Below are 68,350 nucleotides of genomic sequence, written 5' to 3' on the forward strand. Positions count from 1 at the left end.
ACATCCACATCCACATCCCACATCCACATCCACATCCCACATCCACATCCACATCCACATCCCACATCCACATCCACATCCCACATCCACATCCCACATCCCACATCCCACATCCACATCCCACATCCACATCCACATCCCACATCCCACATCCACATCCCACATCCACATCCCACATCCACATCCCACATCCCACATCCACATCCACATCCACATCCCACATCCACATCCACATCCACATCCACATCCCACATCCACATCCACATCCACATCCCACATCCACATCCCACATCCCACATCCCACATCCACATCCACATCCACATCCCACATCCCACATCCACATCCCACATCATCATCTCTCATCCCACATCCACATCCCACATCCACATCCACCACATCCTCATTCACATCCCATCCCACATCCACATCCACATCCACATCCACATCCACATCCCACATCCCACATCCACATCCTCATACCACATAATCCAATATAATCTACATCCCCATCCACATCCACATCCACATCCACTACCCACATCCACATCCCACATCCCACATCCCACATCCACATCCACATCCCCATCCACATCCCACATCCACATCCACATCCACATCCACATCCACATCCCACATCCACATCCCACATCCAACCCCACATCCCACATCCTTAATATCCATCCACATCCCCCACATCCACATCCACATCCACATCCCACATCCACATCCACATCCACATCCCACATCCACATCCCACATCCACATCCACATATCCACATCCACATCCCACATCCACATCCACATCCACATCCCACATCCACATCCACATCCACATCCACATCCATCACATCCACATCCACATCCACACCACATCCACATCCACATCCACATCCACATCCACATCCACTCCACTCCACATCCACATCCACATCCACATCCACATCCACATCCACATCCACACCCATCCCACATCCACATCCCACATCCACAGCCACATCCCACATCATCACATCACATCACATCCCACATCCACATCCCACATCCACATCCACATCCCACATCCACATCCCCACATCCACATCCACATCCTACATCCACACATCCACATCCACATCCACATCCACATCCCACATCCACATCCCACATCCACATCCACATCCCACATCCACATCCACATCCCACATCCACATCCACATCCCACCATCCCACCATATCCACATCCCACATCCCACATCCACATCCACACCACCACCATCCCACATCCACATCCCACATCCACATCCCACATCCACATCCACATCCCACATCCACATCCACATCCACATCCACATCCCACATCCCACATCCACATCCCACATCCACATCCACATCCACATCCCACATCCACATCCACATCCCACATCCACATCCACATCCACATCCACATCCACATCCACATCCACATCCACATCCACATCCACATCCACATCCACATCCACATCCACATCCACTCCCACATCCACATCCACATCCCACATCCACATCCACATCCACATCCACATCCCACATCCCACATCCCACATCCACATCCACATCCAAATCCACATCCACATCCACATCCACATCCACATCCCACATCCACATCCACATCCACATCCCACATCCACATCCACATCCACATCCACATCCACATCCACATCCACATCCACATCCACATCCCACATCCACATCCACATCCACATCCCACATCCACATCCACATCCACATCCACATCCACATCCACTCCACATCCACATCCCACATCCACATCACCACATCCACATCCACATCCCACATCCACATCCAATCCACATCCCACATCCACATCCACATCACTCCACATCCCACATCCACATCCACATCCACATCCCCATCCACATCCACATCCACATCCACATCCACACCCACATCCCACATCCACACCACATCCACATCCACATCCACACCACATCCACATCCCACAATCCACATCCACATCCACATCCCACATCCACATCCCACATCCCACATCCCACATCCACATCCCACATCCACATCCCACATCCACATCCCACATCCACATCCACATCCACATCCCACATCCACATCCACATCCACATCCACATCCCACATCCACATCCACATCCACATCCCACATCCACATCCCACATCCACATCCACATCCCACATCCACATCCCACATCCACATCCCACATCCACATCCACATCCCACATCCCACATCCCACATCCACATCCACATCCACATCCACATCCCACATCCACATCCCACATCCACATCCACATCCCACATCCACATCCCACATCCACATCCCACATCCACATCCACATCCCACATCCCACATCCACATCCCACATCCACATCCACATCCCACATCCCACATCCCACATCCACATCCACATCCACATCCCACATCCACATCCCACATCCACATCCACATCCACATCCACATCCACATCCCACATCCCACATCCACATCCACATCCACATCCCACATCCACATCCACATCCCACATCCACATCCACATCCACATCCACATCCACATCCACATCCCACATCCCACATCCCACATCCACATCCACATCCACATCCACATCCCACATCCACATCCCACATCCACATCCACATCCACATCCCACATCCCACATCCCACATCCCACATCCCACATCCACATCCACATCCCACATCCCACATCCCACATCCCACATCCCACATCCACATCCCACATCCACATCCACATCCACATCCACATCCCACATCCACATCCCACATCCACATCCACATCCACATCCCATATCCCACATCCTCATCCCACTACTGCATCCCACATCCCGAGGCTGCTATTAGCATCATGGCTGCTCTGCTTCACATCCAGCTTCCTGCTAATGTGCCTGGAAGGCAGGTGTGAGCCTGGTGCCTGGGCCCCTGCCGCCATGTGGGAGACCAGGCTGGGGGTCCTGGCTCACGGCCCAGACCAGGCTGTTGTGGTGTTCGAGGGAGTGAACTACTGGATGGGAGCTCTCCTTTTGTCTCCCTCTCTGCATTTCAAATAAATAAACCTTTTCAGACACGTGGATTATAGGTTAGCAGAAACTTTAATTTTCTAAAGACTGTTGCACCTTAAACACAACTGAGGAACAAAGACATCCCACTTTTCTAGAGGGTGGGAGCTGTTCCACGTGCTCGCCCCACTTCTCATCCAAGCTTGAAGGCCCTCTCGTCTGAGTTCACATCCACAGCAGACATGCAGGACTGCACTCCTGGGCTCACTCAGCCCCGCACGCGGCCACGTCCCCCATGCGATTGTGTACCCCCAGCTTTCCGTCTCCAGGCGCATTCGACCCGGGTCCCTGCATTCTCCTGGGGCCAAGCCTGCAACAGCTGAGACCCGGCTTCAGAATCCAGGTCAGGCTGCCATCTGCAATGCTGCCATCCCATGTGGGTGTCAGTTCAGTCCCAGCTGCTCTACTTCTGATCCAGCTCCCCACTAATGCGCCTGGGGAAGCAGTGGAGGATGGCCCAAGTGCTTCAGCCCCTGCACCTGCAAGGGAGACCCAGATGAAGCTCCTGGCTCCTGGCTTCGGCCTGGACCAGCCCCAGTTGTTGTGCCCACTTGATAAATGAACCATTTATATGATTATAAATATAAATATATAAATATATATAAAATATATAATTTATATTTTATTTTTTAATTTTAATTTTATATTTTATTTATATTTATATAAAATATAAATATAAAATATAAATAATATATGATTGATTCAAATCAATCAATCAATCTTTAAAGAATTGAAAAAAATGACTTCGGGCCTTTTGGAAGCAGGACTTAACTGACTCCACTGGAGAGCCTGGTTCAACTGTTTTCAGGTTTACACACCCCAGATGATGAAATTCAGAGGCCGAGGAGCACGGCTCCGATCTGCCTCTCTTGGCACCTGGCCAGGTGGCTCTGAAGGCTGCAGCCTTTTCTAACGCTGGTCTTGCATAATCGTGTGGTTGCAGGCTTCCTGGAAAACACATCAGCTGCACTCACACGCAGACCCAGGTGAGAACACAGCAGCTGTGTGAGCGGCTCACATCAGCACCGCAGAAGAGGGAGTGCTCCCTTCGCCCCAGTCACTCTCGGGTTCACAGCCAGCGCCACACATGAAGCTCGTCGCCAGGACATCGTAACAGCAGCATAGCAGGCACATATGGGCACGCCACGGTTACTTGTGGAAGTGAACAGGCTTTTCCCTGCTGTTCGTCCGCATCACAAACGAGGCGTCATCATCGGCTTTGAAACTGTTTTTCTGAAGAACGCGTGTGCAAGAAGAAATACGCATGTGCCATCTTGTGCGTCACAAAACTGACTGGAAGGACGGCAGCCAACGTGGCGCTGCCAAACACTCACGAAGACGAGATAAATCCTGACGGATTCCACCGGCAGAGACTAAACAATCCACTTCTGGATAGACGGCCGTGACTTACAGACGGTGGAAGGCAGGGGAGCCGCAGGTGCCAACATCCTTGTTGTGAACGCCAAGGATGGCACCAGGACACAGTGGCTGGATGAGTGCCGGCGAGCTGTGCCGTAGCAACCACTTACAGGACGCTACGGGGCTCACTGCCCTGGTCTTGTTCTGCAGGGCAGGCAGGAAGCCTCAGGTCTCTCTCAGGGTGGGAGGCGAAGTCCCGGTTTATGGCAGAGAAGTCGGGAGAGCGGCCGTGGCGGATCCTGCAGCCCCTCACCCACAGGGCGCGCCCTCGCCTCACGCGGCAGGGAGTCAGGCCCTGGCTGCGTGGCCTGCGTGGGAAGTGCGGGGTTTCTGCGCCACGGCAGACCCACGCGCCTCGCTGTCTCCCTCCCTGTCTGCCCTGCTTGCTTTCCACACGGGGCGCTGCCTGTCTCTGCTGCAGCAGACGCGTGGAGAGCTGGTTCTAGATCGTTCCTCCTCTGCGCTTGCTCAGTAAGATTCCACGGTAAGCACCGCTCCCGCCGGGCCCCACATTTTATAGCTCGTATTTTCACTTAAGTCAAAATAGTTACATTTCTCTTGAAACTTCTTTTAACCGTGTGTTCTTTAGCGGTGTGTAGCTTAACCTCCAAAATTTAGGATTTGCCAATTTTCCGGTATTGATTTCCAATTTCTTGCCATTGTTGTCTGAGAACATTGTGTAATTAGGAGGGCACATGGGACAGACGCTGTGGTGCAGCGGGTTAACGCCCTGGCCTGAAGCACTGACATAGCCTTTGGGCACGGGTTTGACACCCAGCTGCTCCACTTCCAATCCAGCTCTCTGCTATGGCCTGGGAAAGCAGTGGAAGATGGCCCAAGTCCTTGGGCCCCTGCACCCTCGTGGGAGACCCAGAAGAAGTTAATGGCTCCTGGCTTCGGATCAGCGCAGCTCCAGCCGTTGAGGCCAATTGGCAAGTGAACCATCAGATGGAAGACCATTCCATCTCTCTGCCTCTCCTCTCTCTGTGTAACTCTTTCTTTTTTTTTTCTCTTTCTTTCTTTTCTTTTCTTTTTTTTTACAGGCAGAGTGGATAGTGAGAGAGAGAGACAGAGAAAAAGGTCTTCCTTTTGCCGTTGGTTCACCCTCCAATGGCCGCCACGGCCGGCGCACCGCGCTGATCCGAAGGCAGGAGCCAGGTGCTTCTTCTGATCTCCCATGGGGTGCAGGGCCCAAGCACTTGGGCCATCCTCCACTGCACTCCCTGGCCACAGCAGAGGGCTGGCCTGGAAGAGGGGCAACCGGGACAGAATCCGGCGCCCCGACCGGGACTAGAACCCGGTGTGCCGGCGCCGCTAAGTGGAGGATTAGCTTAGTGAGCCACGGCGCCAGCCTACTGTGTAACTCTTTCAAATAAATAAATCTTTAAAAAAAACTTGGAGAGTACTTCAAAAAGCTCATGAGACAAAAAAAAAAAAAAAAAGGTAGATCCAAATTTCAATTTTTTTCACCAAAATAAACTTTTAGTTGCTTTTTCTTGTCTCATGAGCTTTTTGAAGTGCCCTCCTAATTATACAATGTACATTCTCAGACAACAATGGCATTAAATTGGAATCAATGCTGGAAAGCTGGAAAATTCTAAATATCTGGAAGATCCGGAAGAAGCTCCTGGCTCCTGGTGGTGGCCATCTGGGACGTGAACCAGCTTGCTCGCTTGCTCTCTCCCTCTCCGTAGCTCATTCAAATAATCTTTTTAAAAATTACATATTAGCGGTATTAGAGCGTTAGCGGTCATGGAGGGGAGGGCGGTGGCCGGAGCGAGTCTCCTGGGTTCTTTTCCTAAGCTAGTAGAGAATAAAAAGCCGGGAAACAGTTTGCTAAGAGGCAGAAATCTTTATTAGAAAAGAAACTTGGCCGGTGCCGTGGCTCAACAGGCTAATCCTCTGCGTTGTGGCGCCGGCACACCGGGTTCTAGTCCCGGTCGGGGCGCCGGATTCTGTCCCGGTTGCCCCTCTTCCAGGCCAGCTCTCTGCTGTGGCCTGGGAAGGCAGTGGAGGATGGCCCAAGTGCTTGGGCCCTGCACCCACATGGGAGACCAGGAGAAGCACCTGGCTCCTGCCATTGTGTCAGCGCGGTGCGCCGACCGCAGTGCTTGGGCCCCGGCGGCCATTGGAGGGTGAACCAACGGCAACTGTCCACTCTGCCTGTCAAAAAAAGAAAAGAAAAAAGAAAAGAAAAGAAAAGAAACTTTATTCGATTGGCCGCGGCGGAGGAAGTATGAGCGGAGAGGAGCCCAGGCGGGGCGCCCGCAGGGTCGCTGGCTTCCACCAGTGCGCGGGTTCTAAGGTGGGGCTGTCTGTTCACTGGGCCATCCTACTGGGGCGCCCGTGGACGGGGGCTCTGGAGGTGGGGGTCCTAGAGATGGGGGCTCTCATGGAGATGGGGGGGTCTCATGGAGATGAGGTCTCCTGAGATGGGGGGTATCACGGAGGTAGGGGGGTCTCCTGGACATGGGGAGTCATTAAAATGGGGTCATGGAGATGGGGAGATCATGATGTGTGATCTCCTGGATTTGGGGTGTCATGGAGATGGGGGTCTTCTGGAGATGGGGCGTCTTATGGAGATGGGAGTCTCCTGATAGGGGGCTCCTGGAGATGGGGGTCTCATAGATATGGGGGGTCTCCTGGGATGGGGGTCTCCTGGAGATGGGGGGTCTCCTGGAGATGGGGGTCTCACGGAGGTGGGGGGGTCTCCTGGACATGGGGAGTCATTAAAATGGGGGTCATGGAGATGGGGTCTCCTGGAGATGGGGGTCTCATAGATATGGGGGGTCTCCTGGGATGGGGGTCTCCTGGAGATGGGGGATCTCCTGGATTTGGGGGTGTCGTGGAGATGGGGCGTCTTATGGAGATGGGAGTCTCCTGATGGGGGGCTCCTGGAGATGGGAGTTCCTGGAGTTGGGGGTCTCCTGGAGATGGGGGTCTCACAGATATAGGGAGGTCTCCTGGAGACGGCCGGCCCCCTCCTCTCCCGCTCCGGTCCTAAGACTGCACCCACCCTGAGCTGCGATTTAAAGCCGCCAGGTCACACGAGGTGGCCTGGACCTCGGAGCCTGCCCGGCCTCCCCAGGGCCCAGCCCCTTCCCTCCCGGCTGAGTGGACGCTTGCCCCCACCTGAGGGGATGCAAAGCCGCTGGTCACACCCGCAGCTGGTCCGGCCCCGTGACAGTGGCTTGTGACGGACATTCTCCGTGTCCGAGGGCCGCAGCCCCGCGCCCACTGGCCGCCCGAGGCAGCCACGACCACCTCCGCCCACCTCCGGAATGGACGCCGGCAGCGAGGCCGGGGAGCCGGGCCGCCGCCCGACGCTGGCCGCCTCCTGGGATGCCGCCGGCGGAGTCCTGACCCAGAGCCTCGTCCTCCTGCGGGCTGGCGTGGACGCCCGGGACCCGGACTGGGAGGAGCAGCTGGCGCCGCCGGCTCCGGGGTGCGCTGCGGCGGTGGGGCCGGGGCTCCGCGCTGCTGCGGGAGGCGTGCGGGGAGCCGGCGGCCGCGAGGGCAGAGGGTGCGGGCCCGGGGCGCGGGGGCGGGAGTGGGCGACGCCGGGGCCTCCCCCGGTCCTGGTCGCCGCGCACCGCGTTCCCGCGGGGCTCGACCCACCCGTCCAGCCCGAGGCCAGCGAACGAGCCCCCGCGCGACCGCGGTGCGTCCCGGAGGCCCGGCGTGGGCGCCGCTGCCCTGCGTGGCGGAGAGACGCGTGTTCGTCCCGGGCCGCGTCCTCCGCCGGCCTCCGTGCGCGCTGCGGGCGCCCCGGAAACTGACGGAGTTAGCAGAGGGTCAGGTGCGGAGGCCGGGGACGGCCGGGGAGGACCGGGAACCCGGCGTCTGCGGCCTCCGTGTCCCGTGGGTGCGGCCGCAGCCCGCGGCGGCCCGGGCCGGGCAGTGCGGGGGCAGGAACGCCGGCCCAGGGGGCGCGGACGCCACTGGGAGCCGGGGCCGCGTCCCCGCCCGCTGCCCGGGCAGCTTCCTGCGCATGCGCGCCCCGGGCCGCAGGTGCGGGCTCAGGGCTGGGGGCTCAGGTGCGGGCTCCCCGCCTCCTACCTGGGAGACCAGAAGGAGCTCCAGGCTCTGGCTGCAGCCTGGCCCAGCGTTTGGGGAGGGAACCAGGCGTGAGATTATAGCTACCTATCACCCATCTATCTGTCTATCATCCATCTATCTATGTCATCTGTCATCCATCTATCATCCCTATCAATCATCTCTACTATCTATCCATCATCATCTGTCTATGTATCCATCATCTGTCATCTCTATTGTCTATATCATCTATTATCTACCCATCATCTGTCTATGTCATCTCCATCATCCTATCTATATCATCTATCATCTGTCATCCATCTATCTGTATACCTGTCTACCTGTCTACCTCTCTATCCACCCACCTCTCAGATAAAATGCAGTTCCCTGAGAGATGCCCGCGGCCTGTGGGCGGTGGGAGCAGTGCCCCGAGCCCGCGCTGAGCAGGGCTTCCCGACTTTGTCCTCAGCCAGGGTCTGGTGCGTTTGGAGAGGAGCCAGTGCAGCCAGGACGAGGCCCCCTGCTTCCTGTACCTGCTGTGTGACCCTGAGGGAGGGGACGCCGTGGCGGCCGTCGGCGTCGTGAGCTCAGCGAGAAACATGGAGGTGTACCTGGGCCAGGAGTACTGTGGAACCAGCAGGGGCGAGAGCGTCGGTTCCGTCCCGAGGGGCAGGTTTGTGCCTGTGCTTCTGGAATATTCTGAGCGAGTGGTGTAGTTTCCTCGACCTTTGTGGAATGTGTAGATCCTCCTGCCGCTGGTGCTGGCCCGTGGTGGGGGGAGGGGAAGCTGCCGCTGTGCACACAGCCGTGTAGACCCTGTGCACACAGAAGTGTAGACCCTGTGCACACAGAAGTGTAGACCCTGTGCACACAGAAGTGTAGACCGTGTGCACACAGAAGTGTAGACCCTGGCATCTGAGGGCAGTCGAGAATGGCTTAGTCAGCTCTCAGGACTGTAGAATTTTTTTAAAAAAGATTCATGTTTTTATTTGAAAGGGTCTCAGATAGGAACAGAGAGAGACGGAGGATTTCCCAGGTGGCCCCAACGGCCAGGGCTGGACCAGGCCCGAGCCAGGAGCTTTTTCCAGGTCTCCCACGTGGGTGCAGGGGCCGCAGTGTTTGGAGAATCTCCCACTGCTTTCCCAGGCCTTTGCAGGGAGCCGGATCGGAATGGGACAGCAGGGACACGGGATGCTGCCGGTGGTGGCTTTACCTGCTGCACCACACACCGGCCCCTGAATGCAGAAATGTTGAGCCAATGGAGGGCAGTATGTCACAGCTACTGTGCAGTTTTATTGCGATGAAATTCAGACTCACAGGCGTCTGTTGCCCAGATATTGATTTCTCGGTACTGGGGCTTTGAACACCTTTGCTTCCACGAAGCCAGCTACAGATGGCATAGGAATCTGACCGCCACGCCGTCCTGTGGTGATTTTTTTTCCGATCTCGTAGGTTCGGATCAGTCTCTTTTGCACAGACTCTGAGCTCTGTTGCATCCCAGAGCTGTTGGAAATGGCAGCTGTGTTTATGGATCTTTAACCTAAGCTCTGTCCCGGGAGTGCACCTGCGCCATCTGCTCAGATTCTCTGTAGCTGGCCAGGGCGGGGGCAGGGGCAGGCCTGCAGGGGTCGATCCCAGGACCCAGCATTGACCTGGGAACATTTATTTTTAAAATGTGACTGTTAAAAGTGGTAATGTAAGAAATTTTTAAAAGTTCATTCTTTTTGTTTGTAGTGAACATGAAAAGATTATTTTGTACAAAAACTATCTAAAATTGGAGTCATGCACACATGCTTGTAAGATAAGGGTAGGTCATTGCTAAACTTTAAGTCATTTGGCAGCTAACTTGGTTTCTGTACTATATGTACATAGTTTTCATTGGTTTGGAATTGTAAGTCATCCAAGATGGTCCCTAATTTTAATACATCTAAACATAATAAATTACTTTTCTAAATTAACACTTTTTAATAGTGAGTTCTTTTTAAATTTCTCCTTTTAGATGCTAGGGGATATGTATTTTAAGTAGTATATTTTTGAAGCCTTAGAAACTGAGGTTAAAAACATTTAACAAAAATCTTTATATAAAATTTTGTTGCCCCCCCCCCCGCCAAAAGAAAAAACCATAAACAATTTTGGCTCCATTTACTGAGAAAGACAAAGGAGCCAAAATGTTAAAGGGATTTGAGAAAGATTGTGCGGATGAAAATGAGTGACGTCAGGAACCAGGGGCAGGATACTCAGGGACCACGTTCCACTCTAACAGTCACTCTCTCTGCTCTGTTGCTGATACACCAGCCTCGGGCGAGTTTTTACACCTGTGTGGACCGACCTCATGCGTAAAATTAGGGGACTAGAGAAAATAAATTGCTGAATTCTTTTTCCCTCTAAAATTCTGTGCTTATTAATTATAAAAGATTATGAAATGTTTTTATTTATTGATTTGAAAAGGCAGAGTTACAGAGGCGGAAGGAGAGTGAGATTTTCCGTCTGCTGGTACACTCCCCAAATGGCTGCAGTGGCCGGGTCTGGGGCTAGTCCAGAGCCAGGAGCTTCACCCAGGTTTTCTATGTGGGTGCAGGGACCCAAGGACTTGGGCCATCTTCTGCCTTGTTAGGTGCAGTAGCAGGGAACTGGACCTACTGGAAGTAGAGCAGCCAGGACTGGAGCTGGCACCCATATGGGATGCTGGCATCATAGGCAGCAGCTTAACCTGCTACACCGCAATACCAGCCTCTATCAAACATTTTTAGAATAAGAAAAAATAAGTGATTTCAGACAGCAGTCTCACAGATCTAATGTTGTTTTAAGTCTCACATGCAGATAGCTTCTAAAGCCATTTGAATAAGGCGCTCCATTCATTCAACAAGTGTTTGAAGTCAAATACCATCCTAGGCCCATAGGAATGAACCCTGATGAAGTCAGCTGAAACGTCGGCCCTCACGGCTGTTCTCTAGTGGATCAAGTGTGATGCTGCCAGACTTATCATCAGATGTGCGCCATAGTTGGTGCTGACTGGGGGATTATGAAGGAAGGGCACAGTGGGAGGTTGGGAGGAGGGTATGTAACGGGGTGTTGTCTTCATTACTGAGGATAGTCACTTTTTTTTTGTAAAGATTTATTTATTTGAAGGTCAGAGTTACATAGAGAAGGAGAGGCAGAGAGAGAGAGAGAGAGAGAGAGGTCTTCCATCTGCTGGTTCACTCCCCAGATGGCCGCAATGGTCGGAGCTGCGCCAATCTGAAGCCAGGAGCCATTAGCTTCTTCTGGGTCTCCCATGTGGGTCAGGGGCTCAAGGACTTGGGCCATCTTCTACTGCTTTCTCAGGCCATAGCAGAGAGCTGGATCAGAAGTGGAGCAGCCAGGACTCGAACCAGCACCCATGTGGGATACCGGCACTGCAGGCGGCAGGTTTACTTGCTATGCCACAGCGCCAGCCCCTCTAAAATTCTTAAAAGTTTTAGATTTATGTACTTTTTTAAGGTAATTAGAGAAGTAACTGCAAATGATGATAGTTCTAACGTCTTACTGTTCGGGGAACATTTCTGTTTTGTGACAGTTGCTGTCGTTGGGTGAGAAGCAGTGTGTGTTCCTCAGTAGAGTTGTGGTGCACGTGAGGTCGGTTCCGGCAAATTCCTCCACACGCTCTCCTGCTCTGGGGTCCAGGATAGACCTGGACAAGGTCCAAACCATGATGCGGTCCATGGGCTCCAAGTTATCGCCGGGTGCCCAGCAGCTGATGGATATGGTTCGGTTTCAGCAGCAGGTGAGTACAGGTGGATTTCTGTCCGCGCCTGTTAAAAATTCCCAAGCCGGGCCTTTAACAAGGCAGCGCGTGATGTCACCTTAAGTCTTGACTCTGATGAAAGAGCTTCCCTCGTTTGCTCGCATAAATCCACATCTCGGGACTCGCCCTCCTGCCCCACGTGCGGGCTGCAGTCCTCGCAGTCTGGGCTCCTGTCGCTGGCCTCGCTGTGCTCCGTAGGCAGCCTCTCGTGGAGCAGGGCCTCGGAGGGGGCCAGAGTGACCAGTCAGTCTCCTGGTGGAAGGCTTTTCCAGTCCAGAGCTTGCGCGTGGGGAAGGAGGAGGACGACTTGGGAAGACTACTAAGGAGACGGAATTAGAGGAGTGGGATTAGGCAGGGAGGGGCCAGGAGGCGGAGCAGACACAGCAGACCGGGGCTCCAGCCTCCCGTGCGGGAGGAAGGGGGTGTGACGAGGTCGTGGGTACAAGGTCATTTCTGAGTGAAGAAGTGACGGGGAGGCAGAAAGGATGGAGCGAGGTGGTGAGAGCTTGAGTGCTGTCTGGTGTGTGCAGGTCTCCCTGTGGTTGGAGATCGGCTCCGCGGAACGTGTCCGTGGAATCAGAAGACAGTGGGACTGCGAGAAGGGCACCCCCACGGGCTCTCCTCCAGGCGAGAGTCAGGGACTGACCTGGGCTGTGCGAGGCTCAGACAGCACAGCCGCTGGGCCTGGACCGCTAAGGACCGTCCCGTGCGGGGAGGTTTGCAGGACGGCCACGCCGCTGATTTCTGGAGGGAGGGGGGCCTGGAGAGAGGAGCTTCGTTGTGGGGACGTTGACTTTCAGAGTGATGATGCGGTATTGCAAGGGTTCTCAGGCGTCTGGAAACACGGGGTGGGGTGGGAGTGAGCCCTGCTGGCCGGAAGGGAGGTTTGAGAGGCGTGGCCGCAGGGACTGGGTGGGGGGAGACTGACGCGGGGTGGGAGGCCCCGTGGAGAACACTGCCTTCCTCCAGGGGAAGAAAAGGGACCAGGGGAAGGGAGCACGAGGGGAGGGTTCCTGACCGCACGGGGGCTGCAGCTGCTGCTGGCGCGCACTGGTCTGCGTCCTGGGGCGGGTGATGCTCCTTTTTGTTTTTGTTTTTGTTTAAGATTTAATTATTTGAGAGGCAGAGCTACAGAAAGAGAGAGAGGTTTTCCATCTGCTGGTTCATTCCCCAAATGGCTGCAGTCTTGGAGCTGGGCCGATGGGAAGCCAGGGGCTTCTTCCAGGTCTCCCACGAGGGTGCGAGGCTCAAGCGCTGGGCCGTCTTCCACTGCTTTTCCAGGTGCATTGGCCGGGAGCTGGATCAGAGCAGAGCAGCCGGGACTCGAACCTGTGCCCATATGGGATTTTGGCTCTGCAGGAGGTGGCTACAGTGCCACAGTGTTGGCCCCCAGATTCATACTTTTAAAAGGATATATACCCATGTACAAAATATAAATAATACCATAAAAATCACATGATTATGTAAAAATTTAAACCATGCAAGTAAATATTGAGAGGTTTATAAATATTAGATCTTTTTAAGTTTTACTTATTTATTTCAAAGGCAGAGTTACACAGAGAGAGAATGAGAGGCAGAGAGAGAGGTCTTCTATGTGATGGTTCACTCCCCAAAAGGCCGCAAGGCTGAAGCTGCACTGATGGGAAGCCAGGAGCCAGGGCTTGATTCTGGGTCTCCTACGTGGGTGCAGGGGCCCGAGGACTTGCTCCATCTGCTACTGCTCTCCCACGTCATTAGCAGGGAGGTGTATTGCAAGTCGAACAGCCGGGTCTCAAACCAGCACCCATATTGTGTGCTGGCATCTCAAAGGCGGCTGTACCTGCTACGCCGCGGCACAGGCCCCAGGGATATATTTTTAGAAGACACTGCAGTGAAGGGATTAAAGAGCCCTGACCGTGGAGGTGGGTGGCCTGAGGTCCGGTCCCCGCCCTGTCCCTTAGAAGCTGATTGCCGTGGCCGGGTCCCCTTGGCCTTGGCCTCCCCCACTGAGTGCTGGGATTACTGTTGCTGTGTGCCTGGCTTCCTGAGCCAGTAAAGCGGGCAGTGCCTCCCCGGGGAGGTCGCCCAGAGCAGCCGCACAAGTCTCACTGCTCGCCTTTCCTCCTTGCCTTGTTCAGAACCGGATTCCCGTCGGGGAGCAGCTGCAGGCGGTCCTGGGGAGCCCTGGGTACCAGCATCTGGGCGCGCTGCAGTCCCCAGCGGCTGCGGGAGCCCCCGCCAAGTCAGCGTGCACACCTGTGCCTGTCAGGACTGCACTGGCGCCCGGTGACACCGCGGGAAGCGCACAGGTGCACGGTGGAGAAAACGCGGCAGCCCTGGACGGGTGCAGAACGGAGCCCCAGAGGGGAAGTGGAGCCGCCAGGACTAGAACCGGCACCCACATGGGATGCCGGCACCACAGGGGGAGGCTGTACTACTGCACCACAGCGCCGGCCCTAATTGATGCCCTTTTGTGTCTCACACTGATGTCTTTGCTGAGGTCACACTGAGCTGCACGGTGCTTCAGGGGCACCTTGGGCGTCGGCACCGTGGCAGAAGACACAGGATGGAGATCGAGAACTGCACAGCTGCCCATTTGACAGCCAGAACCAGAGCAAGAACTGCCCACAGGACTCCTGGACTCCTGTTGCTGCGAGGAGGCGTGGCCACGACGGGGGGGGGGTGTGGCATCTCCCTGATCTCCCTGTGCACATGGTCCTGGCCCGTTTGTCCTGCTGCCACGTATCCTGGGTCTGCACCCGGGCTGACCGTGAGACAGAGGCACGTTTCCTGCGAGGATCTGAAGTGGACCCGCCCCGGGCTCAGCTCTGTCCTCTGAGAGGGGCCTGTAGAAGGTGAGACCCCAGGAACCTGAATCGTGACTTGACTTGACTTAAAAACTCGCTGGGAAAGTGAAAATTAAAACACCGGTAGTCTCCCAGCAAGACTGCGAAGAGAAAAGAGGAGATGCAGATTAGCAGCATCGGGCATGCGCAGATATCCCCGCCCCCTCCCGCTCGCTGAGCACGAGGCCCCCGAAAGGCTGGTAAGTGGGGGCGGGTCAGGGTCAGGCACCGTGGCCGAGTGCCGCTGGGATGTCCGCACATGTCGCAGTGTGGAGTTTGAGTCCAGCTCCGTTTCCAATCCGCCTCTCTCTTTATGTGCACCCTGGGAGGCAGCGGGGACTCGGCGGGGGACTGGCGGGGACTGGGCCGGCCACGCAGGGAACCTGGATTGAGTTCTGGGCTCCTGGGTTTGCCCTGAATCAGCCCTGGCTACTGTGGGCACTTGGGGGAGAAACTGATGGAAGCTGTCTCTCTGTGTCTGTTCTCTGCTTTCAAATAAGTAAATTAAAAAAAAAATAAAGATAAGGGGTTATTCCAAGCAATTTTATGTTCGTAAGTTTGACAGATTAGAGGAAATGAATTGATTTCTGGAGAATTACCAGTTATCAAACAGCCAACGTGAAAGAGTGCTGGAGTAGTCGTAACCACTGAAAACACTCGATTTGTATCTAGAAAGCTTGTGACCAAGAAATATCCAGGCCCAGACGACTTCACTGGAGAATTCCACCAAACATTTAAAAGCGCCAGTTTTCCATACTTCCAAAATATAGGAGGGAAGACTTCCCAGTTTATTTTATTTATTTGTTCATTGTTATTCATTTTACTTGAAAGGCAAAGACAGAGCTCTGCTGTCTACTGGTTGCGCCCCCAGGTGTCTGTGAGGATGGAGCAGACAACAGGAGCTGGGGGCTCAATCTGGGTCTCCCGCCCGGATGGCAGGGACCCAGCCACCATAGCCATCTCCCGCCTCCTGGGTGCGCGTTAGCAGGAAGCCGGCCTTCAACCCAGCTACTCCAGTATGGAACATAGGAATCCTAAGGGGCTTTTTCACCACTATGCCAAACCTCTACTCTCGACCTCACTTTATGAAGCCGGTATTTGATACCAGAACAAGACTACCCTAAAGAAACTGAAGTACATAAAAATATGTGTAAAATATGCAAGCCTATAGAAATAATTATGAAGTGCATAAATTATTAAAGTATATAAATTTACTACAGGATTTATGGACTGAGAATTATAAAACACTGATGAATGAAATCGAAGAAGACATTCGAACAGTGCAGAAACAAACTGTGCTCATGAAATGAAAGACCCAACATAATAGAAATTTCAATTCCCCCACATTGATATGAGTATATAGGTTTTTTTCATTTATTTGAAAGGCAGGAGAGATTATCTGTTCCTCTAGTTCATTCCCTAAACGCCTGCAACAGCCAGGGCTGGGGCAAGCTGAAGCGAGGAACCAGGAACCAATCCTGGCCTCACATGGATGTCGGGAACTGAGTACTTGGCTCTTACCTGCCACCTCTACAGGAGGCTGCGATTGGGTGCAAACTGCAACCAGCAGGTGCGTGCTCCAAAAAGGGACGCAGGCATCTTCACCTGCAGGTCAAACAGCAGCCCTACTGCGTGGTTTTCAGACACAGCTACGGTATTCGTGGTTTTCAGACACAGCTATGGTATGCGTGGTTTTCAGACACAGCTACAGTATTCGTGGCTGCGGCACTGGCAGAGGTACAGACTTGGAGATCAGCAGCACAGAGGGCACACAACCTCCTGGTTTTTGACAAACGTGATTGGATGAGGAAGGATTAGAGTCTTCACATGTGATGCCAGAGTAATTGGGCATCCACAGGCCTAAACCTCACATCCTTAACTCTAAATGGGTTACAGACTAGAATGTAAATACTGGACTGTAAAACCTCTCTACTAATGCATGGAAGAGACTCTTACTAGATACTTAGGACCAGGACCAGCGTTCGTAGATATAACACCAAAAGCACGACCTATACAATGAAAAATTGATATGTTGGACCCCATAAAAATTGAAAACCTGGTGTTGGTGTTGTGCAAGGCGAGTGAAACCGCTGAGTGCGACGCTGTCATCCCATATGGGCAGTGGTTCGAGCCCCGGCTGCTCCACTGCTGATCTAGCTTCCTGCCAATGTTGGGAAGGCAGCGGAAGGTGGCCCAAGTGCTTGGGCCCTGCACCCACATTGGCTCCTGACTCCTGGCTTCGGATCGGCGCAGCGTGCCGTCCGTAGTGGGCCGGCCGTAGCGGCCACTTGGGGGGTGAACCAACAAAAAAAGGAAGACCTTTCTGCCTCTCTCTCTCACTGTCTTAACTCTGCCTGTCAAAAAAAGAATTATTTATTTATCTGAAAGAGTTATACAAAGAGAGAAGGAGAGGCAGAGAGAGAGAGAGAGAGAGGTCTTCCATCCGCTAGTTCACTCTCCAGTTGGCCACAACAGCCAGAGCTGCACCCATCTGAAGCCAGGAGCTTCTCCTGGGTCTCCCACGTGGGTTCAGGGGCCCAAGGACTTGGGCCATCCTCTACTGCCTTCCCAGGCCATAGCAGAGAGCTGGATCGGAAGTGGAGTAGCCAGGACTCGAACTGGCGCCCATATGGGATGCAGGCACTGCAGGCGGCAGCTTTACCTGCTACGCCACAGTGCCGGCCCCAAGGCAGAAGCTTTTATTTGATAGAAAAGTGTCTGATCCGAGAGGAGACCAGTGGAGTGCCCGAGGAAGGGTCCGGGTGTTTAAGGTGTTACTGTCTGTTCATCGGGTCATCCTATTGGGGGTGCCCATTGGACGGGGGTTTCACATATGTAAGCTGGTTGGCTTGGGACTCATGCAGATGGGGGGGGGTCTCTTAGAGACAGCCAGCCCCTCCTCTGACCGCTCTGGGTGAAAGATTGCCCCCACCCTGAAGATATGTGTGGGGAGCAACTCGGACTAGACTAAGTTACTGGAATTAAGACTTATTCTATGCATCTGCTCTCCCACAATATGGCGCTGAGAAGGGAGAAACAGCTTCTACACAGCTGCCTCCAGTTCAACCAATAAACTGTAGGACCTGCTCCTGATTGGAGGAGAGCAGCGTACTCGGCGTGTGGGTAGCAGAGTTGGGATTGGTGGAAGAGGACTATAAAGGAGGAGAGAGACAACATGCACGAGGAACATCTAAGGGGGAACATCTATCTGAAGGAACACCTGTGCAGCCCCCGAGAGAGCCGGCCGGCGGTGTGCCGCTCCCCTGCAGAAGTGGGGAAAGTGGCAGGGGGAACCGCCCTTCCACGGAGGTGGAAGGGTCGGTAGCCAACCCGGGAAGGGCCGAGCAGACAAAAGAACAGCGCAGGGTCCTGTGTCATTCCTCCACGAAGAGGGGGAGCGACATAATGGTGCCGTGACTCGGATATGAAGCCTAGGCAGGGCTTAGTGTCGTTCCTCCATGAAGAGGGGGAGTGACAATGTGACTTACACACGCAGCACAAAAAGTGGGGGAGATGCCAGCCACTTTGGAGACAGGCTTTCCAGCCACAGCTGGGGGCTGCTTCTGTCTGAGGGCCCCCCACCCCCACCCCCCGGACGGCCTCAGCTGTGGAGGAAATTCCTCCCAGTGTGCAGAGGACCTCCAGGGCCACCCACCGTGTGATTCCATTTACCTAATGTTCTCGAAGGACAGAAGCTGCAGAGACGGAGAGACTAGTGCTGCCCAGTTTTGGGGGCAGAGGGTGTTGGGGAACTGTTTGTGATAATAAAGGGGTAGCAGGAAGGAGATTTCTGTCACGAGGGATTAGTTCTTGCACTTAACTGTGATGGTGTTTGTGTTTCCGTGTATACGTGTGGACACTGAGCTGTCCACACATGTTGCACTAACCTCAGTGGCCTGGTCTTGATAGTCTTCACATTCTTCAAAACGACGGGGCTGGGGCTGGTGGTACAGCGTGGCAGCTAAGCCTCCGCCTGCGGTGCTGGCATCCCGTACAGGCTCCAGTTCATGTCCCGGCTGCTCCACTTCTGATCCAGCTGCCTGCTAATGGCCTGGAAAAGCAATGGAAGATGGTCCGAGTCCTTGGGCCCCTGCACCTGTGTGGGAGACCTAGAAGAACCTCCTGGCTCCCAGGAATCGGTCCAGCTTCAGCTGAGTGGCCATTTGGGGAGTGAACCAGCGGATGGAAGACCTCTCTGTCTCTAACTCTACATCTAAAATAAATGAAATATTTAACAGAAAATAACTGGGGACTGCAAACACTTCTGTTTATATAGACAACATAAAAATATTGGTTTAAAAATAACACAGTCCATTACATATTAACATACATGATGGTTTATGAACAACCTAATATTCTAACGAAAAGGTTAATGAGAACGGTTTTGTTTTGTGCAAATTCGTGTTAGCTTTTGGCTGGATGCACATACTTGTTGTACTACAACATGTGCAATGAAATACAGAACACAGAGGTACTGAAAACAAACAGTTAATCCCTCGGAAGGTGTATGTCTCTGCACTAACCCTGCTACCTTAGGAAACCCTAGAGAAAAGTACACAGTGCAGACTGTGCCAGCGGGCAGAGCAGTCCACCGCACAGGGCGGAGCCTCCTGGGAGACGCCACTCAGTCATGGGAGTCATGGGAGTGGGTGTGGAAGAGTCAAGCAGCACCATGGTATCCAGACAACAACCCTCTAGACTTCACTGTCTGAGAGCCACGTTCTGAGGTGCGCTGTTCCCGCGCTCCTAGTGAACTTAGGAACTGGTCTGCCTCTGGTTGTCATTCCAGTTTGCCCTTTTAGTAAGGATGTTTATATGAGAAAAGAGAAACTTCAGATCGTACGGTTCCTTGGGGAAGTACTACCCATGCTGAGTTCTCAAAAATGCCCAAGACCGGTTTTCGTTTGGAGCTCAAAATCAGGAAGACCCTTTGTAAAGACGGTTCTGTAAGGGTTCACCTTCACTTTTATATTCTCATTTCAGTCATATTCTAAGAGGTAACGATTGAGGAAATCAGAATACGTTGGAGACTACGTGTTGTGTGTGTGTGCGTGGTGGAACCTGGACAGGTGTCACACGGAGACAGAACAGTTGTGCAGGCACATCTCAGCCGTGTGTGTTGACTGCTTGTCCATATGGCCTCGGGTTTTTCACACACTTTTAGGGAAAATTGATTCATTTTATTTTATTTTTAGAATGGAAACACAGCCTGTTTGCTCCTACTTGGAGAAGATTCTTTCCAAAAACATGGAGCTGATGGAAAAGAAACTCATGGACTACATTGACGAGCGGGTGCGCAGACTGCAGGAGCACGTGGACCGCCAGCTGGCCGTGGTGGTGGAGCTGCCGCAGAGCCCCAGCGCCCCGCCTGCCGGGCTGCCTCTGCCGCGCTGCGACTCTGGGGAAAGACTTTCCAATGGAGAGCGATGAGCGCTGTCCTACACGCCGTGTCCCGGGGGTATTTATTGCGTATTTATTGCAAAGCCAGACCCAGCGCCCTGAGAGGCAGGTGTTCAGAGTCCTCTGAAGGATCGCCGTCTTGCCTAACGTGACCTCAGTGTCCATCTGCGCCGCGCCCGTCACTGCAAATCCAGTTGTGTACACTAGGAGTTCACACGATGCGGTCATGAAGGAGGTTTGTGTGCGATATTTCTCACTCTTACAGGAATTTATACATGCCTCTGATGTTTAAGTGTTTAATGTGTTTAAGGATTTCTACTGTAATTCATTAGTTTGCATTGTATATGTGTTTTTATTTTTTTTTTTTTTATTTTTTTGACAGGCAGAGTGGACAGTGAGAGAGAGAGACAGAGAGAAAGGTCTTCCTTTTGCCGTTGGTTCACCCTCCAATGGCCGCCGCGGCTGGCGCGCAGCGGCCAGCGCAACGCGCTGATCCGATGGCAGGAGCCAGGTGCTTCTCCTGGTCTCCCATGGGGTGCAGGGCCCAAGCACTTGGGCCATCCTCCACTGCACTCCCTGGCCATAGCAGAGAGCTGGCCTGGAAGAGGGGCAACCGGGACAGAATCCGGCGCCCCGACCGGGACTAGAACCTGGTGTGCTGGCGCTGCAAGGCGGAGGATTAGCCTAGTGAGCCGCGGTGCCGGCTATATGTGTTTGATTAAAGTGAATTTCTTATTTATATAAAGACCTTACTTTATAGTCTTAGGCACCTGAAAAATAGAGCTTGAAAGTATTTGATTTTTTTCTTATTGTTTTTTGGAAAATTGGATATGTAAGAGTTGGAATCTTTAATTTGTATTGTATATCTGAGATAATGAATAAGATGCATTTTTTTTTTGACAGATAGAGTTAGACAGAGAGAGAGAGAGACAGAGAGAAAGGTCTTCCTTCTGTTGGTTCACCCCCCAAAATGGCCGCTACGGCCGGAGCTGCACCGACCCGAAGCCAGGATCCAGGTGCTTCCTCCTGGTCTCCCATGCAGGTGCAGGGCCCAAGCACTTGGGCCATCCTCCACTGCCTTCTCGGGCCACAGCAGAGAGCTGGACTGGAAGAGGAGCAACCAGGACTAGAACCCGGCGCCCATATGGGATGCCTGTGCCGCAGACGGAGGATTAACCAAGTGAGCCAAGCGCCGGCCCCAAGACGCAGTTTGTTTAACAAGCAAACTCAGTTCCTGCCGGGGCCATTAATACTTACTTCGCAGTGTCGCTGTGGAAAGGAAAGTGAAAGTCAGAATCCACTCCTTCCTAGGACTGCTCCTTGTTGGAATTCCGTGCGGTTTGGGTTGTTATGCAGAATGGGCACAGTCGTAAGTCTCGGAGGCGGCAGGTTGGACTCCTCTCCCGTGTTCACAGTGGGACGGCCGGGCTCTGCGGGAGGAGCTGTAGGATTCCAGGAAGTTGCCTGGAAGACTCCATTTTCAGAACTCGTGACTTGCATGTGTGTTGAAGGTGAGATATTTGTCGAAAAATAAATGCACGTACGCCTCACTTGTAGGGTAATTCTTGCTTAAAATGTTTTATTTCTTAGAAAAGCATGTCATACACATTATTTTCTGGCAAATTTGTTTTCAAAACCAGGCCTCATTTGCATACTGCTTGTTCATTTCTGTCCCATAAAGGTGATCAGCGTGAAGCCACTGTGGTCACCCTTGACGAGCCACTGTTCCTGGGCAGTCGTGACGCACACAGCTGTATGGCGATCCTTTGTCCCGGAGCAGGCGGTCTCGCTGAGGGCTCACCCCGTCAGCTGACCCCACGGCTTCTGTGGTGCGGCCTGTTCCCCGAGCCACAGGCACGGCTGTGAATGCAGACCGTCAACCCAGTCCGAGTTCTTTTGCTGTGTCCCGATGCTTACATGCCACAGCGGGGAAGCACAGTCGTTTCTCAAAGAAATGTTTGGCACTGTGAGGTTTGCTAACTGTGGTTTCCCTACGGGCTCTGAGGACTGCGTGCATTGAATACTCAGAACGGTGCCGGCACACCAGACGGAACGTTGATTAGTTTAGTGTTTGTGCTAAAACGCAGAGACAAAAATGTCCCCCAAAGCGTATCTATTTCAAATGGCCGGTTTAGTTTGGTCCCCCGGTGTGAAATAGAAAAGGTGTGAAATTCAAGTATTATAGCAAGGCTTTTCCCAATTTTTAACAGTGTTTTCCATGGTTGTAAAACGCGTTTGGTCAATTGGGAAAATTTCCTCCTTGAAGTTGGAAGAAGATGGTTTTCTACTGTGGAATTTCTATAATTACATCCACTCACAAATTTTCAAATTTGCAACTCCATCATATAACCCTTTGTAGTGAATGTGCTTATAAAATTGAATAATTATTAAATAATAAATTTATTAAATATAAATTAAATAGGAATTTAATTTTGTTTTCTTTATTTTCTAAAGATTTATTTTATTTATTTGAAAGAGTTACAGAGAGAGGTAGAGACAGAGAGAGAGGTCTTCCATCCGCTGGTTCACTCCCCAAATGGCTGCAACAGCCAGAGCCAGGAGCTTTGTCCAGGTCTCCCACGCAGGTGCAGGGCCCCAAGCTCTTGGGCCATCTTCCGCTGCTTTCCCAGGTGCATTAGCAGGGTGCTGGATTGGAAGAGGAGCAGTGGGGACTCGAACCAGTGTCCATATCGGATGCCAGTGCAGTAGGCTGGGGCCTTAACCCGCTGCGCCCCCTCATTTTTGTTTCTTTAAAGAAAGAGCAGTTTTAGGTTCACAGTAAAATTGAGAGAACAGTGCAGAGTCCCTGTATGAGCTTTGCCGCCACCCGGGCACAGCCCGGCCCACTGAACGCTGGCGCCCAGCCCAGCCCACTGAAGCCCGGCCAGACCTACTGAATGCCCACACGCACGCAGCCCTTCCCACCACAAACACCCGCGCACGGCCCTACCCACTGCGAACGCCTGCGCAGCCCGACCCACTGAACACCCCTTTGCAGGCTGACTCCCCTCACTTAGCGCGCACTACATTTCCTCCATGGCTTGAGGGCTCATTTATTATTGTTTGGGTTTTGCCATAGAAATAATGTGTTACGAGCCAGAATCCTACTCATACAAATAATAAAGTCAGGGATCACAGAACTTCTTTATACCGGAATCATTTCCACCTAATACATTGCTGTAAAGAGTTTTATTTCCTTGTGGCTTATCCTTAAAAACCTAACAAGCGCCACGCATTCCAGCCGGAGGCTCGGATCAGGAGGAGAAAACGACTCAAAGGAGCCAAGGTAGAGTTGTCCCTTGAGCAAGCTGACCCTCCGCTCTGGAATTCACGTTCCCTACTTTCTGAAAAGAAGCGAGATCGGGGCTGTGCTGTGGGGTAGAGCCGCTGCCTGCAGTGCCTCAGCCCGTAGGGGCGCCGGCTCCTGTCCTGGCTGCCCCACTTCTGGCCCAGCTCCCTGACAGCTCCCAGTCTGCTTCTGGAAGGAATGAGGCATTTCTTCCACAGATGTAAGGCTGGCTGTGTCTTTGGAAACCACTGATCTCGAAGCGGGTTGACCTTCAAGAGGAGCCACTGCACTGCGTTCAGGTTGTTTAGCAGCCAGAGGAAGAACGTGAAGTGTGTGTCTGTGTCTGGGACACTCTGAACCCATCATGAAAACATCCTCCTTCCCCTTTTAGGTTCTAACCTCGACTCCCCGGACCCCTGCAGCTTTTTACATCCTAATTAACAAAAGCTAACTGCTGATGTTGTCATTAATCAGAAGGTTGGCTCAACAGATCAATGGGGATTGCTTAAGAATTCCAGGGGCTGGACCTCTATCTGTGGCGCCAGCATCCCATGGGAGCAAGCACCGGTTCGATTCCTGGCTGCTCCACTTCCAATACAGCTTCCTACCGATGTGCGTGGGAGGGCCGTGGAAGATGGCCCAAGTCTGCGGGCCCCTGCACCCACGTGGAAGACCCAGATGAAGCTCCTGGCTCCTGGCTTTGGCCTGCAACCCCATCCTGGTGTCCCACGTGGGTGCAGGGGCCCAAGCGCTTGGCCGTCTGCTGCTGCTTTCCCAGGCACGTTGTCAGGGAGCTGGATCGGAAGCAGAGCAATCAGAATTCAGATCACTGCCCCGATATGAGGTGCTAGCAACTCAGGTTGTGGCTCAACCCACTGTACCCCAGTGCCAGCCCAACAGCCAGACTTATGTGAAAGGAGCCTCCACCTGTTGGCATCAAGAGGAGTACGGACACTACCCCTGAGAACCTGCTTGACGAATCAGCTGAACCGTCATCTTCCCTAGCCTCCCCCAGTCCCCTCTTCTCCTTTTAAAAACCCTCCTGCCAGCTCGCAAATTGGGAAAAGTACTTTTGAGACTGGAAGTGTCTGCTTCTCTCCAAGTTTGCTGGCCTTTCAAATGCACCTGTTTCCTTGCATCCGCTCTTCCCTCTGGGGAACCTGCTGTCCAGTGGTGAACAGCCCTGGCTTAATTTTAATGGCATCAATTTCACTTAACATGATGGCTCCCGATTCTATCTGTTTTGCTGAAAGTGACAGGATTTCATTCTTTTCTATGGATGCATAATATCCCCCTGTGTATGTACCACATTTCCTTTATCCATTCATCTGGTTGTGTACAGTTATCTAATTGATTCCATATCTCAGCTGTTGTGAACGGTGCTGGAATAAACATGGTGGAGCAGGTGTCTCTCTGATACAATTTCATGTCTCGTGAATGTACTCGAAGTGATGACCAGAGGCTGGGAGGGGCAGGAGGGTGAGAAGGAATCTGGATAATGGATCAAAGGAGTAAGGTCCTAGTTCTACACAGCTTTGTGGGGTGACAGTAGTTCACAATAACCTGTTTTATGAGCAGATAGAAAAAAGGGTGTCAAGGCTGCAGTCGTAAAGCAAGGTCAAGGAAGGGGAGGTGTTGATGACCCTGGTTTGATCAGGACACATTGTATATATATGTGTATATATGTATATATGTGGATATATGTATATACAATTGTATATATGTATTGAAATGTAGCACTGCAACCCAGAAATATGCTGGGAAAGGTTTTTGAAAAAAGTTTTTTAGATTTACTTTTATTTGCTAGCCACAAGAGCCAGGGCTGGGACAGACCAAAGCCAGGAGCCAGGAGCCTCTTCTGGGTCTCCCTTGTGGGTGCAGGGGCCCAAGCACTTCCCAGGCCGTTAGCAGGGAGCTGGATCAGAAGTGGGGCAGCCGGGACTTGACCCGGTGTTCAGATGGGATGCCAGCGTCACAGGCGACGGCTTTACCTGCTACACCACGCCGGTCCAGGTAAAAAAAAAAAAAATTCATGTTATAAGACAGGTGTTTTTAAAACATACACATACAAAATGTTCAAGAGGAAATTCAAGCCAGCGCCGCGGCTCACTAGGCTAATCCTCTGCCTTGCGGCGCCAGCACACCGGGTTCTAGTCCTGGTCAGGGTGCCGGATTCTGTCCCAGTTGCCCCTCTTCCAGGCCAGCTCTCTGCTATGGCCCGGGAGTGCAGTGGAGGATGGCCCAAGTGCTTGGGCCTTGCACCCGCATAGGAGACCAGGATAAGTCCTGGCTCCTGCCTTCGGATCGGTGCGGTGCACCGGCCGTGGCGGCCATTGGAGGGTGAATCAACGGCAAAGGGAAGACCTTTCTCTCTGTCTCTCTCTCTCTCACTGTCCACTCTGTCAAAAAAAAAAAAAAAAAAAAAGGAAATTCAAGTAGAAAATAGCTATTTCATGATGTAAGAACACATGATAGAATATCAGGTTTAAGGCTTTCTAACAAAGCTTTTATCAGCCTAAATAAGATTTCACTTTTAAAGTGTTTTGTTTTCACAAAACATACATGAGATTAATTTTATTTCCGTCAGTCAGTGATAAAGGTCACACTTTAAGCATAATATACGTTGATAATTTACCATGAGCTATGTGGCTTTTGGTTTGGAATGTACTGTTTTTATTATTGAAACCAATACCTAACTATTTCCTTGTATTATAGGCAAATTATTACCAGGTAACTGACTTAGAAGTGATGTACTTTAGTGCCTAAAGTAGTAATAACATAAACCAGGATCCCACTCAAGAACTTGTTCTAAAATGGAGCAATGCAAGCTTTCTTAAGACAGGACAATCTTGCTTATTTTAAGGTTTATTTATTTATTTGGAAGTCAGAGTTACACAGAGGAAGAGACAGAGAGAGATCTTCCATCTGCTAGTTCAAACCCCAGATGGTCACAATGGCCAGGGCTGAGCCAGGCCAAAGCCAGGAGCCAGGAGCTTCATCCAGTCTCCCACAAGGGTAGCAGGGCCTCAAGCACTGGGGCCACCCTGTGCTGATTTCCCCAGGTTCATCAGCAGGGAGCTGGATCAGAAGTGGGGCATCAGGGACTCGAACTGGCACTCACATGGGATGCGAGTGCCGCAGCCGCGGCTTAACCTGCTATGCCACAGCACTGACCCCTAAATAAATCTTTTTTAAAAATAAAGTTCACTGCAGAGGAGCAGTGGCGAGTAGGCCAGGTATTAGCTGAGGATTGCAGTCGAGGAGAAAAACCTGAGGCCCACTGATGCCGGCTTAGGGGCTTTTCCAGCACTAGTGATTTATTCCTTCCTGGGGATTTCGGGAGCCTCCTTATGGCCGGGGGCCCAGGGAACTTCTCGGTTCAGTTGTAACAATATTGAGGAGGTGATGCCGAGTGTCCTGCCAGGAGCTTCTTCCGAGTCTCCCATGCGGGTCCAGGGTCCCAAGGACTTTGGCCATCTTCCACTGCTTTCCCAGGCCACAAGAGAGCTAGATTGGAAGAGGAGCAAGTGGGATTCAAACCAGCGCCCATATGGGATGCCGGCACTGCAGGCAGAGGATTAACCTACTGCACCACCGTGCTGGCCCCCCAAAGATTTTTTAGAGAAACTAAGTCTTCAGTTAAGATTAACGTGGGCTAAGCCTTTGCATCTGTTCCTTTTACAAGACAGCAACCTTCTCTGAAGCTGAATTTGAGCCTGCATTAAATTAGGAAACCAACTCCGGTACTTTCATTGTGGTCTTGCTATCATTGATGTGTGAGTATACTGGGGCAGTTTAAACCCATCTGCTTTTAGGAAAAACGGAAAGAGCCAGAGCCTTCTCACAGCCTCCACTCCTGAGAGGCGTGGGGACCTCCGGTTTTTATGCAGATCCAAGTTTCATATCCACCCGGGCAGATAAGATCCTGGCCATGTGCAGGGAGACGTGTCCGCTCCAGCCACCCAGGCGCGAACTTCCATGAGAACCTAGCAGCCAGGAGACTGGACTGTGACCAACAATCCCCAACAGCCGGTCTGTGTCCCTGACCCCTTCCAGGAGGGTCTGCAGCCGGGCCCAGCTAAAGCTTGGCACGGGGACCCCCAGCAGCTGGCCCACGCAGGCCCTGGGAAATTGTTCGCAGGACTGAGCCTTTGCCTGGACAGTGACGACGCTGACTCCTTAGGCCTCCACAGTCCTCCAAGAATGGAAGCCATTCGAGTCCCAGGACTGCAGGGTTGGGGAGGCAGGGGTGGCACAGGCACTCTGGGTCCAGCCGGGTCACTCAGGCATCCCGCCAGGTGCTCACCTGAGCGGGAGGGGGAGGAGGAGTCCACTGTCCCTGCTGACCAGTGTGTGCTCCGAGAGGCTCCGCGGAAGGAGCCAGGACACAGGGGGCTGCAGAGCAGAAGCACTGCCCCCGCTGTGGTCAAGGGAGCCTGGGCTTTCGCCTTGGGCTGGAGGTCCCCGGGACACTGCAGACACGAGTGGCCAGGTCAGCACAGGTCACGTCAGGGCGAAGGCAGGCGTGACCAGGAGGGATCGCAGGTCTTCTGAGTTCTCTTGAGGACGCTGAGCTCAGCCCCATCAGGACCGGGGCAGACCATTTTCACCAGAGATGTCCTGCCTGCCTGACCTCCGTCTCGCCCAACCCATGGCGCCCCCTTCAGGACAACGCAGCACTGTCTGCAGGGAGGAGCTGGGTGGGGCGCAGGAGCCCGGCGCTCCACCCCAGCCTGGCACCGTTGGCCAGGGCTCAGACTGCAAACGCCCCAAGACCAACAGGGACTGTCTTCGCGGGCTCTCCTTCTTCCTGGCAGCGTAATGGCCCCAACACCTTGCTCCAGGTCCTCGTGGGTAACGCGTACTCTTGAACAGGGATGTTGACAGCGAATGCGACACTAGACACAGGTTCTCTTTAATACCATACATTTACTCAAAAGCACATAAAATAACATTGTACAGAAATCGTGTGATGTAAATACTACAGAACCTGATTGGATAGTAGGACATTCTAATAAGAGGGAAATACTGCTCATGAAGATTTTAGTGCCCACATTTCCCGAGTCAGAGTCCCTCGTTGGTTGCACACGAGCAAGGTGGCAGGGGATCGAAATCTGTATACATGCTACTGTTGTCACAGCATGGGAAGGCACGACAGGAATCCGTGGGGTTGGTTTTTCCTGGGAAGACCTTGGTTGAATGCTTGGTTCCACAAACAGCAGGTTCCTTTGCAGCTCTAGGGAAACGACAAACACAAAGTCGGGGTCAGAATTTTTCTTTCCTCCCAGCCTCTCTGACAATTCTCAGGGTGGCAGGGAATTCAGGGCTTCAGCCCGCCAAGCAGGCGCCACCAGCCCTAGGTTAAAGCTCTCTGCCTCTGTGCCAAGTTCCCTCGGTCCCCTCCCCTCCTACGATGCTGTGCAGGTAAACTCAGGTTCCGAAAGCAAGGGAGAGCGGGTTGCCAGCCAGGGGCAGCCTGCTGTGCGAGCAGGGATGAGGGGAAGGTGCTGCAGACGGCTCTGCCCGGGCTCCGGGGTTCACCACCCGGCTCCCTGCAGCGGGACACGGCTGCTCCGACAACCAACGTCGCCCACGCCTGCAAGCTCCTCTCCCCTAACGCTGGACATCTCTCAGCTGACCTACCGCCTCTCCGGCTGTCCTCTATAGGACGTCTGTCCTTACGGGCCCACCTCACCGTCCCCAGGAACGCTGGCCGTGAGCAAGGAACGCCCTGGGAGCTCCCAGCTGGGGCGAGAGGTCAGTTCGCCCACCCCCTGCGTGAACAGGCAGCAGAGGCTCACGCCCACAGCATCCCCCAGGGAGGGTTCAGGCTCCAGCGCCCAGGACGGGGGAGGCTCGGCCACGGCCCGAGTTCATCACCTGACAGAGACCCAGTGAGGTCCGGTGACAGCAAAGCAGCGCTGATGCACTGCCCCCGGCGGGGGACACTCTGTGGTCGAGCTCAGGCGCCCAAGTCAGGGGGGAGGCAGCCCGAGACCCCACCCGCCCTGCGTTGGCCTCTCCCGACTGCTCTTGTGAGCTCAGCCAGGGGGAGGTCACAGCTGCAAGCAGCGACCCTGGCCAAGCAGCGAGCCCAGGGCCCCGTGAGGGGGCGCTGTCCACTCCCACCCATGTGACTCACTTCAGCGCGTTGGACACTTTGATGTAAAGGCCGATGACAACCCCTATCAGCACCACGGCGGCCAGCAGCAGGCTGCTGCCAATGCCGATCATCACCTTGGTCTTGAGGTCAAACATCTTTTCCCGACCTGGCAGAGAGAGGCAGGCAACAGTGAACGCAGCCGCCCTGTCGCGCAGCCACAAGCAGCCCAGGGTGCGTCCCAAGGGTCCCACAGAGCCTTCCTTCCCTGTGTAGACCGTGACTCTGCCTCCCAGGGGCGGGTAAAGGGGTTCATTTGTGGATGACAAGGGATGGCAATGTGGGTGCAGGAAGGAGGAAGCAGTGGCACAGACATGGGGAGAACCTTCACCTTCCACGGGCAGTGGCATGCACCCCAAGTATCAAATGGGCTTGCGTTTATTTCCTGATAGGAATAGAAATCACTCGTCACCTAATTGGGAGTTGGCAGGAGGCGGCACTGTGGGCTAAGCTGGCACCACAAGGTCAGAATACCCTGAGTGCCCGTTCACGGCTCCCCGCTAACGAGCCTGGGAAAGCAGACGATGGCTCACGTGCTCGGGCCCCGACAGGTAACGTGGGAGACCCGGATGGAGGTTGGGTTTTAGTCTGCCCCAGCCCTGGCCATTGCAGCCATTTGGGGAATGAGCCGAAATTGGAAGATCTCTGTCACGCTGCCTTTCAAGTAAATACATCTTAAGAAAAATACTTAATGAGCCTATGGGGGCTGGTGCCTTGGTGTAGTAGGTTAAGCCTCTGTCTGTAGTGCCAGCACCCATGTGGGCGCCGGTTCTAGTCCAGGCTGCTCCAATTCCCATCCAGCTCCTTGCTAATGGCCTGGGAAAGCAGTGGAAGATGGGCCAAGTGCTCGGCCCCCTGCACCCACGTGGGAGACCCAGAAGAAGCTCCTGGCTCCGGATCAGCCCAGCTCTGGCCACTGCGGCCATTTGCGGAGTAAACCAGTGGATGGAAGGCCCCCCCACCCCCAAATCTGCCTCTCAAATAAACAAATGGTTTTTTTTTTTTTAAATGAGACTAAGGAACTTCATTTTTTCCCCCAAAATGTTAAGAACACTGAGAATACGCAGACCTTTTGTAACTGACTTGCGTTTGGGGAAAGCAGGTTATCAGCCTCCCACTGACAGCCGGGTCCTGCCAGCGCCGGCTCTAGGGAGAATCCACCAGCGTCCAGCCACACCCTGGTCCAGGCTCAGCAGGGGATGGCCTTCGAAGACCAGAGCCCAGCCCCGAGGAGCCTCTAGTCCTCGTTCCGACTTTCTAGTAGCCCACAAGTCTCCTTGCTATGTGCTTCCTCCTAACAAAATCCTCCAGGAAATCCGAATCGCGTGGAATCAGCAGTTTCCTTAGTTGAACAGTGAGCTAGGAGAGCACAGACAATCCGCCCTCTAAGCATGTTTACTAAGGTCAGCCCTCCAGAGCTGGACTGAGACCATTTCACTAAAAAAAAAACAACAAAATAAGAACAAGAACAAGTACCCCCCACCCCCCCCAGCCCCCACCCCATGGACGCACCTTCAGGAGACGGGAGATCCCCCCCCCCCCGAGCCCCCACCCCATGGACGCACCTTCAGGAGACGGAAGATTCTCCCCCCCCCCGAGCCCCCACCCCATGGACGCACCTTCAGGAGACGGGAGATTCTCCCCCCCCCCCCCCCGAGCCCCAACCCATGGACGCACCTTCAGGAGACGGGAGATTCTATCAGGAACTTCTGAGCCCTGCACTTTGAGAGAGGAGGCGCTAGCAGTCCCGCTGGGAAGAAGTGGGATCCAGAGTCGAGGCGCTGGCTTCTGGGAGCGCGGTCTCGTGCTACCCCCGCAGGGCGCACTCACTCGCCTTCCATGCTGCAGGCTGTGTGACGTCAGCTCTCCTGCCGCCTGCCTCACAGAGTTCTGAATTCTCCTCTGTGCCCAAGTCTCTTAGCTCCCACGGAACAGAAACAGCGCGTCCAATCGCTTAATTCTACATCTCTGCCTTCTCAGCTCTCATTTCCTCCAGTAATTTTCGGGGTCTGACTGCTAATCCAAAACTGGTGTAAGAGTTCAATTTAAAAGACACAGAAATGTGGGGATGCTACAAATTAAAAGTTAAATATTACAGAAGGTGGGGTACCTTTTTATGTTAGTTACACAATGAACATGGAGCCATTAATTAGGATCCAAGCACACATTCAGTGACCACGGAAGATGTTCATACTTTACAGTTAAAAGGGTTACAAAAACAAAAGGCGACTAGGATACCTGTTCTACTTAGGTCTGTATGATTTTACGGGACTTAAAATCCAGCCAATGAATGGAGTACGTCCCAGCTGGTATTTACAGTGAAGTTAAAACAGGAGACTCCAGGTCCAGAGAAGGTGGTGTAGACGCCTTTCGTCTGCTCCCCGCTGCTGAGTGTAAATATAATCCCCAGAAATAACCCAGAAGTCTAAGGAGAGCTCTGTTCACAAATGAACTCTACAGTCTAGTTCTCCTGTTAAAGAACTAGATTCACCAAAATATCAAGAATACAAAGTGTCCCTTTTCATAAAAATGAACATCTTAAGTTAGATGAGAGACAGGTGTTTCCTGGAGCGGTTAAGACGCTGCCTGGGAAGCCTGCCCCCACCGGAGTGCCTGGGCTGGAGCTCTGGCTCCACTCTGACTCCAGCCTCGAGTGCCCACCTGCAAGGCAGCAGCTAATGGCTCAAGCACCTGGATCCTGCCACGCACGGGGTGACCCGCACTGAGCTGTGGACCCTGGATCCTGCCACGCACGGGGTGACCCGCACTGAGCTGTGGACCCTTGGCTTTAGCCTGGCCCAGCTCTAGCTATTGTGGGCATTTGGGGAGTGAATCAGCAAAAAGGGAGACCCCCCTCTCTCTATCTCTGTGTGTCTCTATGCCTTTCAAATAAATAAAAAATAAAAACTTAAAAAAAGAAAAAATACCTACTTCAGACAAGTAGTTTCCAGAGTACATGTTTTTATTTATAGATGCAAAATACATCACCCTTCCACACACACGGCAGCTGTAAGCTCTGCACGTGAACCCTGACAGGGAACCCCGATCTCCCGACTCACAGCCTCTGTCCCTCAGCGGAGGGCTCCAGCCTGCCAGGCGCTGAACCAGCCCAGAAAGGGACAGGGGAACCCGCCGGCTCAGAAAGGGGTATTTAGTAAACACACGTCCAAAGCTACAATCCTAACAAGGAACAGGCCAGTGCGACTTTCACTTTCCTGCTACTCCAATGTCACATGAGGGCCTCCATAGACACTAATTTCACACAAGCAAAACATCTCATTTTTTAAATGAAAAGAGCAATATAAGAAGTTAATGTCTGAAATGAAGGGTTCCAGGTCCAGGTACTCAATTTTCCAAGAACAATCAAATGGGAAAAAAAATACTGACAGACATTCTTAAGTATTCTTTTCATACTCTCAAAATCTAAAATAAAGTCTTCGTATAAATTAAAATAGTACTTCAATCAAACATACAATACAAACTAAAGTTTTGCATCGGCAGTCTTGTAGACACTTTGAACACTTAAACATCAGAGGCATGTATAAATTCCTGTAAGAGTGAGAAATACCGCACACAAACCTCCTTCATGACCGCATCGTGTGAACTCCTGGTGTACACAACTGGATTTGCAGTGACGGGCGCGGCGCAGATGGACACTGAGGTCACGTTAGGCAAGACGGCGATCCTTCAGAGGACTCTGAACACCTGCCTCTCAGGGCGCTGGGTCTGGCTTTGCAATAAATACGCAATAAATACCCCCGGGACACGGCGTGTAGGGCAGCGCTCATCGCTCTCCATTGGAAAGTCTCTCCCCAGAGTCGCAGCGCGGCAGAGGCAGCCGGGCGGGCGGGGCGCTGGGGCTCTGCAGCAGCTCCACCACCACGGCCAGCTGGCGGTCCACGTGCTCCTGCAGTCTGCGCACCCGCTCATCAATGTAGTCCATGAGTTTCTTTTCCATCAGCTCCATGTTTTTGGAAAGAATCTTCTCCAAGTAGGAGCAAACAGGCTGTGTTTCCATTCTAAAAATAAAATGAAAAAAAAAAAAATCAATTTTCCCTAAAAGTGTGTGAAAAACCCGAGGCCATATGGACAAGCAGTCAACACACACAGTTGACATGTGCCTGCACAACTGTTCTGTCTCCGTGTGCCACCTGTCCAGGTTCCACGATGCACGCACAATATGTAATCATAGTCTTGAATGCCCAACACATTCTGATTTGTTTAATTCTTTAAATAGTTACGAAGTACACAACCGAAGATGAACCCTTAAAGAAAATGGCTGCAGGCGGGTCAGGGTTGTGGCACAGTGGGTAAGCCACTGCCTGCCAAGTGGGCATCCCATACGGGCCCTGGTTCCTGTCCCGGCTGCTCCATTTCTGAGCCAACTCCCTGATAATGCACCCTGGGAAAGCAGTGGAAGATGGCTCACACGCTTGGGCCCTACCCCTCAGGTGGGAGATTCAGAAGAAGCTCCTGGATCCTCCCTGGGCCTGGCCCAGCCCTGGCTGTTGTGGCCACTTGGGGAGTGAACCAGCAGATGCAGGATCTCGCTCTTTCTCTCCAATTCTACCTTTCAAAGAAAACAAAAAGCAACCTCAGCATACTGCTTTTTAAGAATTCCTTTTTTTTTTTTTTTGGGCCAGGCAGAGTTAAGACAGTGAGAGAGACAGAGACAGAGAGAGAGAGAGAGTTGTAGACAGTGAGAGACAGAGACAAAGGTCTTCCTTCTGTTGGTTCACTTCCCAAATGGCCACCATGACCGGCGCTGCGTCGATCGCAAGCTAGGATCCAGGTGCTTCTCCTGGTCTCCCACGCGGGTGCAGGGCCCAAGCACTTGGGCCATCCTCCACTGCACTCCCGGGCCACAGCACAGAGCTGGCCTGGAAGAGGAGCAACTGGGACTAGAAGCTGGGGTGCTGGCGCTGCAGGCAGAGGATTAGCCTAGTGAGCCACGGCACCGGCCAAGAATTCCTTCTTAAGTCAAGAGCTTTGACCTCTGCACTGCCCAGCTCCCCCGGGACATCTACACTGCCAGCAGCACCATTCTTGGGCTCTGGGGTCATTATTAAGTAAAACAGACTGAACTGCCACACAAGCCACGGCTGGCCTGGTGACTAACACGGCTACCGAGGGAGAGCGGGTAGGTGACGCGTGCACTCAGAGACGCCAGACAACAGGTTCATATTCCAGGCAGGACAGAGGGGGATGACAAGAGACCCCATCACACTACTCAGAATGGCGTGCGACAGAACACTTGTGAACTGTTTATTTCTGGAACGTTCCCAGCTGCATTCTCAGCCCATGGCTGACTGTGGGGAACTGAAGTGAAGCCAGGGAGGAGGGAGAGGCTACTGTGGTTCTAAGCCAGATGTTGCCGTGCAGGTTCAGGCAGCCTCCGTCAGCATCAAGCTACAGAACTCTCCTGCACCACAAGCTCTGCCTGTGCTCCGGCCTTACAGGCACCCCCCACCCGGCCCTCCGCAACCCTGGCAGCACTGGCTTCTTCCCCAGCTGGGGACGCTGCATAGATGCAGTCATGCGCATGCCGTCTTCTGCGAGCTTCTTCACTTGGCGTAATCCCCTGAGCTGCTGCGGGCATCAGCTCACTGTTTTCTGGGCGAGGACTCCTTGGTGTGTGCTCTGCTTGTTTCACCGCTGGACAAACACGGGATGCGTTGTTTTTTCCCACTTGCTGGCTATTCCAGGTAACGCTGCTATGAACCACCAGGCACAGCCTTCTGTGTGGACAGTCTCACGTCGTGAGCGTCCAGCAGGGCAGTGTGACTTCTGCCGTATGTGCTAAGTCTGCTTAGTTTTTTGCTGTTATTTTTTTTTGACAGGCAGAGTGGACAGTGAGAGAGACAGAGAGAAAGGTCTTCCTTTTTCCGTTGGTTCACCCCCCAATGCCCGCTGAGGCCGGCGCGCTGTGGCCAGCGCATCATACTGATCCGAAGGCAGGAGCCAGGTGCTTCTCCTGGTCTCCCATGAGGTGCAGGGCCCAAGCACTTGGGCCATCCTCCACTGCACTCCCTGGCCACAGTAGAGAGCTGGCCTGGAAGAGGAGCAACCAGGACAGAATCCGGCGCCCCGACTGGGACTAGAACCTGGTGTGCCGGCGCCGCAAGGCAGAGGATTAGCCTACTGAGCCACGGCGCCGGCCCAGTCTGTTTAGTTTTTTAAGAAACCTGACAAGCTGTTTTCCAAAACTGCTGTGCGTTTAACAGCCTCGCCAGCAACGTCCGAGAGGTCCAGCCTCCCTGCACCTTCGCAGCGGCCAGTGCTCTCGTCATTCTTCTTCCACCCCGAGGCTGTGGCGGGTGACGAGGACGCAGCTGTTTCAATCTGTCTGTTTTTCTGAATGTCTGTACCACAAGTCTGCAGTCACGTACTGGAATTGTTTTCTCACGTTATTCCAGTGACTTTCTAGCTTAAAATTTGCAGGCAAATTCTCCTTAAGAGAATATCAACTCCCAATATTTTCAAGTGTAGGCTATTACATCAGAAGTCCTAAAAACTCACAATATTATATATACTTCACAGTCAAGTTTTAAATCTTTCATACTGACAAAATTATTAGAAAAGTACACACAATTCTGATGGGGAAATGAGCAAGATCAAAAGTGGTTTTCTGGGGCCAGTGCTGTGGCTAACTTGGTTAATCCTCTGCCTGTGGTGCCACCATCCCATAGTCCCGGTTGCTCCTCTTGCAGGCCAGCTCTCTGCTGTGGCCTGGGAGTGCAGTGGAGGATGGCCCAAGTGCTTGGGCCCTGCACCCCATGGGAGACCAGGAGAAGCACCTGGCTCCTTGCTTCGGATCAGCGCAGCGCCGGCGATAGCGGCCATTTGGGGCATGAACCAATGGAAGGAAGACCTTTCTCTGTCTCTCTCATTGTTTATAACTCTACCTCTCAAATACAAAGAAAAAAAAAAAAAGAGTGGTTTTCTTTAGGAAACGATTCTACTAAAACAACATGGGAATAGAAGGAATCTCACGTGTTCAAAACAGATTAAACGCATGGCTATAATCCACACGGCCATTGAATACGCCCTGAACTACAGGATATAGAACCACCTCCCACCCACCGACGGAATCTTGAGCTGACACCCAACAGTCAAGGGCTCCCAAGAAATACACAGCCAGCTAATGAATTCACCTCTCTCTCCCCCTCTCCATTTGTAAACTTGAAACACTGGATGAAACAGTTGAGAAAACTATTCTTTAGGGAATGGTGTTGTGAGTCAATGGATAAAGCCACTATTTGAGATCCTTGCATTCCTCATCAGAGACTGATTCCAGTCCCAGCCGGTCTGCTTCTGATTCACTTCCTGATAACGCTCCTGGGAAAGCAATGCAAGATGGCCTGAGTGTTTTTTCTTTTAAGATCTATTTATTTATTTGAAAGGCAGAGTTACAGAGAGGCAGAGGCAGAGAGGAGGGAGGGAGAGAGAGAGAAAGAAAGGTCTTCCATCTGTTGGTTTACTCCTGCAATGGTTACAATGGTTGGAGCTGTGCTGATCCGAAGCCAGGAGCCAGGAGCTTCTTCCAGGTTGCCCACACGGGTGCAGGGGCCCAAGGACGTGGGTCATCTGCTGCTGCTTTCCCAGGCCAGAGCAGAGAGCTGCCACAGCGCCTGGCCCAGTACTTGGGTCTCTGCTAGCTATGTGGGAGACCTGGATGGATCCTGGCTTCAGCCTGGCCCAGCCTTGACTGCTGCAGCCGTTTGGGGAGTGAACCAGTGGACAGAAGCTCTACGTCTCTTCCTCTCTCATTCTGCCTTTCAAATGAATATTTATTAACTGTTCTGGATTATGCAAGAGACGTGGGACTACTGACAAGACATTATAGGAGTAACAGACTTGGCTTGTTTCTCTGCTGCTTCTGTTTCTTGCAGGTCAGTCCTGAGTCAGCCACTTGCACCTGCTCTTTCCTCTGCTCTCTTAGCCTCTACTACTGCGTCTGAGGGCTTACCCTCTCCTATCTTCTGTGGCTTTGTTCCCACTTGTGGAGGAGCAGGTTTAGCTGGCGACCTTGCTGGTCTCTTCCTGGGGTCTTCCTTCACCACCCCGCTCTGCACCGATTCAGGTCCATCACACAAACTTGCATGTGCTGTAATTTTATTTTCATTCAGTTCTACGTATTTGCATTGCCTTTGAGACCTCCTCTTTGAATACGCTGTTTAATTTATAAGGGTTTGGAAATTTTCTTTTGGTCTTTTGGTTATTGACTTCTAATTTGATTTTATGGTCAGAGGATATTCTATTTTGATTGTTTTTAATTGCAGGAGTTTGGATTTAAATTCTTTTTAATTTGTGGGGATTTGGTTTATAAGCAAGGGTGTGGCCCACACCAGCGGGCACTGGAGAAGGAGGCACATTCTGCTGTTGCTGCGTGTCCTGTGAATTTCACCCAGACGCTGACGGCTGACGGCTGACGGCACTGTGCAGTTCTCAGTAGGCTGCTGAACTCCAGTTGTGGAAATATCTACTCCTATTCGGTCTATCAGGGTTTGCTTTATGTATTTTGAAAGTCTGTTGTTTTGTGTCACCATACACTGCGGTGTGATGCGTCACTCTTGTGTTCACGGTGATGCTGGTGAGATCAATCTTTGCTGTCAACCGTGTGAAAGTACAGCCGTGCAACTGCGTCAAGTATCTGAACACTTGATAATAAGTAGCTATGCACTGTATTTTGTTATTTCTGTGTATTCATTTTACTTATTAAAATTTTTTATTGTAGAACAGCACGCCGCATTACACTGCATCGGCCTCAAATATCCTGTGTTTACTGCATCTCTTGGTGCACCAAGAGGCCAGGTTGTGTGACTGACCTCTACCACCAGGCTGTGCAGCTGTGTTCAGGGTGTCAACAGCACCGTGCAGGTGTGCTTGGAGGTGCTCACACAGCGCCACAACGTCCCAGCGACGCGGATCTCGGGCTGTGGCTCCATCCCTCAGCGGTAAATAATCATGATCTTAGTTTTCATTCATGCCAGGATGCCTGTTTCATTCCAAAAGTGTATCTTTGCTGGTACAGAATCTGTGACTGACAGTTTTTCTTTCAGGACTTAGAAAAGCTGTCCCTTCTTCCTGGGCTCCACTTCAGATGAAGCCAGCTTTAAGCGTCCCGTCTTTCTGGGAGGCCTGCTCAGTCTTCAGGGCTCAGCAGACTATCATGTGTTCTGCGCAGATTTCCCTGGATCCACCCTGAGTAGAGTTCATTCCGCTTCGGGAACCCTTCGTCAGTTTTGGGAAAACGCCAACCGTTTTGCTGCTTTGAGTAGGTTTGCAGCCCCACACGCCGCCTCCTCCCCCTCCGATATTGGCCCAGAATTAAAGGCCTGCTGTCCTCCCCTGCAGAGGGTGACATCTGCCACTCAGAACCGAAGCACCACGTGCAGGAGAGCAGGGGTGGACGGTCCGCTTCCTGGCTCTGTCCACACCACTCCCACGACGTCAGGAGAGCAGGGGTGGACGGTCAGCGTCCCGGCTCTGTCCACACCACTCCCACGTGCATCAGGAGAGCAGGGGTGGACGGTCAGCATCCCGGCTCTGTCCACACCACTCCCACGTGCTTCAGGCGAGCAGGGGTGGACGGTCAGCGTCCCGGCTCTGTCCACACCACTCCCACGTGCTTCAGGCGAGCAGGGGTGGACGGTCAGCTTCCCGGCTCTGTCCACACCACTCCCACGACGTCAGGAGAGCAGGGGTGGACGGTCAGCTTCCCGGCTCTGTCCACACCACTCCCACGTGCTTCAGGCGAGCAGGGGTGGACGGTCAGTGTCCCGCCTCTGTCCACACCACTCCCACGTGCTTCAGGCGAGCAGGGGTGGACGGTCAGCGTCCCGGCTCTGTCCACACCACTCCCACGTGCTTCAGGCGAGCAGGGGTGGACGGTCAGCATCCCGGCTCTGTCCACACCACTCCCACGACATCAGGAGAGCAGGGGTGGACGGTCAGCTTCCCGGCTCTGTCCACACCACTCCCACGACGTCAGGAGAGCAGGGGTGGACGGTCAGCGTCCCGGCTCTGTCCACACCACTCCCACGTGCTTCAGGAGAGCAGGGGTGGACGGTCAGCGTCCCGGCTCTGTCCACACCACTCCCACGTGCTTCAGGAGAGCAGGGGTGGACGGTCAGCGTCCCGGCTCTGTCCACACCACTCCCACGTGCTTCAGAAGAGCAGGGGTGGACGGTCAGCTTCCCAGCTCTGTCCACACCACTCCCACGTGCTTCAGGCGAGCAGGGGTGGACGGTCAGCGTCCCGGCTCTGTCCACACCACTTCCACGTGCTTCAGGCAAGTGGACGGTCAGCTTCCCGGCTCTGTCCACACCACTTCCACGTGATTCAAGCAAGTGGACGGTCAGCTTCCCGGCTCTGTCCACACCACTTCCACGTGATTCAGGCAAGTGGACGGTCAGCTTCCCGGCTCTGTCCACACCACTCCCACAGCGGAACCAGAGTGCGGCTGCTGTGCTCCGAGTTGGTGGAATAGCACCTCCCATCCAGCGTACTGACCAGGGCACCACCGCCTTTTCCCACCCAGCAGGGAGGGCGGGCTCGCAGGCCTGTGCCACTGAGCAGGAGCTGTTGAAAGGCTGGCTTCCTCAGGACTCCCTTTACTGCATCTCGCGCTAGAAGGAACGGGACTCGTTCAGCCGCTTACATTCTGTGCCCACTGCTTGTCCCAGGTTGCAGCGTCGACTCCTACTGTACATGGAAGGCCAAACACCACTCTGTTGTGCCTCAAATCCCATGATCTGTAAGCTGTCTGATTCTTCATCCTCCCTTTCAGAGTATTTGCAGGTTTGCTGTGTTTAGGGATTTTTACCACATAAGGAAGACCGTGAGGAACGGGATATGCCACGTTGGCTGCACCCAGAGGAGTCTTCAGCGGTTTTTAAAACCCAGTTAAGCTTTCCTTTTCTCCTTCTTTGTTGCCATCCTGTGTGACAACCACATCACTGCTGCCCACCCACCACCGAGAGTTACTACTGTCTTCCCACGTCTGTGGCGAGAAGGAACGACCTGTTTTCAACAGATTACTAAATTTCTAAAATTTTAACACTATGGAAGACTTAAAAAATCCAACACATATAAGTATCTCACTTTACACATAAAAAAACTAAGCTAAAAGATGTACACAATAAGGCAAAATACACAAGCCAGGAGTGTGATTGGAGTCCTGAATTCTAGTACAGGGCAACGTTTTAACACGTTACATCAATGGAAAGTATGGGGGAAAAACAAAATACTTAGCTATTTTGCAATCAAGCCAAGACAGCCAAAAACTAAACTATCAGACCACAGTATAAGGGCCTATAAACTGTAATTAAGGGGTAGGGAACCTTTCTCTGCAGAGGGCCATTTGGGTATTTATAACATCACCTGCGGGTCATACAAAATTATCAACTTAAAAATTAGCTGACTGCAGATGCACTGAATTTCAGATACTGCCCAGGGCTGCCTTGGCAGGGCCAGGCCAAGTGATTTCACGGCTGTGCACGGCCGTGGGCTGCAGATCCCCATCCCCTCTGTAAATAGCTAGGAATGGAGGTTTTTGATGACTGCAACATCAGTCCAGGCCAGACAAGATTTACACGGAAATCTGGTAGGACGGCGGGGAGGTCAAATCAGGAGCGTGGACATTCCCCTGGTCCCGCTCCCTGAACTCGGACAGCACCTGCCGCTCTGAGGCTCCTCTGCTGAGTAGTGACGGAACACACGCGCCGCGATTCTGGAGCGGTGCTTAGACACCAGCGTTCGCGTCCTCGGAGGCTCCACCTCCACACCTAAGAAAGGACTTACGCAAGTGGCGCTCGGCCCTCCCGGCGCTCGGCGGCTCCGGCCACGCGGACACGGCTGAGCTGGCCACACAGGGTCTGCAGGAAGGGCAGCACGCTGGGCTCGTCGCCTGCCTTCTCTGACACTGCAGTTCTCAGCTCACTTGCGAGGGCGGAGCAGGTCTGGGGCTCCGTTCTGCACCCGTCCAGGGCTGCCGCGTTTTCTCCACCATGCACCTGTGCGCTTCCCGCGGTGTCACCGGGCGCCAGTGCAGTCCCGACAGGCACAGGTGTGCACGCTGACTTGGCGGGGGCTCCCGCGGGCGCTGGGGACTGCAGCGCGCCCAGATGCTGGTACCCAGGGCTCCCCAGGACCGCCTGCAGCTGCTCCCCCACGGGAATCCGGTTCTGACAAGGCAAGGAGGAAAGGCGAGCAGTGAGACTTGTGCGGCTGCTCTGGGCGACTCCCCGGGGAGGCACTGCCCGCTTGACTGGCTCAGGAAGCCAGGCACACAGCAACAGTAATCCCAGCACTCAGTGGGGGAGGCCAAGGCCAAAGGGACCCGGCCACGGCAATCAGCTTCTAAGGGACAGGGCGGGGACCGGACCTCAGGCCACCCACCCCCACGGTCAGGGCTCTTTAATCCCTTCACCGCAGTGTCTTCTAAAAATATATCCCTGGGGGCAGTGCTGCGGCGCAGTGGGTAAAGCTGCTGCCTGCAACGCCAGTATCCCATATGGGCGCCGGTTCTAGTCCCAGCTGCTCCAATTCCAAACCAGCTCTCTGCTATGGCCTGGGAAAGCAGTAGAAGATGGCTCAAGTCCTTGAGGCCCTGCACCCACGTGGGAGATCCGGAAGAAGCTCTTGGCTCCTGGCTTCAGCCTGGCCATTGTGGCCATTTGGGGAGTGAACCAGCAGATGGAAGATCCTTTCTCTCTCTTTCTCTCTCTCTCTCTCTCCCTCCCTCCCTCCCTCCCTCTGTGTCATTCTGTCTTTTAAATAAAAAATAAATCTTAAAAACAAATATAATACGGGGATGTAGATGGTGAGAAATGCATTAGGGACAGACAAGGACGGAAAGGGAGTAATGAGGGCCAAGGAAGTGGGGGCTGGGGAGACCCTAATGTCAAGAATCCTCTAGCTCCATTCACTGCTCCACACGCTGGACACCTGAGAAATGTTAACCTGTTGTCAATTTAACTTGTTCTACTGAATCCAAGTTTTGAATAAATTTTAAAATGCCCCTGGATAAGACAGATTATTTATTGTTAAACTTAACAATATTTGAACATCAGACAACTTTCTTTTTCCTCTAGGGGCTTTATTCAGTCATAATGGAAAGACTCATTTATTTCTCTCTGATACCTCAAACAACAACAAAAAATGTATGGTATGGCCGGCAATAGGCTAATCCCCCACCTAGTGGCGCCGGCACACCGGGTTCTAGTCCCGGTCGGGGCGCCGGATTCTGTCCCGGTTACCCCTCTTCCAGGCCAGCTCTCTGCTGTGGCCCAGGAGTGCAGTGGAGGATGGCCCAAGTCCTTGGGCCCTGCACCCCATGGGAGACCAGGAGAAGCACCTGGCTCCTGCCATCGGATCAGTGCGGTGCGCCGGCTGCAGCGCGCCAGCCGTGGCGGCCACTGGAGGGTGAACCAACGGCAAAGGAAGACCTTTCTCTCTGTCTCTCTCTCACTATCCACTCTGCCTGTCCAAAAAAAAAAAAGTATGGTAGAAAACTGACAAATGGATGTAACAGGGAAAGGATGGGGAAACCCTCCCTTGTTCACTCCCCACATACCGGGAATGATTGGGGGGGGTCAAAGTCGGGAGCCAGGAACTCAACCCAGGGCTCCCACGAGGGTGGCACACTCAGCGACCCGGGTGGTGGCCTCTGCCTCCCAGGGTCTGCATTAGCGGGAAGACGGACGCAGCAGCCAGAGTCCAGGGTGAAACCAGAGGCTCGACGGGGACACAGACTGCAAACCAGCGCCCTGAGCGCAGGTCGGCACCCAGCCGTGCCCAGCCTCACTGCCAGGAAGCGCACACAGCAACAAGCACACGCCCAACACCAGCTCCGCGGCCAGCTGGACACACGTGGGCACAGCCACTGAACGGGCTCACGTCCTCACTGAGCAGGAAACTGTCCAGAGGAGATCTGATAATAAGGAACCCAGACACAGTGGGATCCTGGGGCCACAGAAATGCGGCAGAGCTGAGGTGGCCCAGGTCCCGGAGGTCAAAGTAAGGAGCCCGGGTTGGTTTTCAGTGAGAGGAAGTGGCTGGGGGCTTCACTCAGCACAAAGACGAAGGCCTGGGCCCTGTGGGTCTTTCTGGCTGCCATGCAGAGGAAGCGTGGTGGGGCAGAGGCCCAGTGAGGACTCCCTGCGGTGCTGAGCAGAGACGAAGGTGGACCAGGAGGGAGGCACAGACCCCACCCCGGCTGAGACCCTCCCTCCTGTGGTTCCTGGGGTTCCAACCCCGCCCACACTCCAGTGCATCAACAAGGAAGTACTTATAAACCTCTCAATATTTACGCTCATTGTTTAAATTTTCACATAACCCTGTGATTTTTATAGTACTATTTAGGTTTTGTAGATGGGAATTCATCCTTTTAAAAGTAAGAATCAGTGGCCGGCGCCATGGCACCATAGGTAAAGCCACCTCCTGCAGAGCCAAAATCCCATATGGGCACAGGTTCGAGTCCCAGCTGCTCCACTTCTGATCCAGCTCCCGGCCAATGCACCTGGAAAAGCAGTGGAAGACGGCCCAGCGCTTGAGCCTCGCACCCTCGTGGGAGACCTGGAAGAAGCCCCTGGCTTCCGATCGGCCCAGCTCCAAGACTGCAGCCATCTGGGGAATGAACCAGCAGATGGAAAATCTCTCTCTCTCTCTCTGTAGCTCTGCCTCTCAAATAATTAAATCTTAAACAAAACAAAAACAAAAAGGAGCATCACCCGCCCCAGGACGCAGGCCAGTGCGCGCCAGCAGCAGCTGCAGCCCCCGTGCGGTCAGGAACCCTCCCCTCGTGCTCCCTTCCCCCTGGTCCCTTTTCTTCCCCTGGAGGAAGGCAGTGTTCTCCACGGGGCCTCCCACCCCGCGTCAGTCTCCCCCCCCCAGTCCCTGCGGCCTCGCCTCTCAAACCTCCCTTCCGGCAAGCCAGGGCTCACTCCCACCCCATCCCATGTTTCCAGACGCCTGAGAACCCTTGCAATACCGCATCATCACTCTGAAAGTCAACGACCCACAACGAAGCTCCTCTCTCCAGGCCCCCCTCCCTCCAGAAATCAGCGGCGTGGCTGTCCTGCAAACCTCCCCGCACGGGACGGTCCTTGGCGGTCCAGGCCCAGCGGCTGTGCTGTCTGAGCCTCGCACAGCCCAGGTCAGTCCCTGACTCTCGTCTGGAGGAGGGCCCGTGGGGGTGCCCTTCTCGCAGTCCCACTGTCTTCTGATTCCACGGACACGTTCCGCGGAGCCGATCTCCAACCACAGGGAGACCTGCACACACCAGACAGCACACAAGCTCTCACCACCTCGCTCCATCCTTTCTGCCTCCCCGCCACTTCTTCACTCAGAAATGACCTTGTACCCACGTCCTTGTCACACCCCCTTCCTCCCGCATGGGAGGCTAGAGCCCCATCTGCAGTGTCTGCTCCGCCTCCTGGCCCCTCCCTGCCTAATCCCACTCCTCTAATTCCGTCTCCTTAGTAGTCTTCCCAAGTCGTCCTCCTCCTTCCCCACGCGCAAGCTCTGAACTGGAAAAGCCTTCCACCAGGAGACTGACTGGTCACTCTGGCCCCCTCCGAGGCCCTGCTCCACGAGAGGCTGCCTACGGAGCACAGCGAGGCCAGCGACAGGAGCCCAGACTGCGAGGACTGCAGCCCGCACGCGGGGCAGGAGGGCGAGTCCCCAGATGTGGATTTATGCGAGCAAACGAGGGAAGCTCTTTCATCAGAGTCAAGACTTAAGGTGACATCACGCGCTGCCTTGTTAAAGGCCCGGCTTGGGAATTTTTAACAGGCGCGGACAGAAATCCACCTGTACTCACCTGCTGCTGAAACCGAACCATATCCATCAGCTGCTGGGCACCCGGCGATAACTTGGAGCCCATGGACCGCATCATGGTTTGGACCTTGTCCAGGTCTATCCTGGACCCCAGAGCAGGAGAGCGTGTGGAGGAATTTGCCGGAACCGACCTCACGTGCACCACAACTCTACTGAGGAACACACACTGCTTCTCACCCAACGACAGCAACTGTCACAAAACAGAAGTTCAGGGACATCAATTCTATTAAACAATGTCCATTCAAGGTCATTTCTGTGTATTAAATATCAAACTCAGGAAAACAACTACAAGCTTGAAATATATTTTCATTTTACGTTTTCTCTAAAATAAGTCAGAACTCCCCATTTATTATGTGGTTCAGAAGAGTAATTTATATATAACTATCATTTTCAAGCTAAAAACAACGCATTAAATGTACAAAGAGTGTAAAGTTCATCTGCTCACGGAACTGAAACAGACTAAGGCCAAGGAGAGACGTTAGCACACTGCAGCGTGCTACAATATTCTGCTTTCTAAGCTCACAGCCCTTCTCACCAGCAAATGAACAATTCTATTTGCTGAGTCGGCGTATTTTCTGTCTTGCTCCACTGCACCACAAGCAACATGATCAATTCTTACTGATCATGTGGGACTTCAGGGTTTACGGGAAACCATCTGTTTATTCAATGTCCCCATCATCTTTTGAAGCCCCTTCATCCTGCTGATTCCCGACGGCCAGTACAGGACCTGGCGTCACGGTGTGCCAGCGCTTGCTGCAGACACCATGTTCACTAAGCAGCCTGGGAGGCTTCCTAAAGCAGTGTCTCAGGACGACTCATTCTCCGAGTCTGCTGCGTGCCTTCCGTACGAATGAGCCGTAAGTGATTAACCCTGCAGGAGGCAATGTGGAGGAAAACGAAGCAGTGATTTTCTTCAGCCCCTCGTTCACCGCCGAGATGAAGAGGTTTGCCCAAGGTTGCCGGCTCGGCAGCAGCAGGGTGGAGTCCATACCTGGTCTGATTTCAGGCACAGTACTCTGTCTACACGCACTAAAGTTCATTTCAGTGTCATTTTTTATAGTCAAGATTCCAATCCACGTCCCTTCAACGTCTGCGGTGTAGACACTGTAATCTCTGAAATTCTGGCTTATTTTTCTTGATATGAGGTAGCTAAACCCAAAATCTGGTTTTGTCATCATAGTCTTATAGACAGAGATAAAGGACAGAGTTGGACTAAACGGTTTAAGAAAGTAACAGTAAATAAGTACTTCTTATCCAAAAACACTGGGAGTCAAATTAGTTAAAATATGTGTGGAGTTACCTTTATTTTACAAGCACGAGCTGATGATTCCAATTTTAAGTATTTTTTGTAGAAAACAATTTCTTGTTCGCTAAAAACAAAATAGAATTAAAGTTGTTTTCACATTCATAGGTTACCATTTGTGGGCACTTACATTTAAAAATCAACAGTCTCCAGGCCATTACTTAAATCCTGAGATTCACTGTGCCTGGGAGGGGACAAAGGGCAGGCCCCACGCTAGTGACTGGATACTGACACTGGATCTGCCAATTAGCACTCTGTGAGAGAATGAAAGAATCCATATAAGACCACGCAGCATGCAGCATACAGCAAAGCTCCGTGAGTGGCCACTACTTCTCCCGGGAAACACGGGACGGCTCACATTTCGCGTGATATTCAGGAGAGATCATTACAGAATTCTCCTTCAGGGAGCAGAGAGAATATCAAACTGTGGATGAGGCAGGCTGCTGCACACGGGCGTGGGCACCACTTGTAATGGTTTTCCTTCCAAACAAATGTGTTCAGAGATCCAGACTAATCGCCAAACTCACTCCTGGAAAGCAAAGCAGGGCGAGCTGACCGAGCGGGCAGCGCACCAGGGACCGGCCAGGGCACTGCAGCAGGGACTCGGGCAGACTCTCACCTCTGCAGGACTCGTGTTTCAGGGACGCTGGGCTCACAGAAGTCAGAGCACCAGACAAGCGCAAGGAACCCCCTGCGCACCGTCCCCACCACGCCGAGCGCTCCTCGCTGAGACTCACTTCCCCACCCTTTTCGGAACACACCTGAGCCTTCCTCTTCCTCTCCCGCTGTCTTGGCTGCTCCCACTCTCGCTCTAAAACCACAGCAAACTGCGTCCTCAAGGAGGCCGACTCCCGAGGGCACCGTCTTCCTACTGCCTCTTGTACTGTCCCCTGGGCAAGTCCTGATTGAAGCGGGTCAGCCGGCAGCATCCCAAGGACGCCCGTGTCGGCCTCAAATCACCTCCTCTGTAGCTCCAAATGTCCACAGCCCTGAAAGCTGACTAAGCCCATCTCGACTGCCCTCCAGATGCCAGGGTCTACACTTCTGTGTGCACAGGGTCTACACGGCTGTGTGCACAGCGGCAGCTTCCCCTCCCCCCACCACGGGCCAGCACCAGCGGCAGGAGGATCTACACATTCCACAAAGGTCGAGGAAACTACACCACTCGCTCAGAATATTCCAGAAGCACAGGCACAAACCTGCCCCTCGGGACGGAACCGACGCTCTCGCCCCTGCTGGTTCCACAGTACTCCTGGCCCAGGTACACCTCCATGTTTCTCGCTGAGCTCACGACGCCGACGGCTGCCACGGCGTCCCCTCCCTCAGGGTCACACAGCAGGTACAGGAAGCAGGGGGCCTCGTCCTGGCTGCACTGGCTCCTCTCCAAACGCACCAGACCCTGGCTGAGGACAAAGTCGGGAAGCCCTGCTCAGCGCGGGCTCGGGGCACTGCTCCCACCGCCCACAGGCCGCGGGCGTCTCTCAGGGAACTGCATTTTATCTGAGAGGTGGGTGGATAGAGGTAGACAGGTAGACAGGTAGACAGATAGATGGATGACAGATGATAGATGATATAGATAGGATGATGGAGATGACATAGACAGATGATGGATAGATAATAGATGATATAGACAGACGATAGAGATGACAGATGATGGATACGTAGACAGATGATGATAGATGGATAGATAGAAGATAGAGATGATTGATAGGGATGATAGATGGATGATAGACAGATAGAAGGATGATACGCCGCTATAATCTCACGCCTGGTTCCCTCCCCAAACGCTGCGCCAGGCTGCAGCCAGAGCCTGGAGCTCCTTCTGGTCTCCCAGGTAGGAGGCGGGGAGCCCAGCACCTGAGCCCCCAGCCCTGAGCCCGCACCTGCGGCCCGGGGCGCGCATGCGCAGGAAGCTGCCCGGGCAGCCGGCGGGGACGCGGCCCCGGCTCCCAGTGGCGTCCGCGCCCCCTGGGCCGGCGTTCCTGCCCCCGCACTGCCCGGCCCGGGCCGCCGCGGGCTGCGGCCGCACCCACGGGACACGGAGGCCGCAGACGCCGGGTTCCCGGTCCTCCCCGGCCGTCCCCGGCCTCCGCACCTGACCCTCTGCTAACTCCGTCAGTTTCCGGGGCGCCCGCAGCGCGCACGGAGGCCGGCGGAGGACGCGGCCCGGGACGAACACGCGTCTCTCCGCCACGCAGGGCAGCGGCGCCCACGCCGGGCCTCCGGGACGCACCGCGGTCGCGCGGGGGCTCGTTCGCTGGCCTCGGGCTGGACGGGTGGGTCGAGCCCCGCGGGAGGGAACGCGGTGCGCGGCGACCAGGACCGGGGGAGGCCCCGGCGTCGCCCACGCCCGCCCGCACGCCCCGGGCCCGCACCCTCTGCCCTCGCGGCCGCCGGCTCCCCGCACGCCTCCCGCAGCAGCGCGGAGCCCCGGCCCCACCGCCGCAGCGCACCCCGGAGCCGGCGGCGCCAGCAGCTCCTCCCAGTCCGGGTCCCGGGCGTCCACGCCAGCCCGCAGGAGGACGAGGCTCTGGGTCAGGACTCCGCCGGCGGCATCCCAGGAGGCGGCCAGCGTCGGGCGGCGGCCCGGCTCCCCGGCCTCGCTGCCGGCGTCCATTCTGCCGCCGCTGGACCAGACTAACACCGGAACCTCTCTGCCAGGGCTGAGTTTCCGCCCGTGCAGCGAGGAGCGAGGAGACGGTGCGACTTCCGGCTGCACGCCCGAAATCCGCCACTGGTCGCCCCTGGGGGAGTCCTGCAGGCCCCACAGACGCGCATGCGCAATCCCGCGGTGCTCAGGAACGGCCTCCAACGACAGGGCGCGAGATCAGGGCACGGGCATGCGCAATGGCAGCGCCCGGTCGCCCGAGCAGCCGGTGCGCAGGCGCGGTGCGCTGAGCGCGGAAACGGTTTGGCGTGGGGGAGTGGAGACAGCGGGGGTGAGGGTTGCGGAGGAGAGTGTCGCCTCGTCGGTCCGCGAGCGCAGCGAGACCACCGTGACGTCAGGGTTCTCCGGGGGATGAGGGTCTCCTTCAGCCCGCGGTGGGGCGGGATCGGGGCGTCCTCGCAGGTGCCGCCCTCTCTCTTCCCCACTCGCGTTCTGCCCGCGCGGGGCGATGAGGTGCACGGGCAGGGTGGGCTTGGGCGTGCCGGCCTCTGCAGCCGGGTCTCCACTGTCGCAGGCCTGGCCCCGGGGAGCGCGGGTTAGAGACGCGGTGGTGCGGGCGGAGAAACCTGGGCTCGGGCTCCCCCGGTCCTCCTCTGGGCGGAGGTGGTCGTGGCTGCCTCGGCGGCCAGTGGGCGCGGGGCTGCGGCCCTCGGACACGGAGAATGTCCGTCACGAGCCACTGTCACGGGGCCGGAGCCGGTCTCCAGCCGGCGGGCGTCTCCCGCACTCCCAGCTCAGGGTGCTGCGGGTGTGACCAGCGGCTTTGCATCCCCTCAGGTGGGGGCAAGCGTCCACTCAGCCGGCAGGGAAGGGGCTGGGCCCTGGGGAGGCCGGAGGTCCGGGGTCCAGGCCACCTCGTGTGACCTGGCGGCTTTAAATCGCAGCTCAGGGTGGGTGCAGTCTTAGGACCGGAGCGGGAGAGGGGGCCGGCCGTCTCCAGGAGACCCCCATCCCCAGGAGACCCCCAATTCAGGACCCCCATCTCCAGGAGACGCCCAATTCAGGACCCCCAATTCTAGGAGACCCCCATCTCAATGACCCCCATATCAGGAGACCCCCCCTACCTCCGTGAGACCCCCTTCCCCAGGAGACCCCCATCTCAATGACTCCCCATCTGAGGAGACCCCCCCATCCGCAGGAGACACCCCATCTCAATGTCCCCCATCTGAGGAGACCCCACCACCTCCGTGAGACCCCCATCTCCATGAGACCCCCATCTCCAGGAGACCCCCATCTCTGTGCGCCCTCCCATCTCTAGGACCCCCACCTCCAGAGCCCCAAGCCATCAGCACACACGGGAGCCCCGTCCACGGGCGCCCCGGTAGGATGGCCCAGTGAACAGACACCCCGCCTTGGAACCCGCGCACTGGTGGAAGCCGGCGACCCTGCGGGCGCCCCGCCTGAGCTCCTCTCGGTTCAAGCTTCCTCCGCTGCTGCCAATCGAATAAAAGTTTCTTTTCTAATAAAGATTTCTGCCTCTTTGCAAACTGTTTCCCGGCTCTTTATTCTCTACTAGTTTAGGAAAAGAACCCAGGAGACTCGCTCCGGCCACCGCCCTCCCCTCCGCGACCGCCAACACTCCCCATGTGTGATTTTTACAAAGATTATTTGAATGAGCTACGGAGAGGGAGAGAGCAAGCGAGCAAGCTGGTTCACGTCCCAGATGGCCACCACCAGGAGCCAGGAGCTTCTTCCGGATCTTCCAGATATTTAGAATTTTCCAGCTTTCCAGCATTGATTTCCAATTTAATGCCATTGTTGTCTGAGAACGTACATTGTGTAATTAGCAGGGCACTTCAAAAAGCTCATGAGACAAGAAAAAGCAATTAAAAGTTTATTTTGGTGAAAAAAAAATTGAACTCCGGAACTCCTCTTTCTGCTTTTTTTTTTTGTCTCATGAGCTTTTTGAAGTACCCTCCTAATTACACAATGTTCTCAGACAACAATGGCAAGAAATTGGAAATTAGTAATGGAAAGCTGGATAATCCTGAATATTTGGAAGTTAAACTACCCACCTCTAAAGCACACGGTTAAAAGAAGTTCAAGAGAAATTCAACAATATTTTGACTTAAGTGAAAATACGAGCTATAAAATGTGGGGCCCGGCGGGAGCGGTGCTTACCGTGGAATCTCACTGAGCAAGCGCAGAGGAGGAACGATCTAGAACCAGCTCTCCACGTCTGCTGCAGCAGAGACAGGCAGCGCCCCGTGTGGAAAGCAAGCAGAGCTGACAGGAAGGGAGACAGCGAGGCGCGTGGGTCTGCCGTGGCGCAGAAACCTCGCACTTCCCACGCAGGCCACGCAGCCAGGGCCTGAATCCCTGCCGCGTGAGGCGAGGGCGCGCTGTGGGTGAGGGGCTGCAGGATCCGCCACGGCCGCTCTCCCGACTTCTCTGCCATAAACCGGGACTTCGCCTCCCACCCTGAGAGAGACCTGAGGCTTCCTGCCTGCCCTGCAGAACAAGACCAGGGCAGTGAGCCCCGTAGCGTCCTGTAAGTGGTTGCTACGGCACAGCTCGCCGGCACATCCAGCCACTGTGTCCTGGTGCCATCCTTGGCGTTCACAACAAGGATGTTGGCACCTGCGGCTCCCCTGCCTTCCACCGTCTGTAAGTCACGGCCGTCTATCCAGAAGTGGATTGTTTAGTCTCTGCCGGTGGAATCCGTCAGGATTTATCTCGTCTTCGTGAGTGTTTGGCAGCGCCACGTTGGCTGCCGTCCTTCCAGTCAGTTTTGTGACGCACAAGATGGCACATGCGTATTTCTTCTTGCACGTGCGTTCTTCAGAAAAACAGTTTCAAAGCCGATGATGACGCCTCGTTTGTGATGCGGACGAACAGCAGGGAAAAGCCTGTTCACTTCCACAAGTAACCGTGGCGTGCCCATATGTGCCTGCTATGCTGGTGTTAACGATGTCCTGGCGACGAGCTTCATGTGTGGCGCTGGCTGTGAACCCGAGAGTGACTGGGGCGAAGGGAGCACTCCCTCTTCTGCGGTGCTGATAGCGAGCCGCTCACACAGCTGCTGTGTTCTCACCTGGGTCTGCGTGTGAGTGCAGCTGATGTGTTTTCCAGGAAGCCTGCAACCACACGATTATGCAAGACCAGCGTTAGAAAAGGCTGCAGCCTCCAGAGCCACCTGGCCAGGTGCCAAGAGAGGCAGAACGGAGCCGTGCTCCTCTGCCTCTGAATTTCATCATCTGGGGTGTGTAAACCTGAAAACAGTTGAACCAGGCTCTCCAGTGGAGTCAGTTAAGTCCTGCTTCCAAAAGGCCCGAAGTCATTTTTTTCAATTCTTTAAAGATTGATTGATTGATTTGATAGAGTTACAGAGAGAGAGGGAGAGACAGAGAGAAAAAGGAGAGAGATCTTCCATCCACGGTTCATTTATCAGGTGGGCACAACAACTGGGGCTGGTCCAGGCCGAAGCCAGGAGCCAGGAGCTTCATCTGGGTCTCCCATGCAGGTGCAGGGGCTGAAGCACTTGGGCCGTCCTCCACTGCTTCCCCAGGCGCATTAGTGGGGAGCTGGATCAGAAGTAGAGCAGCTGGGACTGAACTGGCACCCACATGGGATGCCAGCATTACAGATGGCAGCTTAACCTGCTGTGCCACATTGCCAGCCCCTGCCAGAGGTTTCTTTCTTTCTTTCTTTCTTTCTTTTTTTTTTTTTGACAGGCACAGTGGACAGTGAGAGAGAGAGACAGAGAGAAAGGTCTTCCTTTGCCGTTGGTTCACCCTCCAATGGCCGCCGCGGCCATCGCGCTGCGGCTGGCGCACCGCGCTGATCCAATGGCAGGAGCCAGGTGCTTCTCCTGGTCTCCCATGGGGTGCAGGGCCCAAGCACTTGGGCCATCCTCCACTATACTCCCTGGCCACAGCAGAGAGCTGGCCTGGAAGAGGGGCAACCGGGACAGAATCCGGCGCCCCGACTGGGACTAGAACCTGGTGTGCCGGTGCCGCTAGGCGGAGGATTAGCCTAGTGAGCCGCGGCGCTGGCTGCAGAGATTTCTAATATTAAAATATCTACCACTGGACGCAACATGGAGAAATATTTGCTGTTAGAGGAAAATGTTATGAGCACCCCATTTCTTTACAGCAATATGATTATAGATATTCTTTGTTGCTTTTATGGTAAAAGACATTTAAGTTTTATTTATTTGTTTGAAAGCATGACAGAGGGAGAGAAAGAGATTTTCTGTCTGCTGGTTCACTCCCCAAATGCCAGCAACAGCCTTGGCTGGGCAGGGCTAAAGCCAGGAGCCAGAAGCTCCTTCTGGATTTCCCAGGTGGGTGTCAGGAACCCAAGTAGTTGATCCATAGCCTGCTGCCTGCCAGGTGCCTTAGCAGGGAGTTGGATTGGAAGTAGACGTGGACTAGATCCCAGGAGCTCCAGTATGGAATGGGGGTGTCCTACGCAGTGGCGTCACCTGCTGTTCCACAACACTCACCCTGAAAATAATGTTTAAAAAAACTTTATTTTTGAGGTGGAGAGAGAAAGATATGGGAAGATTCTCCTCCACTGGTTCACACCCTCCAGCTCGCCCAGTGGCCAGCACCGGGCTGCGTCCAAGCTGGGGGCCAGGAAGCTGCAGGTCTCCCGTGTAGGCGGCAGGGACCATCTGTCACTGCTGCCTTCAGGTGTGCACTGGCAGCTGGATCAGGAGCTGAAGCTGGGTGTCAACCACAGGCAAGTGGTGTGGGCCACATCATCCTCGTCCTGTTTTTCCCCAGATTTCAAGATATTTATTATAAATTTTTTATGGTTGATGTTTTGGATTTCTAAACAAATCATCTCTTCAATAAAGATGTCCAAACACATTTGAAATGAAAAATTCTCAGCAAGGTTTCTGGTGTGCCATTGTCACTTTTTAAAAATCTAAGTGTAACGGTTGGATGCCTAAATGATCCTAAGAACTTCATATATAAAGCAGCTATGTGTGCTGTGATTTCTCTTTGAACATCTTTTACACTTCTTGCTTGTTGAATTATATATGCATGTATCCATATCCTCTATATCTAAAACACTCCTGGACCATTAACATAAACCAAATGTCTTAAGAGATATGAAGCCCTTTTAAACCTGTCATCTTATAGTCGAGGTGACATTTATAAATATTCATAAAATGTAGACTAAGTAACATTATGTACAGCTAAGTAAGTTGAATGTTTGTTCAATACAATGAACTAGAAGAAGCGCAATTTTCTGTAGTGGAAGGAAATGGTAACCATGAAACTATTGCATCTGTAAGTTGCAATACGGTTCAGAAGGAGCAGTCCCTCTGCAAGGAATAAGGTACCTCTGTTAGCACCTTACTGCAGTTCATTGTGGTGCCATTTGGTTTTGCCTGAATTCTTTCTTCAATGGAAAATGTTACCAATCTTTCTTTCATAGAATCTCTGTTTTTTATTTTTTCCCTAAACTTGAGTTTAAAATCCTTGTTATGCTCTTGATTATGTACAGTTAGCATGCTGACCGCTCCCGCTGCGGCGCCGGGTAGAGTCGCCGGGCTCTGCCGGCCCTGCACAGTCCAGGGCTGTGCCGCGGGTTCCCCAGGAGCGCGAGCGCATCCCGCACCGTGAAGTAAACGGGAGCGTTCTCTGTCTCCCGGCATCACAGCCACGCGTCGCGGAGCGTCTCCGGGACAATCTGTGAGCCGAGGTCGCGCGTGCGGAGGCGGCGTGCGGGGCGCAGAGCCGGGGACTGCGAGGCGGCGGCGTGCGGGGCGAGTGACGGCTCTGAGAAGCAGGTGGCTTTGCCCTACTTCCCCTGACCTCTCTGGCCGCCCTGGCTGTGTGTGGGCCGCAGAGAGGCCTGCAGGATGGCGAGGTGCGGGGAGCCCCTGAGTCCTGCCACAGGGCCTCCGTGGAAGCGCCAGCTCTGGGAGAACGCGGCTCCCCTAAGGAAATTTAGAGAGACTTAGATTCAGAATTCCGCTGTAACGTTCTGTCCTTTCTCGCTGGGGGTATGGGGGTGGGGGGAGTGCGGGGCGGCCTGGAGCCCCAGCCAGCCTCTTCCTCTGTCTGTGCACAGCCCCTGCCGCAGGGTCTCTCTGGCAGGTGCCCCATGCCCCCTGCTGTGCGGCTCGGGCCAGGTCCTGGGCCACTTTGCGGGCTAGAGCGAGAGGGGCAGGAGGAGCAGCAGTCCACAGCTGCAGGGCCGCACAGGAGCTCACAGGGGACAGCACTGGCACTGCCCAGGGGAGGCGATGTCTTCCCTCCTCTCCTCGGAGGTGTCCCTGCTGATGTGGGCTGGGGAGGGAGGTCTGTTACAGAAATGAAACGGAACAGAAAACTCCTGTGGCTTCCTTGGCTGCCTCGGGAGCTCCAGGTAATCGTGTTGCTTTGGAGGCCGGGAGGTGAGGATGCTCCCACCTGAGCGCGGCCTGGGGACCCTTCCCCACAGGATCTAGGTCCCTCCGCTCAGACAGGGAGGTGTGGCGTCCTCCACACACGGGGATGCGTGGCTCCAAGTGCAATCGGTCCAGCAGGAAATGGCCTGGAGGCAGCCCAGGCAACAGAGAAGCACGACCATGTGTGCGTGGAGACCCCGTGGCGCATTGTCAGTTCCTCCGTGCACCAGGGCGGGTGGTGCTGCCCCCCTGCCTGCTTATTGCTGACGGGCGGCGGGGGGGGGAAGCTCCCTGGAGGCGGCCCTGGCACCTGAGCAGTGCGGGTCTCCTGTGCTCTTGCTGCCAACCCCGAGACACACATTCAAGGCGTGGTGGGAGGGGGAGGCGCTGGGTGGGGGGCAGGAAGGGGCTGTGGCATGGGGACTGCTTCTCTCAGCTGCTCTGGCTCACCTCCTGGAGTTAAGGAGCCCATGGCAGCCACCAGTGGCCAGAACAGTCACTGAGTGGTGTGCACGGTGCTCCGGGCCCTGTCCACCCCTGCCCTAGACAGAGGCAGCCACCTTGGCCTGAGCCAGGAAGGTGGGGATGACTGAGACCCGTGGATGTGCTTCTGAGGCACGTTCATTGCTTTGCACTTCCAAGTTTTTTTATCCTCGGGGTAGAGTTGGAGCGAGGGAAGCCAAGATGCAGAGGGGGAGTGGAGTTTCTGCTTGATTCTCTGGTCTTCAGGTTTTTTTTTTGTTTTTTTTTTTTGTTTTTTTTTTTTTTTTTACAGGCAGAGTGGACAGTGAGAGAGAGAGAGAGAGACAGAGAGAAAGGTCTTCCTTTGCCGTTGGTTCACCCTCCAATGGCTACCGCGGCCAGCGTGCTGCAGCCGGCTCAATGCGCTGATCCGAAGTCAGGAGCCAGGTGCTTCTCCTGGTCTCCCATGGGGTGCAGGGCCCAAGCACTTGGGCCATCCTCCACTGCACTCCCAGGCCACAGCAGAGAGCTGGCCTGGAAGAGGGGCAACCGGGACAGAATCTGGCGCCCCGACCGGGACTAGAACCCGGTGTGCCGGCGCCGCAGGTGGAGGATTAGCCTATTGAGCCGCGGCGCCGGCCTGGTCTTCAGTTTTGTAACTGGGTGTGTTGGCCTCAAATAGCTCAAAAGGGGAAGGGATGGGGGGGTGATCCAGACACCACATTTCTTCTTTGTGGTTCCAGAAGGGGCTGGGGTGCATGGAGAGCTATAGAGAGCTAGGAGTTGAAGTGTGTCTGCGGACATACACCAACTGATACAACAGCCGTTGTGCTGTCAATTCGACAGGCATTGCTGGGGTGAGGGTGGAGTGAGGCTTGGCAACTGTGCCTTCTCTCACCCCTGACTTCTCCAGTGTGGACAGGGGCCTTGAGGGTCCTGTGGATGTCACCCCCTTGGGAGCCAGTGAACATGTGCCTCATCCTGAATGTTCGGAGCTTGCGTCCACACCTCCGGAGCAGTTCTGGATAATGATCAAGTTTCAGTTTCTTTTTTCAAGATTTGACTTGACAGTTTCAGGCTGAGACCGTGAGTTCGTTGGAAGGATCTTTAGTCCCTTGAGGGTTTGGAACATCTTTCTTGTCATGAAGGTCTCAGAAGTGTCTTAAGTGAAAAAAGTGTGTGTGTGTGTGTGTGTGTGTGTGTGTGTGTTGTGGCATAGCCAGTAAAGCCATCCTCCTCAGTGCCAGCATCCCATCTGGGCGCCAGTTCAAGTCCCGGCTGCTCCACTTCTGATCCAGCTCCCTGCTAGTGCCCCTGGGAAAGCATCAGAGGATGGCCCAAGTGCTTGGGTCCCTACATCTACGTAGGAGACCAGATAGAGTTCCTTGCTCCTGGCTTCCACCTGGCCCAATCCCAGCCACTGTGGCCATCTGGGGAGTGAACCAGCAAATGGAAGATATCTCTCTCTGTCTCTGTAACTGTGAAATTCAAATGACTAAATAAACCTTAAAGAAAAAAAAAAAAAAGAAGTGGAGGCAGGTCTGAGTGATGTGGGGTCTGGAGAAACAGACAAAACAACAGAAATACCAGTACACCAGTACACGAGTGTAGAAAGCTGACTGCAGCCGAGGTGAAGATCCCTGGGATGTACTGAAATTCTAGGCTTATAAACTTCACTTCAGTGTCATGGAGAGAAATGACAGGTGATGGGGTGCTGTTGTATTAGATGGTCTTTCAGCACCTATTGCATTTGAGACTGACTTGCAGCAAGAACGAGTGAAAATTCAATTGCAGCAAAGCCTGTTAATTTCATGTTTCAGACCAAAAAGGGCTCCCTTTATAAGTGGCAGCATATTAATGCCCTGTGGCAGGCAGAGTGCTCAGGTCGCCCCCGAGATTTCAGCCCACTAGTGCAGTCCTGTGTAACCCCCTTCCTGGGAGGGTGGGCTGGACCAGAGAGGGTGCTGGGACGTCACGCAGGATCAGTCGACTTTGAGTAAATCACAAGAGATCAAGTGAGCCTTTAAAAGAAGGCAAAGGCCAGCGCCGCGGCTCACTAGGCTAATCCTCTGCCTTGCGGTGCCAGCATACTGGGTTCTAGTCCCGGTCGGGGCGCCGGATTCTGTCCCGGTTGCCCCTCTTCCAGGCCAGCTCTCTGCTGTGGCCAGGGAGTGCAGTGGAGGATGGCCCAAGTGCTTGGGCCCTGCACCCCATGGGAGACCAGGAGAAGCACCTGGCTCCTGCCATCGGATCAGCGCATTGTGCCAGCCGCGGCGGCCATTGGAGGGTGAACCAACGGCAAAGGAAGACCTTTCTCTCTGTCTCTCTCTCTCACTATCCACTCTGCTTGTCAAAAAAAAAAAAAAAAAAAAGAAGGCAAAGCATCCAAGAGGTGCTTTCCTGCCAGCCCGGAAGGAGAAGTGAGCTGCCTTGTGGTGAGCGGCCAGTGAGACGCAGGTCTACAGGTGCTCAGTGGCCTCTGGGCAAAAGCCAGCAGGAAACCGGAACCCAAGTCCTGCAGCCACAAGGGACTGAATTCTCCATTTAGTAGAATGTAAATTCCAGGGGCCGGCGCTGTGGCGTAGCGGGTAAAGCCTCTGCCTGCAGTGCCAGCGTCCCATATGGGTGCCTGTTAATGTCCCGGATTCTCCACTTCCGATCCACCACTCTGGTATGGCCTGGGAGAGCAGTGGAGTATGGCCCAAGTGTGTGGGCCCCTGCACCCGCATGGTAGACCTGGAGGAAGCTCCTGGCTTTGGATCAACGCAGCTCCTGCCATTTCTGCCATTTAGGGACTGAACCAGGAGATGGAAGACCTCTCTCTCTCTCTGCCTCTCCTTCTCTCTCTGTGTAGCTCTGACTTTCAAAGAAATAAATAAATCCTTTTAAAAAAGAGAGATGGGTAACCGTATCAACAATAAAATCAGGCAAGCTAACTTAGGAGAAAATGATCCTTGGTGATTTGGCTCTGCGGCGTGCACTCTGGCCCTCGGAGAGTGATGTTGCCACAGTAGCTGTGCAGGTGCAGCCGCTGCCGAGTCTACTGGCATAACCCTGGGGTGTGGCGTGTGCAGAGTCAGCGAGGGCCTTGATTTCCTTTGACCACGTGGCAAAGGCAGAGACCTTTGAGTTGAGAATGCTGGGCACAGATATCTTGGAAAGCGGTGCCTGTTTTTTCATAAAATTGCTTGGTGTTCTAGCTAAGTTCTATATGTATGTCCATTTAAGCAGTTTTACATATTTATTTATTTTTTTAGAGACAGAGGGACACAGAACCTATCTGCTGGTTCACTTCCCAAATGCCTACAAGGCCTGATGGCCAGGGCTGAAGCAAGGAGCCAAGAACTCTAGACAGGTCTCTCGCATGGGTGGCAGGAGTGCAGCTGAATGAGTCTTTGTCACCAAGGTCGGCATTAGCAGGGAGCTGGAGTCAGAAGCTGGAGCTGGGTATTCACCTCCAATGGGGGACACAGCCACCTCAACTCCAGGCCAAACACCCATCCCTGTTCAAGTATTTTGTAAATTCATGTTTGCATAATTTTCAATACATGTGCAATACCGGAAAAGTTTTCGATGCCTCTAGTATTTTTTACTTAGTGGCCAATATTTTTTACTTATCTGTTAACCATTTTGAAATGAGACTGTGAGGGGCTGGCACTGTGGCACAGTGGGTAAAGCCGCCACCTTCAGTGCCGGCATCCCATATGGGCGCCAGTTCAACTCCCAGCTGCTCCACTTCTGATCCAGCTCTCTGCTGTGGCCTGGGAAAGCAGTAGAAGATGGCCCAAGTTCTTGGGTCCCTGCACCCTCGTGGGAGACCCCGAGGAATCTCCTGGTTCCTGGCTTCGGATCAGCACAGCTCCAGCCATCGTGGCCAATTGGGGAGTGAACCAGTGGGTGGAAGACCTGTCTCTTTCTCTCTCTCTCTCTCTCCTTCTCTCTGTGTGTAAATGACTTTCAAGTAAATAAATAAATCTTTAAAAAGAAAAAAATGAGACTGTGAGATTGCAGTATTATTTTGCAATGAAATGACAGTTGGGGAAAGAAAAGAAAAAGGTTTGAAAACATCCTAGGAAAAAGAACTATCACTGTGATGGATAGCTTGGATGGCACAATAAAGGCAAAAATCTGAAAGGTTAGTTGGGAATCTAGCATTCTAAGCAACAAGTGAAGCTTACTGACACAGCCTTCAACACTCAGCCTTAGCCTTCACTTCCTCTTGGGAAGAGCCTCGAAGTCAGCCAGAGGTGGAAACTTGGGGCCCTGCTCACAGCCCTAAGCTTCCACACAGTATTGCACACATGCATGGTCTTCCAGACTCCCAGAAAATGTGCCAGAGATTTTCAAAACCCACGGGGACATCTCATTCCCCAGAGTTTCCTTTCACTGTTATGGCTAGGCTGTCATTCAACCCAGAAGTTACCTACCAACTCAGACAGCCAAGAATGTAACACAATTGCCTGCAAGGTCCAGCGGGATTGGGAGAATGGGAAGGATCAATAGCTTCTACCATGGAGACATTTCCTAAGAGAAGTAGGACGGTGGGCAGAAGTGTTCACCTGGCCGAGGACACAGCCTACCAGGTGTGAGCTTGAAGGGCTTCCAGAAGTTGTCAGAGTTTGCAGACATCCCAGCAGGGAAGACCAGCCCCATGTCCTGCAGGGAGCAACCCTGGCAGTGAGGACCAGCCCCTGCCTCGCTGCCCAGAAGTCAGTTCCAGCCCCCGTAAGTCACGGCAAAGGAGGTCTTGCCGAGCAGATCACAGAGGTCACGGCTGCTCAGCCCAGCCCCGCAGGTTCAGGCCCTGCCTTCCGAGAACCCACCTTGAACTCTCTCTGTCAACAATCTTCCCAAGAGGAGCTCACCAGGAAGCCCCAGAGAGGACCCAGGGCCCAGTGAGGCCAGCTCACCCCCAGCCCAGGACTGCCAACTGACAGCTCACAAGAAAATGTCACCTTTTCCTGTTTGATGTTTTCCTACGCATTGAGGAAGGCATGAAAAGCTTGAGAATGTCTTGGAACTGAGTCCAGTGAGGGAAAACCCTTTTACATGTTTTTAAGGAAAACACGTACCCGTAATCCACATGTGAGGGAGTTCATCCCTCCCTCCCCATGAGTCTGATGGCTTCGCTTACGTGGCCTGTTACACATGTGTGTGTCGCTGGTGGGGAGGTGTGTGTTTATTTCCGAGCCGTCTGACTGAGGTTTCCTTAGAGGTATAGCACATCATGTTTTCTGCCACTGTGTTCTGTTTTTAAGATCATTATAGTTCTTTGTTATGTATTTTCGTATATAGTGATTTTGTATGAAAATATGGCCCTTTTTTCCTCACAAAATAATCATCTTTGCTTTCTGTAAAACTGATTCTTAACTCTAGAAGTTCTGTGAATGTTGGCACGATTGTTGGATAACTGCTACAGCCTCATATAAAACTAGAACTATTTAAACAACAAACAAATAAATGAAATAATTGCCTGCAATGGTTTTGGCCTAAGTGCCTTGGGGAGAAGGGTTACTGCCCTGAGCTGTCTCCATGCTGTGTCAAACACAGCTTTGCTACTGCGGCCTTTTTTTTTTTTTTTTTTTTTTGTAATATTTATTTATTTACTTGAAAGGCAGAGTTACACAGGCAGAGAGGGAGAGAGAGAGGTCTTTCATCCCCTGGTTCACTCCCCAAATGGTTACAACGGCCAGAGCTGGGCCCATCCAAAGCCAGGAGCCAGGAGCTTCTTCCAGGTCTCCCACGCAGGTGCAGGGGCCCAAGGACTTGGGCCATCCTGCACTGCTTTCCCAGGCCATAGCAGAGAGCTGGCCTGGAAGAGGAGCAGCCAGAACATGAACCGGCACCCACATGGGAAGCCGGTGCTGCAGGCAGAGGCTTAACTACTCTGCCTCAGCTCCAAGCCCTGCAGTCGCGGACTTCCAGGCCGCCAGCAGGCAGTGAAATACTGACCTTGTCCGGATGGGAGGCTTGCAAGAGCTCCTCCTCCGTCTGCTCCTCTGGAGGCTGCACGGCAACGCGGGCTGTCACGTTCACGGCTGCTGCGGAGCCAGTGAGTGGGGGGACGGGGACACCACGCTTTCTGACCACACTGAGGTTCATTCGCGTCTCAGAACGATTGTTGTCTGGGCTACTGTAAGCCTGTAGCTATTCCCAGTGTCCTGGAAGAGAGACTCTGGACATTTTCTGTCCAGTTTCCATGCTTTTCCGGAGGAGCGAGTTTCTGGGAGTTCTTGCGCCGCAGTTTTCGTTGGCATCATCTCTCCTGCGGTTCTTGAGTTCACCCAGGTTTTAGCTGGAGCGGCAAGGAATGACCTATCGTAGTTAACATAGCTCCCGCAGTTAGGTGCGCTGACTTTCCCAGAAAGAAGTATTTTTTTTTTAAGATTTATTTTGTTATTAAAAGACAGAGTTACAGGGAGAGGTAGAGACAGAGAGAGAGGTCTTCCATCTGCTGGTTCACTCCCCAGATGGCCGCCATAGCTGGAGCTGCGCTGATCCGAAGCCAGGAGCCTCCTCTGGGTCTCCCACGCAGGTGCAGGGGCCAAGCACTTGGGCCATCTTCCACTGCTTTCCCAGGCCTTAGCAGAGAGCTGGACTGGAAGAGGAGCAGCCAGGACTAGAACCCGGCGCCCATATGGGAAGTCGGCTCGTCAGTCCAGGGGTTTAACCTGCTGTGCCACAGCGCCAGCCTAAAGAAGTATCTTGAAGTCATAGAAAGCTGACAAAAGCAGTTATCCTATTCAGCTTACTTTTTAAAATTTTTCATCTTAACCATAGAGCATGATATCATGCTGATGAACCTCTGAGTCCTCTTAAATGGCCACATACTGCTTCCTTGTGACTGAAACATAAAAGCTAACCTGGTTTCTGTAGTAAAAGTTTTAGAAATGTGTGTTTTTAAATGGTACCCTCCCCCATAGTACTTTCCTTTCATTTTATTGAAATCCCCAATTTTCTTTGGATTAGTGGATTTTGAGTTTGTTTGAGGGAAACAAAATCTGAAAAGGAGAAACCAAGATTACATGATTTAAAATGATATTGGGGGCCGGCGCCGCGGCTCACTAGGCTAATCCTCCGCCTGCGGTGCCGGCACACGGGGCTCTAGTCCCGGTTGGGGTGCCGGATTCTGTCATGGTTGCTCCTCTTCCAGCCCAGCTCTCTGCTGTGGCCAGGGAAGGCAGTGGAGGATGGCCCAGGTCCTTGGGCCCTGCACCCGCATGGGAGACCAGAAGGAAGCTTCGGATCAGCGCAGCGCCGGCCGTAGTGGCCACTTGGGGGGTGAACCAACGGAAAAAGGAAGACCTTTCTCTCTGTCTCTCTCTCTCTCACTGTCTACCTCTGCCTGTCAAAAAAAAAAAAAAAAAAAAAAAGGAATAAAATGATATTGGGGGGTGAGATGGCATCACGGTGTGGCAGGTTAAGCCACTGCCCGCGACGGCCAGCATCCCAAATGGGCGCTGGTTTGTGTCTTGGCTGCTCCACTTCTGATCCAGCTCCCTGCTAATGGCCTGGGAAAAACAGTGGAAGATGGCCCAAGTGTTTGGGCCACTGCCCCAAGGTGGGAGCCCCGGATGAAGCTCCTGGCCCCTGGCTTTGGCCTGGCTCAGTTCTAGCCATAGCTGCCCTCTGGGGGAGTGAAATAGCAGAAGGAAGCTCGCTCTCTCTGTCTCTCTCTGTCTGATGCTAACTTTCAAATAGAAGAATAAGCCTTTTAAAATAGAGAGTATTGGGGCCTTCCTGTGTCCATTGGTGCTAAGCTCTATCTGGGCATGGGGTGGAATTCAGAACTCTGTGACAGAGCTGGTGTCCAGAGGGCTGATGTCACACAGCCTGTGTCCCTACTGGCATAGCAGTTGAGGCTAGGTCCTGGCTGCCATTCCCCAAGCTTGGGTAGAAGACTCCACTTCTAACAGTGAGCTCATCAACCCTGAATCTTAGTTGCTAGAATTTTATTTAGATTCCCGAGAAGATGCCCTGTTTCCTGAAGTTTGTGTCATTTGTGCTTGTTGTTCTCTGTCGGCTCTCGTCCAGCTATGACTTTGCACGCAGTGAGTACGCTCTGGCTGTCCCCTGTTTCTCTCCTCTACTGGCTCACCTGTGTCCAGCCTCAGAGAGTAAACCCGCTGATGATTCAGGATTGGCTTGAGTAAGACTTACGAGTTAGGATTTCGGGGGAATAATGGTACTTGTCAGTGATAATTGAATACTTTTTCCCCTCAAGTACACATTATTTACAAAATGAATTTACAAATTCTCAGTGTTGAGACAATAACACTTGGCAGCATTTGTTCCCATAGGTCTCTGAGTCTGATGTCCAGACTCCAACACTGGACACAGTTCAGGAGGCCCAAGTGTGTGGGCGTATACCCACTGGGACCAGGGAAGGCCCGTTTGTTAGTTTTTTGTTTTTTTTTTTTTTAGATTATTTATTTTGAAAGTCAGAGTTACAGAGAGGGAGAGACACACAGAGAGATCTTCCATCTGCTGGTTCACTCCCCAGATGGCCCCAACAGCCGGTGCTGGGTCAGGCCAGAGCCAGGAGCCAGAAGCTTCATCTGGGTCTCGCACGTGAGTGGCAGGGGCCCAAATACTTGGGCCATCTTCCGCTGCTTGTTACACGCCATCAGCAGCATTGAAAGTAGAGCAGCCAGGACACGAACCAGGGCCCGGGTGGGATGCCGGCGTCAAAGGTGGTGGCTTTACCAGCCACACCGCCAGTCCCCCTGTTGGTTATTCATAGTGCATGTTACCAGCTATGAAAGAAAAAATTCTTCCTACACTGTGGTGTAGCGGGTAAGACCGCCGCCTGCTGTGCTGGCATTCCATATGGGCACTGGTTTGAGTCCTGGCTGCTCCACTTCCAATCCAGCTCTCTGCTATGGCCTGAGAAGGCAGTGGAGGATGGCCCAGGTCCTTGTGCCCCTGCACCCATGTGGGAGACTTGGAGGAGGCTCCTGGCTTCAGATTTGCTCAGCTCCAGCCATTTTTGTCATCTAAGGGAGTGAACCAGCAGGTGAAAGACCTCTCTCTCTCTCTTTCTCTCTCTGCCTCTCCTTTCTCTTTGTAAGTCTGACTTTCAAATAAATAAATCTATAAAAAATTTTAAAAAAGAAAAAGATTCTTCCTGATCTCTCTCCTGGTTTCCTCCTCTCTGTATTTTGCCTTTTAGTCCCTTTCCATCAACAAATAAATAGCCTATCTACCCCTGGGCTGGGGTGGGCCCCTTGGCCTCCTTGGAAGAGGATCTGTGGTTTGGGGTCCACTCCGTCTCCGCTGAGGGGAGTGGGCTGAGCTGCTCTGTGGCTGGGGTCCGGGAGGCCATGCCTCTGGTCGACGTGCACCTCTTGGCCTAGGTGGATCGAAGAACTTCGACCTCCGGACAGTGGTCCTGCTCATCATCGGTGGCAGCATCCTGATAGCCATAATCATACTGACCGGCATTGTCATAGGCCTGTACGTCAAAGTGTCCAAAGTGCTGATGTGAGTCATGTGCGTGGGAGTGGACAGCGCCCCCTGCGTGGGGCCCTGGGCTCGCTGCTTTTTTTTTTTTATATTTATTTATTTATTTGAAGGGCAGAGTTACACAGAGAGAAGGTGGGGTGGGGGGAGGCGGGTCTTCCATCCGCTGGTTCACTCCCAATTGACCGCAACGGCCGGAGCTGTGCCAATCCGAAGCCAGGAGCCAGGAGCTCAAAGTTTTGGGCCATCTTCTACTGCTTTCCCAGGCCACAGCGGAGAGCTGGATGGGAAGTGGAACTGCCGGGGCTTGAACCGGCATCCATAAGTGATTCCAGCACTGCCGGTAGCGGCTTTACCTGCTATGCCACAGTGCCGGAGCCGACTCGCTGCTTGGCCAGGGTCGCTGCTTGCTGCTGTGACCTCCCCCTGGCTGAGCTCACAAGAGCAGTCGGGAGAGGCCAACGCAGGGCGGGTGGGGTCTCGGGCTGCCTCCCCCCTGACTTGGGCGCCTGAGCTCGACCATAGAGTGTCCCCCGCTGGGGGCCGTGCGTCAGCGCTGCTTTGCTGTCACCAGACCTCACTGGGTCTGTCAGGTGATGAACTCGGGCCGTGGCCGAGTCTCCCCCGTCCTGGGCGCTGGAGCCTGAACCCTCGCTGGGGGATGCGTGGGCGTGAGCCTCTGCTGCCTGTTCACGCAGGGGGTGGGCGAACTGACCTCTCGCCCCAGCTGGGAGCTCCCAGGGCGTTCCTTGCTCACGGCCAGCGTTCCTGGGGACGGTGAGGTGGGCCCCTAAGGACAGACGTCCTATAGAGGACAGCTGGAGAGGCGGTAGGTCAGCTGAGAGATGTCCAGCATTAGGGGAGAGGAGCTTGCAGGCGTGGGCGATGTTGGTTGTCGGAGCAGCCGTGTCCCGCTGCAGGGAGCCAGGTGGTGAACCCCGGAGCCCGGGCAGAGCCGTCTGCAGCACCTTCCCCTCATCCCTGCTCGCACAGCGGGCTGCCCCTGGCTGGCAACCCGCTCTCCCTTGCTTTCGGAACCTGAGTTTACCTGCACAGCATCGTAGGAGGGGAGGGGACCGAGGGAACTTGGCACAGTGGCAGAGAGCTTTAACCTAGGGCTGGTGGCGCCTGCTTGGCGGGCTGAAGCCCTGAATTCCCTGCCACCCTGAGAATTGTCAGAGACTGGGAGGAAAGAAAAATTCTGACCCCGACTTTGTGTTTGTCGTTTCCCTAGAGCTGCAAAGGAACTTTTGTGTGTAAACAGTCATTTAGCCAAGGACACGCAGGACCACATCATTCCTGTGAAAGCTTTCACCACGGATTCCTGTCGTGCGCTCCCATGCTGTGACGACTGTAACGTGTATGCGAATTTCGATCCCCTGCCACCTTGCTCCTGTGCAACCAACGAGGGACTCTGACTCGGGAAATGTGGGCACTAAAATCTTCATGAGCAGTATTTCCCTCTTATTAGAATGTCCTACTATCCAATCAGGTTCTGTAGTATTTACATTACACGATTTCTGTACAATGTTATTTTATGTGCTTTTGAGTAAATGTATGGTATTAAAGAGAACCTGTGTCTAGTGTCGCATTCGCTGTCAACATCCCTGTTCAAGAGTACGCGTTACCCACGAGGACCTGGAGCAAGGTGTTGGGGCCGTTACGCTGCCAGGAAGAAGGAGAGCCCGCGAGGACAGTCCCTGTTGGTCTTGGGGCGTTTGCAGTCTGAGCCCTGGCCAACTGTGCCAGGCTGGGGTGGAGCGCCGGGCTCCTGCCCCCCACCCAGCTCCTCCCTGCAGACTGTGCTGCGTTGTCCTGAAGGGGGCGCCATGGGTTGGGCGAGACGGAGGTCAGGCAGGCAGGACATCTCTGGTGAAAATGGTCTGCCCTGGTCCTGATGGGGCTGAGCTCAGCGTCCTCAAGAGAACTCAGAAGACCTGCGATCCCTCCTGCTCACGCCTGCCTTCGCCCTGACATGGGTCTGTGCTGACCTGGCCACCCGTGTCTGCAGTGGCCCGGGGACCTCCAGCCCAAGGCGAAAGCCCAGGCTCCCTTGACCACAGCGGGGGCAGTGCTTCTGCTCTGCAGCCCCCTGTGTCCTGGCTCCTTCCGCGGAGCCTCCCGGAGCACACACTGGTCAGCAGGGACAGTGGACTCCTCCTCCCCCTCCCGCTCAGGTGAGCACCTGGCGGGATGCCTGAGTGACCGGCCGGACCCAGAGTGCCCGTGCCACCCCTGCCTCCCCCGCCCTGCAGTCCTGGGGACTCGA

At 53.8% G+C, this 68,350-nt stretch overlaps 4 protein-coding genes and 1 long non-coding RNA gene across 11 annotated transcripts; 3 read left to right on the forward strand and 2 right to left on the reverse strand.

Annotated features, from left to right (window-relative positions):
* Nucleotides 1-7,638: 7,638 nt before the first annotated feature.
* Nucleotides 7,639-20,855, forward strand: LOC138845466 (ATPase PAAT-like). The gene is made up of 6 exons (XM_089314198.1): nucleotides 7,639-7,946; nucleotides 9,006-9,209; nucleotides 10,271-10,343; nucleotides 12,093-12,299; nucleotides 14,438-14,805; nucleotides 20,341-20,855. Exons 1-6 carry the CDS (start codon nucleotides 7,783-7,785, stop codon nucleotides 20,573-20,575), a joined length of 1,251 nt encoding a protein of 416 aa, XP_089170324.1. The 5' UTR covers nucleotides 7,639-7,782; the 3' UTR covers nucleotides 20,576-20,855.
* Nucleotides 20,856-28,743: 7,888 nt separating this feature from the next.
* LOC100353880 (protein FAM24A) lies at nucleotides 28,744-31,455 on the reverse strand. 2 transcript variants are annotated; one of them, XM_089313874.1, is made up of 3 exons: nucleotides 31,064-31,455; nucleotides 29,977-30,103; nucleotides 28,744-29,070 (listed from the first exon to the last, which is right to left on the reverse strand). In XM_089313874.1, exons 2-3 carry the CDS (start codon nucleotides 30,090-30,092, stop codon nucleotides 28,899-28,901), a joined length of 288 nt encoding a protein of 95 aa, XP_089170000.1. In that variant the 5' UTR covers nucleotides 30,093-30,103; nucleotides 31,064-31,455; the 3' UTR covers nucleotides 28,744-28,898. The 2 variants fall into 2 exon arrangements, with proteins under 2 accessions (XP_089170000.1, XP_008248468.3); XM_008250246.5 differs by having other exon boundaries at nucleotides 29,977-31,455.
* Nucleotides 31,456-32,938: 1,483 nt separating this feature from the next.
* On the reverse strand, nucleotides 32,939-49,808 carry LOC100353634 (ATPase PAAT). Of its 4 annotated transcripts, none has more exons than XM_051837329.3 (6): nucleotides 49,594-49,808; nucleotides 48,340-48,543; nucleotides 47,138-47,207; nucleotides 45,821-46,027; nucleotides 41,800-42,182; nucleotides 32,939-34,013 (listed from the first exon to the last, which is right to left on the reverse strand). In XM_051837329.3, exons 1-6 carry the CDS (start codon nucleotides 49,755-49,757, stop codon nucleotides 33,779-33,781), a joined length of 1,263 nt encoding a protein of 420 aa, XP_051693289.3. In that variant the 5' UTR covers nucleotides 49,758-49,808; the 3' UTR covers nucleotides 32,939-33,778. The 4 variants fall into 4 exon arrangements, with proteins under 4 accessions (XP_051693289.3, XP_089169997.1, XP_089169998.1 ...); XM_089313871.1 differs by lacking the exon at nucleotides 49,594-49,808 and adding an exon at nucleotides 49,236-49,571; XM_089313872.1 differs by lacking the exon at nucleotides 41,800-42,182.
* LOC138845467 (uncharacterized) lies at nucleotides 49,278-51,295 on the forward strand. Of its 3 annotated transcripts, XR_016221484.1 has the most exons (3): nucleotides 49,278-49,416; nucleotides 49,802-50,016; nucleotides 51,067-51,295. It is a non-coding gene; the product is annotated as an uncharacterized LOC138845467 (long non-coding RNA). The 3 variants fall into 3 exon arrangements; XR_016221483.1 differs by lacking the exons at nucleotides 49,278-49,416; nucleotides 49,802-50,016 and adding an exon at nucleotides 50,025-50,210; XR_011382750.2 differs by lacking the exons at nucleotides 49,278-49,416; nucleotides 49,802-50,016 and adding an exon at nucleotides 50,036-50,585.
* Nucleotides 51,296-64,591: 13,296 nt separating this feature from the next.
* LOC103345568 (protein FAM24A) lies at nucleotides 64,592-67,544 on the forward strand. Its single transcript, XM_008250245.5, has 3 exons — nucleotides 64,592-64,670; nucleotides 65,976-66,102; nucleotides 67,316-67,544. Exons 1-3 carry the CDS (start codon nucleotides 64,592-64,594, stop codon nucleotides 67,497-67,499), a joined length of 390 nt encoding a protein of 129 aa, XP_008248467.3. The 3' UTR covers nucleotides 67,500-67,544.
* Nucleotides 67,545-68,350: the final 806 nt, after the last annotated feature.

Source organism: Oryctolagus cuniculus, chromosome 15 (assembly GCF_051225735.1).
Source record: "Oryctolagus cuniculus isolate XC-2025 breed Fujian yellow rabbit chromosome 15, ASM5122573v1, whole genome shotgun sequence".
In the NCBI taxonomy this organism is placed as follows: Eukaryota; Metazoa; Chordata; class Mammalia; order Lagomorpha; family Leporidae; genus Oryctolagus; species Oryctolagus cuniculus.

What these genes read in the sequence shown, in the direction of transcription:
- LOC138845466 (XM_089314198.1), top strand. Translation starts at nt 7,783, where the DNA reads ATGGACGCCGGCAGCGAGGCCGGGGAGCCGGGCCGCCGCCCGACGCTG. An exon ending in GGTTCCGTCCCGAGGGGCAG is followed by an intron (nt 9,210 to 10,270) that starts GTTTGTGCCTGT and finishes TTTTGTTTGTAG; the next exon opens with TGAACATGAAAAGATTATTT. An exon ending in CACATGCTTGTAAGATAAGG is followed by an intron (nt 10,344 to 12,092) that starts GTAGGTCATTGC and finishes GTTTTGTGACAG; the next exon opens with TTGCTGTCGTTGGGTGAGAA.
- LOC100353880 (XM_008250246.5), bottom strand. Translation starts at nt 30,344, where the DNA reads ATGCCACTGCCCGTGGAAGGTGAAGGTTCTCCCCATGTCTGTGCCACT. An exon ending in AAAGTGTCCAACGCGCTGAA is followed by an intron (nt 29,071 to 29,976) that starts GTGAGTCACATG and finishes TCGTTTCCCTAG; the next exon opens with AGCTGCAAAGGAACCTGCTG.
- LOC100353634 (XM_051837329.3), bottom strand. Translation starts at nt 49,757, where the DNA reads ATGGACGCCGGCAGCGAGGCCGGGGAGCCGGGCCGCCGCCCGACGCTG. An exon ending in CTGGCGCCGCCGGCTCCGGG is followed by an intron (nt 48,544 to 49,593) that starts GTGCGCTGCGGC and finishes CTTTGTCCTCAG; the next exon opens with CCAGGGTCTGGTGCGTTTGG. An exon ending in CTCGTGCTTGTAAAATAAAG is followed by an intron (nt 46,028 to 47,137) that starts GTAACTCCACAC and finishes GTTTTGTGACAG; the next exon opens with TTGCTGTCGTTGGGTGAGAA.
- LOC103345568 (XM_008250245.5), top strand. Translation starts at nt 64,592, where the DNA reads ATGCCCTGTTTCCTGAAGTTTGTGTCATTTGTGCTTGTTGTTCTCTGT. An exon ending in CAGCTATGACTTTGCACGCA is followed by an intron (nt 64,671 to 65,975) that starts GTGAGTACGCTC and finishes CTCTTGGCCTAG; the next exon opens with GTGGATCGAAGAACTTCGAC. An exon ending in AAAGTGTCCAAAGTGCTGAT is followed by an intron (nt 66,103 to 67,315) that starts GTGAGTCATGTG and finishes TCGTTTCCCTAG; the next exon opens with AGCTGCAAAGGAACTTTTGT.